Source organism: Schistocerca serialis, chromosome 10, assembly GCF_023864345.2.
Source record: "Schistocerca serialis cubense isolate TAMUIC-IGC-003099 chromosome 10, iqSchSeri2.2, whole genome shotgun sequence".
Classification (NCBI taxonomy): domain Eukaryota; kingdom Metazoa; phylum Arthropoda; class Insecta; order Orthoptera; family Acrididae; genus Schistocerca; species Schistocerca serialis.
Window position 1 is genome coordinate 113946998 of NC_064647.1, and position 72089 is coordinate 114019086.

Genomic DNA, 72089 nt, shown 5'->3' on the forward strand with positions numbered 1-72089 from the left:
AGAGGCAAAGTAATTCTTTGGCAGAGCTACCTACTAGAGAGTAAACACTAGGGACGCTTCTGATTGTGGCAGATTAGAGTCGTTTCTCTTGTTCTCTCTAAAGCGTAACTGGAAAATCGTCTTAAGGAGGGAGCAAAGTTGCTACTTTGTAATGTGTGACTCTGCTGGTCCAGCACCATGTTTCCTTTAATGCGCCACGGTAAGGACACAAGAAACTCGATCATCGGCCTGCAGTCACCCCTTTCACCTGCAACCGATGTGTGCTGCATTTGGTTGCTTGGAAAAATGTTTCGTGCAGGTTTTGTACATAGCTACAGCGGAAATTAACGTTAACGGCTTGTAGTCTTTCACGTAGAGCAAACTTTTGAAGTGAGATTCTCAGTCAACAGGTTTTCACCAAGGAAACACTGGAAAGTTTCCTTGAGGAACGTGAGAACGTCTGCACACGTGGAATCCACAGCAGTCATCCTATTTTCGACATTACTGCAGCCTACAAGGTTCGCACAGTAGCGGCCAGTGACGGGAGCTGAGAGACAATCAAAGGAGTATAAGGGGATTCTTCACTGCTTCAAGAGACACACGCCTGTAACTGGCCCCTTCATGTGGTCCTCTAGATTTGCACATTGTTGTTTAACGCTTCTCTACAGCATTGTTGTGTCAGGGCAGGAATGCCACGGAAGTGGTGATATTGTTGCCAAACTCGTACATACAGACGTGTCAGTGTTGAAAACAACATGCAGCATTTTGAAGCCGAAGTTTTTACCCACCCCTGTTTCGCCAGGTTAGGGAAGCTGCAACAGAGTGCGTCTTTATTGATGCAGCGCGTCTACCTAGTCGCCAGTACAGAGATGTGGTAACGCATCTCTAGGTGGTCACTGAAATGGAAATGAGCGTACGGCGTCAGTGGCCGTGAGTTCCCAGTCGGGAAGTTCGGTCGCCAAGTGCAAGTCTCATTGATGAGGACATCACAACACCCAGTCCCTGAGGGGAGAAAATCTCCCGCCCCAGCCGGGAATCGAACCCGGGCCCCCGTGCGTGGCATTCCAACGCGCTGACATTTTTTTTCTTTTTTGACCATTCAGCTACTGGGGCGGACTGGTCACTGAAAGTGAGCGTCCTCCATTTGTGTCTCACTAGGTTGGCAACGCTTCAAAGAAGGTAAATACATTGGTGCACGAAATTTTGCCTCCAGACGTTAACTGTAAGAAAGTGTACTGCATAGTGTCCAGTGAACCGACGTATCATCCTGATAGGCTAACGATAGTGACAAGTTAGTGCTCAACAAAAACGCTTTGCCAAAGAGCCATTTGAATCACTGAAAAAGACCATTTGCTGTACATTTGCCACTGCCCAGCTTCATGCAAGATATTTTGAGTATGACAGTTAATGACTTCACAACACTATCACATACTCTCTCTATGCACGTACGGAATATATTCTGTCTGGGCCAAACCGTAGTTGCATGATGCTCATTGCATAGCGAGTGTTTCACAGTTACAAAGATATGCAAGCAGTATGTGAACGACCAATCATTGTTGTTAGGGAGTTCTCGGGGTTAAACTTTGGAAAGCTGTAACCTTATGACTAGATGACACAGGCTATTGAACATTCAAGGGAAATTCATGGAGCATGTTCTAAGTACTGTGGGAGTTAAACATACATCAACGCACACCACACTCACCAGATAGTATTGTAGTAGGATTCTGCAACTAGTGTGGATGGCATTTTGTGGGTGTCTACTCTTTCTAGGTTGCTCTGCCAAGAAAGTCTGGTTTCATAATTGCTGAAGAGAATGGAGTTCTGTTGGTGCAGTTTCTTAATTATACTTTGTCGTCATGTAAACGGCAAATTCGCGGAGTCCTGAACTAGGGAACCAAGGCGTACACTACTAACAGGTACTATTAACTGGCCAGCTAGCCACTGAGCAGCGATCACAGAGTTGCCAACCCACTGTTATTTGCAGGGGCAGCTAGTGATCGATGCACATCACTATTTGTACTATACGAGCTAATTCCTCCCATTGTTGCTACTGAGTTACATTTAGTTTACAGCACTACGCCTGATACTCAACAATTAAATTATACGTACACAATAAATTAAATCAATTAGTATGGTAGTGTGCAGAAGGGCAATTTTGTCAAATAGTACCATATCATGTAATGGTTACAGTGAAAGTACTATTCATTGGGTGGTCTCTATCTTGTCAGTACTACCCAGAAGAAAGTTTCAGTCTCCAGGTTGAATTGTTAATTTGCTTGCACAATAATTCTTCCTGCCTCAGAACTGTACAATGTTCTAGGTGGCGGGGGCTGAGGAATGTCCACACAAGTAGTGGGGAAAGAATGACAGACAGAGTTGTAGGTCGTGAAGAAAGGTAAACGGAAGAAAAAGTGAACGAGGACGTAAAATTCACGCCTTTCTGGCGCACGGAGAGGAACAGAAGTGAAAGAATACTAAAACTGACGAATGTCTTTAAATACCACAGCCAAGTTAAATAAATAAATACTGATTCAAAGATGCAGTAGATACTCGAGCAGGATGGGTGGAGAATGAATCACTTGTCACTCATGCTTGTAATGTTACAACTTCATCGGAGGCCAGTGGAACCTTGAGAATACTGCAACAACGGAAGTATTGCAAAACAACAGGCAACAGCGCTTGTCGACACAGCAAGTAGTAGCAAGCACTGTTGCCAGCTCTGCAACACCCTCCATGTTCTTCCGTTCTTGAAGTTTTCCATGCCCATCATCAACACCGAGAAAGCTATTTTAAGTAATCTGTACTGGAAGTAATTAGGGCTGGTCCACCTACCAGAGTTCCACAGTCTCCGCCACAACTATTGTACAGTTCTGGTGAAGAGGTGCTTCCTAACGACTAGAGACATTGAATGTCCCATTGCGGACAGTACCTAACCTACTGACCCAGGACTACTTTAGTTACAACTACTCTTAATGGCTATATAATGCACGTTACATTTACATCTACTATGTACAAATTTACAGTATGTTGCAGCACAGTGTTTAAAATTATTCATACAAACTCTGCAGCACAGCTACTAAAAGAATTTTCCTGTCAATCTTAAGAACACTTATTTTATTATTATCATCATAATTATTAATACTATCGTTATTATTTGCACATCACATACACGTGACAGACACGCAGAGAACTGTAGGATTGTTGAGTTGTTTAAGTATGTACTCTAATGTTAGGGGGCAGAACTTCATAGTGTCTAGTCTGCTTGCAGGAGGTTGTGGTGGGATTATTATAGAGGCGGGACAAACTTTCATCACATCGACGTATCCATTAATGACATAATGGGAAATATTTTCGATCAAAATGTCTGTAGGTCCAATAGTAAACTGTTCGCTTGTAGATTCATAACCTCACAGAAGTGATACGTTTTAGAAGGAATACAAGAGTACTCTGTACTCTTCTGATAACATACGATTAATGTCTGAAAGCGCATTTCAACCGAAGTCAAAAATAATAAACAGTTTTTTTTTCTTTATATATGTGGTTACGTTATTTCACTTGTTAAAAGTCTGCTGATGTAATAAAATAAGAGATATACTAGCTAATTTACAAAATATTGCACCACACATTTACTTCGCAATGACCTGTTCTCGGTAGTATGGCCACAGTCACAGCAGGTGGTGGACTCGGTGCTGATGGCGGTTGGTGGAGGGAGGGAGGGGAGGAAATGCAGCGGAGAATGGAGCAGGAAGAAGAGGTGAAGAGTGGACTCAGCAGGAAATATGAAAGGTAACTATCAGGTACCCGGTTCACCACAGTTAAGGACACGTGAGTAATATACTGCATTCTGTCTACATTACTGGGACCCCTCTGTTAATTTCGGGGAGTGTCTTTGGAACTCCTCAATAAGTACTCCACAAATATTGTTTATTCCGTGTGTGATGGCATTCTGTACACATTTTGTGTGATGGCAGTGATTTTTTTTTATTAAGCTACGATGACTTACATTGATGTGACAGGTGAAACGTGATGTACCGCTCAGTTCCTTCAGAGGTTACCTTCAGTGAAATAATGTCCTGTGGAAAGAAATAAGGAGTTTAACTCAAGACCTGTAACATAAGTGAATGTTCGTCGCAAGCTGACTGAATTTTGAAATGTCTGGATTGTATTGTCTCTCATGAAAATGGTGTCATTGCTTTCTGAGGAGTTTCCAGCTTCACTAATTTGGCAGCCTGAAACCTGTGTTTCCAATAGGTTTTCCAGTTCGAATAAAGTTCCGAACGTGACGACTGTAGAGTGGAGCGTCTTCACTAATGGCTCGCTTCGAGGTGGGACAGTGTCGTGGGAGACTAGAGGAAAGCAGCAGAGGGGATGCGCAGGACATTTGCCCGGGTCACCAGTGTTTGCATCGACATCAGGCGAGCCATGTCTCGGACGGAGGATGTTCTGTGAGTGTCTCACCAGCTGGCGCTGACTTAGCTGGCGGTTCTGATGGCATTCGTCCCTGATCCCGAAGGCTGTGGCCCGACGTTGCACCGGTCAACGCTTTGGTTACAGGCGACAGACGACGGTACTGGCTGGGGCTCAACCCGGTCTGGGCGCAGCTCCACCAGTCAGCTCCAAAACACTGGCAACGACCGTCTTCAATGCACTGATTTTACTTCCGGGTACCAGACAGCGCTGGACTGGAAGCTGATAAAAAAGTAGAGCTCAAGCGTTTTGTTGAGAGCGGGGTGCCAATCAGAATTTTGACGTTCCATATTATGATAAATTAATCTCTACATCTGAAGTAGTTCGCTAGGGCCTGGCCGTCTTTAACAGAAGTAAGACAAGGAAAGCGATGGAGCAAACAACCGAAACCTCGCATACAACTAATTTTGGGATTACGGGATGTATGAAGTCAGTACAGCATTTCAGTTGTTTCTTCAGGTTGCTGGTTAAAGTTGTTCGTTGTCCAAAATATTAATTTGAGCGAGAAAGAGGAGCTCCAGTGAGAAAATGAAGGTTTGGTCCCTGCTCAAAGAGTTGTTCCAGTGGTCCTTGGAGTTGAGATTGGCGCTGACGGAAACAAGGTCTCGGCTGTTTCTATCAGAGAAACATTACATAAAGGCGCAGTTTCTTCCTGGTTGTTGTCGCTTGATCATTCTGTGCAGTAAGTGTCCTTTAGCATCATATGTACATGTTTCATGTTGCACTGCAATGGTTATACATGAATTTCGCTTCAATTCTGGCTGTTTACTATGTGTGAATGGAAACAAAATATATTGAAAATTGTGAGCTGTTGCTGTATCACTGTTGACTTTAAGCTGTTCATCAAAGCTGCAGTTAAGGGACTTTTGGTAAAACCTGGATTGGACACTAAAGGGGATGGAATTTTTCGTGATTCAAGGGACGAACAAGGAATAGAAGTCTTGGAGGCCACAAGAGAAAAAGCTCCACTTTATTCAGTCACTAATGGACTAGAAGTATGTATCTTGGTTGGTATGTTATAAGAGACAGTTCAGCGATTACTGTCATTGCGTTGAAAAGAGATGTTAACTGGACAATGCTGAAAGAAGGAAAGTATTTAGCTGACTGATTCTTCATAGGTTAATTAATATTTGTGAAATGTATAAGGTCAGGGTTGGGACAGTGATGTTCTGTACAGTCTTCTTGTCAATATCTGCATTGTTTTAGAGAATTTGGGTGATGGCCAACTAAACAGTGTTTGGTCTCTGAAGCTGAGGATCGTCACTTTTCACCTCTGAGAGAAACGTAATGGCATACCAGAAGGGAAGATGAGCAGGTGAACTCAAAGCTAGAGATGGTCCCACGCTACAGTACAGCAGCAGAGGTGGCTGCGCGTATGACTGCCTCTTACCAGTGTGGCACCATTAGGATTCAGCTACACTGTGAGGCTCAACACACTTATCTCGAGCAGTGGCTGTTGTGGAAGCTCGTTTTATTGTCAGCTTCAGCAATAATGCTACCAGCTGAATAGCTGCTGACCTCCAATATGTCATGCTGGTCCAGAGATGATTTGAGAAACAGCATCGAACATCTCTCACTGACCTTGTATCGATGTGGTCAAAAGGTGTTGGTACTGGTTAACGGTTCGGGAGGAATCTGTTTGTCCGAAGAGGTGATTGGGATCGTGGCACTTTAGTTTGCGAAAGCAGTGTTGGTACAACCGGCCTGTGGAATTTAGTCGAGCACCTTTACCATGATCTTGAGGCAGTCGTGCGGCTGCGGCGTGTGGAAGACGATCTCACCAGTGTCCTCGGCGGTGTAGTCGCAGTAGCGAACCTGGCACGCCGTCTGCAGACCCAGGGATTCTGCGACCCGCTGTGAGAAGAGGCCTGTGGCGTCCTCCTTCAGCAGCTGCTGGAACACCACATCTGACAGCACTCTCTGGCTCACAACCAAAAGTACCCTGATGTCACCATCAACAAATCATCCCATTCTGAATAAATGGGCAAGAAAGTTTATTGATATTTGAATTCAAAGCAACAGAAAATGGACCAACATAGTGTGTACATGAATGACACGATGACTACAAGCTGTTGTTAACACCTTTCATGTTGCTTGAAAAAATTTGGGACGTCCAAAGTTATACAGGGTGTTACAAAAAGGTACGGCCAAACTTTCAGGAAACATTCCTCACACACACATAAAGAAAAGACGTTATGTGGACATGTGTCCGGAAACGCTTACTTTCCATGTTACAGCTCATTTTATTACTTCTCTTCAAATCACATTAATCATGGAATGGAAACACACAGCAACAGAACGTACCAGCGTGACTTCAAACACTCTGTTACAGGAAATGTTCAAAATGTCCTCCGTTAGCGAGGATACATGCATCCACCCTCCATCGTGTGGAACCCCTGATGCGCTGATGTAGCCATGGAGAATGGCGTATTGTATCACAGCCGTCCACAATACGAGCACGAAGAGTCTCTACATTTGGTACCGGGGTTGCGTAGACAAGAGCTTTCAAATGCCCCCATAAATGAAAGTCAAGAGGGTTGAGGTCAGGAGAGCGTGGAGGCCATGGAATTGGTCCGCCTCTACCAATCCATCGATCACCGAATCTGTTGTTGAGAAGTGTACGAACACTTCGACTGAAATGTGCAGGAGCTCCATCGTGCATGAACCACATGTTGTGTCGTACTTATAAAGGCACATGTTCTAGCAGCACAGGTAGAGTATCCCGTATGAAATCATGATAACGTGCTCCATTGAGCGTAGGTGGAGGAACATGGGGCCCAATCGAGACATCACAACCAAACGTTCACAGAAAATCTGTGTCGATGACGTGATTGCACAGTTGCGTGCGGATTCTCGTCAGCCCACACATGTTGATTGTGAAAATTTACAATTTGATCACGTTGGAATGAAGCCTCATCCGTAAAGAGAGCATTTGCACTGAAATGAGGATCGACACATTGAGGATGAGCCATTCGCGGAAGTGTACCCTTGGAGGCCAATCAGCTGCTGATAGTGCCTGCATACGCTGTACATGGTACGGAAACAACTGGTTCTCCCGTAGCACTCTCCATATAGTGACGTGGTCAACGTTACCTTGTACAGCAGCAACTTCTCTGACGCTGACATTAGGGTTATCGTCAACTGCACGAAGAATTGCCTCGTCCACTGCAGGTGTCCTCGTCGTTCTAGGTCTTCCCCAGTCGCAAGTAATAGGCTGGAATGTTCCGTGCTCCCTAAGACGCCGATCAATTGCTTCGAACGTCTTCCTGTCGGGACACCTTCGTTCCGGAAATCTGACTCGATACAAACGTACCGCGCCACGGCTATTGCCTCGTGCTAATCCATACATCAAATGGGCATCTGCCAACTCCGCAATTGTAAACATTGCACTGACTGCAAAACGACGTTCGTGATGAACACTAACCTGTTGATGCTACGTACTGATGTGCTTGATGCTAGTACTGTAGAGCAATGAGTCGCATGTCAACACAAGCACCGAAGTCAACATTACCTTCCTTCAATTGGGCCAACTGGCGGTGAATCGAGGAAGTACAGTACATACTGACGAACCTAAAATGAGCTCTAACATGGAAATTAAGCGTTTCCGGACACATGTACACTTAACATCTTTTCTTTATTTGGGTGTGAGAGATGTTTCCTGAAAGTTTGGCCGTACCTTTTTGTAACACCCTGTAGACTTTTCGAGGACAGCAGTAAACTACTTAATCTCATTATTATGATATTCATTTCACACACCTCTGTTTAATGTTGTTTATTAATTGCCATCGATTTCACACCGTTCAGAGCTTCATTACCACGACTACATGTCGGCCATCAACAGACTCGGAGACCGCACAGTACATTATTTAATAATCATGGATCTTTATCAAACATGCCTCCACTTTAGCTCACAGAATTGATGGTTAATAAACAACATTAAACATAGTTGTATGAAATGGATATCATAAAAAAGAAACAGTTCATCGTTTTTTGACTTGCTCCACATCATATCGATAAAAGATGTTACCACATTGCAATTTTGAGCTCAATTTGTGTCACGCGATTTATTGCATGGATTACATTCTTCGTGCACTTTTGTCTGTCGTTGGTCTCATTGTTTTGTTATCATTTCAGTTTGTTCCGTTTGTTTTCTTTCTCTCTCTCTCTCTCTCTCTCTCTCTCTCTCTCTTGCTCTCTCTCCCTTTGTATGTGTGTGTATTTTATTTCGTCTTGCTTGATAGTTAATTTAGAGTGTTCAATAGATTTTTATTGCAGAGTACAGTTTGGTTATTGATGACTTTTTTGCCACGTCTGGCAGTTGGCAGTTGGTAACTGTGTTTTAGTACAATTGCAGGTCTGTGCTGTCACTTTGCACTGCTCTTAAATGTTCCACGTATGGTATCCTGAAATTTCTACATGTCTGTCCGATGTATACTGAAAAACAGTCTTTGCAGTTTAGCTGGTATATAGGTATACCAAAAAAAGCACTCCGTCTTCAGGCCACAAGTGGCCTGCCGGAACCATCCGACCGCCGTGTCATCCTCGGTGGAGGATGCGGATAGGAGGGGCGTGGGGTCAGCACACCACTCTCCCGGTCGTTGTGATGGTTTTCTTTGACCGAAGCCGCTACTATTCGGTCGAGTGGCTCCTCAATTAGCATCACGAGGCTGAGTGCACCCCGAAAAATGGTAACAGCGCATGGCGGCCTGGATGGTCACCCACCCAAGTGCTGACCAAGCCCGACAGTGCTTAAGTTCGGTGAGCTCACGGGAACCGGTGTATTCACTGCGGCAAAGCCGTTGCTTATATAGGTATACCAGCTTTGTTAAATTAATCTCTGATGTTATTAGGTATTTTGATCTTTTCTGCAATCGTGTTGTTCTATATGCTACGTCTATACCTTCTTTTCTCATAGTATTTCCTATTCTGTACGTTATTTTGTTGTCAAATGTCAGTGTGTACCATGTTTTCCTGTTCTTTGTGGTTTCTTTATCTTGTGCGATTTGTATGTTCTCAATGGTGTGATTGTTAGTGGTATATTCTGCTGTGACTCAGTTGTGCATCTTTTGTTGAGTTTTTATTTTACAGTTCAATTTGTCAATAGCGTTTATGTTGCAGACATTTTCTCTGGCAATCTGTCTGATTATGTTTAGTTCTTGTGCACAGCTGTCGTTGTCCACTGCAGTTCTGTCTAGCATTTGTAGGGGGAATCTGTGTTGCCCTTATTGTAGACTGTAAGGTGGTTTGACCTTTTGTGAATAACTGCATTGGTTGACGTAGCTTTCTGTATGTTGAGAACCAGTATTTGTGCTTGTTGCTTACTATTGTGATGTCTAGAAAATTTATCTTTTGTGGCTGCTGCAGTTTCAGGTCTGAAGTGGATTTTTGGGACACTGTATTGATGGGTCTGTGTAATTGTAGTATATGGTCATGTTTCTCATTTACCAGAGCAGTACTAGCACACAGATGTTACTTCGTACCATTTTTGCTTTATTATTTATTCAAATATTTTGTTTTCAAGGTGACTGAGGAAGATGTTAGCCAAAACAACTTCCACGTCCTATATTTACTTTCAAAATGTTGAGAGTTCTTGTGTCTGTGTTTGTGGGATAACGTTTATCTATGTCAGATGGCTTTCAGTTATTGTTATTGTTTCTTTGGTTGGTATGCGGCTGTAAATTGATGTTATGTTAGGTTTTAAAACATTCTGTAGTTCCACACAAAACCACAGAATGCAAGTCGCTAGGACCTAAATCGACTTCTGTCAGAAGTGTGTGACAATTCACAGTATTTTTTCAAGAACGGATGCAGAAGTTACGTAATAGAGAGAGAGGGAGAAAGAGAAAAACAGTTAAGATAGCCACGTGTCTTGTTGGCAGGCCAGGGCATACATTAAGTACTAACTCTACGGTCCCTAAACTGCTTGCTACGCACCCCGGTGATGTTGACGAGATGTAAGAATATAGAATAGAAAAAAACCTGAAGCACTGCTTCAAGGCAGTGTCCTTGCGGAGTTGTATCATCTGCCTGTCTACTCACTGGCATTCAACAATATCAAATCCCGTCTGAGGCCTGTGATCATTTTTATGTTAGTAATTGACAACCAACGTTGTACAATCGCAATAAAGTCACGAGACGTTCAATTGGCTCTTTTGTTAGAACATGTCACGCGTTTTGGGATTATACCCATCTTCAGACATCACAAACTTCAACTCCTTCATAACCAACCAGGCGCACCGTCTTGACAACTCAATGAAAGTGTCCAATAACATATGACTATAACTACGACACAATCAGTCTTGAAGAAGAGCATGTACGTTGTCAAGGCTGTTGAAGTTTGTGATGTCTGAAGATTGGTGTAATCCCAAAACGCATAACATGTCCTAAAAAAAGAGTCAGTTGAACATCTCATGGCTTTATTGCGATTGTACAGCATTGGCTGCCAATTATTCACCAATATTATGTAATAAATCCTTTGGAGATATAGACATTTCACTTCCTGGACGTAACTACACACTGCAGAAGCAACTGCTTGGCAGCCTACTTTAGGCCAGTTCATGTGTAGTAGGCGGATGTTCAGGAAAATTTTTGATGTCTGTGAACCAGGCTACGGCAGCTGCTATTGCTTCCCTGCTGTTTCCTTGCAGAGCTGCATCGAAGTGCCTACTTCCTTATAGGAGTTCAAACGGTACCATGTAACAAGGAAGTTTCTGACGCAGACACCTCACTCCTTGGAAATCTCCATGCAATGCACCAGCAGATGACAGGTAGCCTGCTCAAAGTCTTCTAGGTGGGTCAGTACATTTATTGAGGACAAATTCGGTTGTTGTCAGTCTCTACTGCAGCAGTTGCTACACATCTCGGCAGTGTTTACAACACATACTTATGTATGCTAGCATGAACCTGAAGCATTCTTCTCTGGCAGCCTCCATGCAGAGTAGCGTCTTTTGCCTGCCTCCTCACCAGAGTTAAAGCAATATCAGTTAGCAATCTGGACAAGTCATGCCTGCAAATCACCACACAGTATACTGGAACATAACAGGCAGACTGCCCACAGCCAAATCGTGTCTCACAGGCAGGGCTGGTCTACATTTGAGAAAAAATTCGGTAGTCTCCATACTGGGCTGTAACAGTTGCTATCCAACCCTGTGGTGTTCGCACATATACAGTAGTATGAGCCTGAAGTATTGCTTCCTGGTAGTGTCCCTGCAGTGTTGAATCGTGTGGCTGACTCCTCACTTGACTTCAGTCCATATCACTTTACAGGTCAGTTTGACATCTGGTAACCTCACACCCTGAAAGTCGCCACACAGCATACCAAAAGCGGCAGACAGCCTACTCGTGGTCAGATTCTATCCCATGGGTGGGTCAATACATACTTAACTACAAATTCGTTGGTTTCCATAGTGGACTGTTCCAGTTGCTATCCACCCCACTGGTGTTCACGAGATATACATGTGTACCTGATGCATTGCTTTCTGGTGGTCTCCTTGCAAAGCTGCATCATTTGGCTGCCTACTGTCTGGGTTTTAAAGCATTCCATCTAAAAGGTCATTTTGCGAAGTCGCCACGCTGAGTAGTCAGCTTGAAGCCTTGGTTCATATTGGAGCCCTTATTGAGCTAATATAGATCAGCATGACACCATTAGTGATCACACGATGGGATTTAGACAGCCCAGTACTCGGCTTGAAGCTATGTTTCACGGTGGCCCCCTTACGGAGCTACTGCAAATCCCCGATACCCCACTGGTGATCATGCCATGGGATTTAGACAGCGTAGTACTCAGCTTGGAGCCACGTTTTATGATGGAGCTACTGCAGATCCCTGATACCCCACTGGTGATCATGCCATGGGATTTAGACTGCCCAGTACTCAGCTTTAAGCCACGTTTCACAGTGGTCCCCTTACAGAGCTACAGCCGATCCCCAATACCCCACTGGTGATCACGCCATGGGATTTAAATGTCCCAGTACTCAGCTTTGAGCCACGTTTCACAGTGGTTCCTTACAGAGCTACAGCAGATCCCCATTACCCCACTGATGATCACGCCATGGGATTTAAATGTCCCAGTACTCAGCTTGAAGCCACATTTCATGGTGGCCCTCTTATGGAGTTACTGCAGATCCCCGATACCCCAATGGTGATCACAGCATGGGAATTGACAGCCCAGTACTCAGCTTGGAGCCATGTTTCACAGTGGCCCCCTTATGGAGCCACTGCAGATCCCCGATACCCCAGTGGTGATCATGCCATGGGATTTAGACAGCCCAGTACTCAGCTTGAAGCTATGTTTCACAGTGGCCCCCTTATGGAGCTACTGCAGATCCCTGATACCCCACTGGTGATCATGCCATGGGATTTAGACTGCCCAGTACTCAGCTTTAAGACATGTTTCACAGTGGTCCCCTTACGGAGCTACAGCCGATTCCCAATACCCCACTGGTGATCACGCCATGGGATTTAAATGTCCCAGTACTCAGCTTTGAGCCACATTTCACAGTGGTTCCTTACGGAGCTACAGCAGATCCCCAATACCCCACTGATGATCACGCCATGGGATTTAGACAGCCCAGTACTCAGCTTGGAGCCACGTTTCACGGTGGCCCCCTGATGGAGCTACTGCAGATCCCTGATACCCCACCTGTGATCACACCATGGGATTTGGAGAGCCCAGTACTCAGCTCTGCGGTGACCCCCCTACTGAGCTACTGTAGACTGCTGATACCTCACTGATGACTACACCGTTGGATCTAGGCAGACCAGTACTTAACTCGAAGCCTCACTTCGCAATGACCCCCAGTACCGCATTGGTGATCGAGTCGTGGGACAAAGTCCAGTACTAATCTCGAAGACTCTCTCTCCATTGACCCCCTCGCTTATCTACAGTACCACCTAGGTACGCTGGTGGTCAGAAGAGTACTCACCTTGAAGCCTCTCTCCCTGGCTGTCCCCTCGCTCAGCTGGAGCAGGCGCCTGGCTAGACCGCGACCTCGGTACCGCGAGTCCACTGACAGGATGCGGCACTCGAAGATCTGGTCGACGCCATGCGCTGCGAACAGGTCCAGCCGGCGGTTGACGCCGTACAGAAGTCCGAAGATGGTGCGGAACTTGTCGTCCGAGACGGCGGCCAGCCGCTCCTGCGCCTCGGCCAGGTCGCCACGCCGCGACACGCCGTTCAGCGCCACCCCCACCACCTGTGGACAGAGCACGAACTGCGTCACCACTCGCCGTTCGCTCTTCAGGTCACCAACCGTTACAGATCGTCTCGTCAATCAACAATGTCTCTGGACCTGAACATGTGGGACATCGGTGGATGGTTCAAATGGCTCTGAGCACTATGGGACTTAACTTCTGAGGTCATCAGTTCCCTAGAACTTAGAACTACTTAAACCTAACTAACCTAATGACATCACACACATGCATGTCCGAGGCAGGATTCGAACCTGCAACCGTAGCGGTCGCGCGGTTCCAGACTGTAGCGCCTAGAACCGCTCGGCCACTTCGGCCGGCATCAGTGGACGAATTTCAGGATTATTGTACAGCATATTACACGCAGTGGCCAAGATGAAAGAGGCCACGTGTTAAACTGAACGTGATATTTGAAGCTATCAGTGTGTTGTTAATTCTTAACGCTAGAGCCGCGATTTAGTTTCCACTGCTGCGTTGTCAGTAGTCTGTTTGAAGCTTGTTGTGAGTACAATTCTACAGGAATCGAATAAAAAGTTTTTATTGTTGAAACATATTTTGGACGTTACCGTTGAAAAACGTTAAAGGAGAGGTTCACGTTATTAATCGGAAGTCAGCTACTCCTGCAAAAAGTGTTGTGCAGAAACTGATCACTAAATTTAGAGCAACAGAATCAGTCGTTAACGTCAAAGGGAACCGTGTAAAGAAAGTCTGCTGGCCGGAAAATATTGAACGTGTTCACGAGACTATTTTAAGACGTCTATCCAACCCACAAAAATGAACGTCATGCCAAAATACGTTGAAGCTGCTACGTAAGCGAACACACAAAATGAGAGCGATGGAAGCATTACAACGTACGTATTATGCACAACAACAACACTATTGCGAATGGTTACTCACGCATGTTGCTCAGGGTTATATGGATCTAAATACACTCCTGGAAATTGAAATAAGAACACCGTGAATTCATTGTCCCAGGAAGGGGAAACTTTATTGACACATTCCTGGGGTCAGATACATCACATGATCACACTGACAGAACCACAGGCACATAGACACAGGCAACAGAGCATGCACAATGTCGGCACTAGTACAGTGTATATCCACCTTTCGCAGCAATGCAGGCTGCTATTCTCCAATGGAGACGATCGTAGAGATGCTGGATGTAGTCCTGTGGAACGGCTTGCCATGCCATTTCCACCTGGCGCCTCAGTTGGACCAGCGTTCGTGCTGGACGTGCAGACCGCGTGAGACGACGCTTCATCCAGTCCCAAACATGCTCAATGGGGGACAGATCCGGAGATCTTGCTGGCCAGGGTAGTTGACTTACACCTTCTAGAGCACGTTGGGTGGCACGGGATACATGCGGACGTGCATTGTCCTGTTGGAACAGCAAGTTCCCTTGCCGGTCTAGGAATGGTAGAACGATGGGTTCGATGACGGTTTGGATGTACCGTGCACTATTCAGTGTCCCCTCGACGATCACCAGTGGTGTACGGGCAGTGTAGGAGATCGCTCCCCACACCATGATGCCGGGTGTTGGCCCTGTGTGCCTCGGTCGTATGCAGTCCTGATTGTGGCGCTCACCTGCACGGCGCCAAACACGCATACGACCATCATTGGCACCAAGGCAGAAGCGACTCTCATCGCTGAAGACGACACGTCTCCATTCGTCCCTCCATTCACGCCTGTCGCGACACCACTGGAGGCGGGCTGCACGATGTTGGGGCGTGAGCGGAAGACGGCCTAACGGTGTGCGGGACCGTAGCCCAGCTTCATGGAGACGGTTGCGAATGGTCCTCGCCGATACCCCAGGAGCAACAGTGTTCCTAATTTGCTGGGAAGTGGCGGTGCGGTCTCCTACGGCACTGCGTAGGATCCTACGGTCTTGGCGTGCATCCGTGCGTCGCTGCGGTCCGGTCCCAGGTCGACGGGCACGTGCACCTTCCGCCGACCACTGGCGACAACATCGATGTACTGTGGAGACCTCACGCCCCACGTGTTGAGCAATTCGGCGGTACGTCCACCCGGCCTCCCGCATGCCCACTATACGCCCTCGCTCAAAGTCCGTCAACTGCACATACGGTTCACGTCCACGCTGTCGCGGCATGCTACCAGTGTTAAAGACTGCGATGGAGCTCCGTATGCCACGGCAAACTGGCTGACACTGACGGCGGCGGTGCACAAATGCTGCGCAGCTAGCGCCATTCGACGGCCAACACCGCGGTTCCTGGTGTGTCCGCTGTGCCGTGCGTGTGATCATTGCTTGTACAGCCCTCTCGCAGTGTCCGGAGCAAGTATGGTGGGTCTGACACACCGGTGTCAATGTGTTCTTTTTTCCATTTCCAGGAGTGTATTCACTTCAGCTCAGACGGAGCATGGTTTCAAAGGTAAACGGACTATAGGACTCGATTTCTTTAAGAACGCCGTTGACCCACAAGTGCATGTAACGGAACTGTAGCAACCGTAGAACCTTCTCAAACAAGAAACATCCGAGAAGCAACATGGCCAGAACGTTGCAAGAATGGTCGTGGCGGTTGAGCGAATAGGCGGATAACAGAAACACTGTATTCCTCCAAAACATAACCTGAATCAATTATTTTATGTGTAGACACATATCACTTTCACAGTAATATAATAATATTTCGGAGTGACAACAAATTAAACACGGTTGTAATAGCAAATAAAACTATTTATTACATGATAAAAACATCCGTACAGTAGCTACAAAAGTTGCAAAATACGTAATGTACAGTACTGTACTGTACTATAAACTTAAAGGTGAAATAGTTTATCTAGCTTGGAAAAAGTCAGTGGATTTCTTCTGCCTTTTTGATGTTCGACGTTTCACCGCGGTAATATTTCGTATTTTTCGGAGCAGTAGTGCCTGCGTTGCATGAGCCTCTTCTTGACTTTCAAACCATTCTATACACTTGGACAGCATTGTTTCGGCCTCTGAATGGCTAATAGTTTGCTTTTCTTCATGGTCTTCATCAACCCCTCCTTCTTCTTCTTTGGTGGCACTTACGCCGGCAACAATTTCGCCATCACTCAAAATTTGAAAACCCCCGTCCACTTTGTCACACTCTACCCGCTCTGATACTTCTTCTGACGTCAAATTTGTGCTCATTTGTAAATTATTGCACAAATTGACCATCTCGTCAACTGTCACACACTCAGGTTCCTCCGATTCTTCACCTCTAGGTTGAGGCCAAAGTTTATTCCAGCCGTTCTTGAGATTTGACACTGACAAATCACTCCATGCACTGGCAACATTGAAAATGGCATCTTTAATACTTAAAGACCTCCAAAAATGTTTTACAGATGTTGTTTCATCAGATCAGAGCAAACTTTCGATAAATATTTTTGTATAACGGCGTTTCATGTTTTCGATGATTCCCTGATGCATGAGTTATATAAGTGAAGCTGTGTTTGCTGGAAGGAAGAGACATGTTATGTTGCCGTCATCACTTTTCATTTCACAAGTAGGGTGCGTTGGGACATTGTCTAATAGCAATAGCGCTTTCTGTGGTAACTTTCTTTCAGCCAAATGTGCTCTAACTTGAGGTACTAATTGTTTGTGAAACCAGTCAGAAAAAATTGATTGATCCATCCAAGCACTCTTCTGGGCGTAGTATTGTGCAGGGAGAGCATTCAAATTCAAATTCTTGAATGCACGAGATTTTCTTGATTTCCCAATCACAAGTAGGGGTAGCCTATGATTGCCGGTCGCATTTGCGCAATCCATAGCAGTGATGCGAGCTTTTTGTACTTTGAAATCTGGAGCTGCTTTTTCAGAGAGTGATGCTAATGTCTTTTGTGGTAAAGCCTTCCAATGAAGCCCAGTTTCATCACAATTGTAAACTTTCTCCCTAACAAGATTCAATTCAGCCATTTTTTCTTTAAATTGTTCCCGGAACTCAGCAATTACAGAGCTATCCGCGCTGTTTTTCTCCACTGATATCAAGTTGGCGAATGCCATGACGAAATTTAAACTTGTCGAGCCATCCAATACTTGCTTTAAAAGACGAGTCACCGTGAAGTTTGTTGTTCATTTCAACAGCCTTGGCCATTATTATGGCCCTGAAAGTGGAATCCCCTGACTTCTTGCTTGTATAAACCATCGGTACATTGCAGTGTCCAGTTCATCATATTTTGCAGGTTTCATTGTCTTTCTTGTTTGCACATCTCCATCCATGCTCTGCATTGTTGACACATGTTGTTCTATTTTGTCAGCATCACGTTTTATATCGTTACCTGTTGTTCTTCCAGTACCATAAACCAGCGCTACACTTGTCGCAGTTCCGCCCTTTCTTAAGCGTTTTATAATTTCAAGTTTTTAATTAAGTCCTAAAACAACACGTTTACGTTTTTCAGACATTTTATCAAGTCACTGTATCACACACACCTGCCCTAAATACGGTAGTGTAAAATATTAGTCATTAAAGATTATTTAAGTGGAAAACACGTAACACGGCACAGCCCGCTAGATGCACTGCGACAATTAGTCTTCTCGCCACAACTGGAAATCGATCCAGTGGTGATTGTTGACTCACAAGTGAGACAAAGACAAGACAAGGGGGAGATGTGTTAGCACGTCAACTGAAGGTCATATTTTATGTACCATTCTACGGCGGGCGGATACATTCACTTCCCACTAAAATAGAGTAAATAAACAAAGCGAACGCGTCACTGCACCTTAGAGCATTCTGTTATTACAGTATTATTATGCTGTTACAGCAGTGACGGTTAACAGAAACTGACGGGTTAAAGAGTGACGGTTAATCGAGTTTATACTGTATAATGAAACGTGCTTCACAGAAAATAATGAAGAAGGCACTGAAATACGATGCGTACGCGATCTATACGAGGTGTTGCGAAACTATTCGTCCAAATTAATGCAGGAGGTATGGAACAACAAAACAACTATACATTGTGCGACACTAACGGAAGTTGGTAGGCGTGTTTCTACGTCTGAAAGATGACGTCTATTCAAATTTCGCGCCAGTCGCATAACAATGGCGCTATTAGCACCACAATGAGGATGCAATCAGGTTTGCTTTAAATATACGCTGCAACGGTCGTTAGAGTTAGTTGCCTTCCAGTTAGGACGTGGTGAGTTGATACACTATGTGATCAAAAGTATCCGGACACCTGGCTGAAAATGGCCGGCGCTACCCTGCTGCCAGCCATGCAGCAGCGCTGTTCAGTGGCTGCTGGAGTACCGGATATTCTTCGCGTTTCGCTGTCCCTGTTAATACATATCGGGAAAGGGAATACCGCGGCAGACTAATTCGGGACTGCTCTGTCGGATGGGCACGTAAAATTTTACTAAAAAGGTGATTTTGTCTGCAACAGGAAAGAAACCGACTGTTTCCGTCCACGCCAGGCATCCAATGAAAGACTTGATGAGCGACATTTGTCTGGGATGACTCCAACTACACAAAAGGAAATTGGAAGTATCTGCCAAAATACCAAAGGAAATACGCCCAATGACTCTTAAGAGGGACGCTGTGGTAGATTCTTTTATGTGATTGTCTATTTTTTGTTTGTCTGTTGTCGATGTATTACGCTCGCAGTAAAAGATCATAACAACGTGATAAAATTGTCTCTGATAGTGATGTTAAAAGAATTACTGTTTGTTGCACGTATGAAGGGTCTTGGGAGAGACGGCTGGATATTTTTAGCAACTATTCATACATGAGATTGCAGGTTCGAGTGCTGTTGTCCACGTCTCTTCCCGTACACGTCGCATTCAATCTGAAACAATTCTGCTATTTCAATACTTCCGAAAATACTAATAAACGTCGTGACGTTCACCTTTGTGCTCAAGAAATAATAACGGTTTCTTGTGTCTCTTGTACAATTCTCCACATAACATCAAAAAAAGCGAACAGAAAACTCTAGTCACCCCTAGTTACGAGTAAACCACAGAGAGAGTAATATTCCGAGTCAACGATATAATTATCACAGAGTCTCTCAGATAACGTCTTTGCCACTTAGCGTTCTCACATTCGATTCAGTACATTACATATTTATTACACTACAACGCCCAGTATACAAGAAAACCATCAGGTATCTTTACTAAATGAAAAGTCCGCCTACTAAGATGGGTGGTAACGTTCTTTCCTCCTCTGCAGCGGACCCGGGTTCGATTCCCGGCCAGGTTGGAGATTTGCTCCGCTCATGGACTGCGTGTTGTGTTGTCATCATCATCATTTCATTCTGATCATCAGCACGCAAGTCGCCCAATGTGGCGTCGACTGAAATAAGACTTGCGCTTGGTGGCCGAACCCGAATGGGATCTCCCGACTGACAATGCCATACGATCATTTCATTTCACTAAAGGAAAACTAAAAACGGAAACTACGGATTGAAAACGGTGTACAAGAGGAATGAAGACTTTCGCTTACATTGTCCATTCGGTAGGAAGAAGATGCTATGGAAGATCTGGATTGGATTGGTTGGGGGAAGAGACCTAACAGCGAGGTCATGGGTCTCATCGGATTAGGGAAGGACGGGGAAGGAAGTCGACAGTGCCCTTTCAAAGGAACCATCCCGGCATTTGCCTGGAGTGATTTAGGGAAATCACGGAAAACCTAAATCAGGATGGCCGGACGCGGGATTGAACCGTCGTCCTCCCGAATGCGAGTCCAGTGTGCTAACCACTACGCTACCTCGCTCGGTGCTATGGAAGAATGTTGAAGAAAAGTTCAACAGTGGTATCAAAATTCAGACTGAAAGAGTATCAATGAGAAGATCCGCTGATATCACTGCTATCCTTGTTGGGAAAAAAGAAAAAAAAAAATATCGTTACGGGAATTGCTGGACGGAGTAAGCCGGCACGTGTGGCCGTGCGGTTCTAGGCGCTTCAGACTGGAACCGCGTGACCGCTACGGTCGCAGGTTCGAATCCTGTCTCGGGCATGGATGTGTGTGATGTCCTTAGTTAGGTTTAAGTAGTTCTAAGTTCTAGGAGACTGATGACCATAGATGTTAAGTCCCATAGTGCTCAGAGCCATTTGAACCATTTTCCTTTTTTTTTTTTGGACGGAGTAAACAGTGTGATGAGTACAGAGAATGGTTTGACAGTAAGGCGAAGAAAGACGAAAGCTTGAGAAGTACCAGAAATAAGTCTAGCGATTGCCTTAGCATCGAAATTGATGGACTTGTGCTACCTTGGAAGTAAAATAACACGTGACGGACGAACCGAGGAGGATACAAAAAGCAGATGAGCACAGACATAGAGGGTGTTCCTGGGCAAGCGAAGTCTGCTAGTATCCAACAGAAGCCTCTATCTGAGGAAGAAATTTCTAAAAATGTAAGGTTACAGCACTGCATTTTATAATAATGAACAATGGACTGTAGGAAAATTGGAAAAGAAATGATAGTGGTGCTTTAGAAGGATGTCCAGAATGTAGTGGACAGATAAGAGATGAGGAGGTTCTCCAAAGGACGAGAAGAAAGGACAGGATGACAGGACTTAAGACCTCAGGGAATAGCTTCCACAGTTATAAAGAGATCTGCAGATGATAAAAACTGTAGTGGTAGAGAGAGATTGGAGTGCAGCCAAAAGATAACTGAAGAAAGGGCACAAGTGCTACTGGCAAGGAGAGAGATTAGAGATGAAACCTGTCAGAAGGCTGATGATCTGAAAGAAATTTGAGCCTGGTGGTGCACCTTCCCTGGAAATCTTAATCTCTATTTCTGTGGGCTTCCATGTACGAACTTCGTATTCACGTAAACGTGAATGTAGCCGCCCAGGTACCCAGCGACTGAGCCCACCGCTTCCAGAGAAACCCGTTCATCCCGGCCTGCCGTCATCTGCCCAGTGTCTGTGTACAGAGCCGTCCAGAAGAGCCTTTACCTCGGAGTGCTGCAAGCTTCTTCAGCCCTGCCTACGATTCTCTGTGTATCTGAACCCTCTGCAGATACTGCTCCGAAAACGATGCTCGCTTACCCAACAGTTTTATACGAGGCCATACAGGGAAGCTCATCCTTTTGCATGTCGACTGTGAGTTTCTCTGGCCGTTCTGATCCGCACGCTCTCGGAGTTTTGTTTGAGCGTCGGAGGCTCACCTGCCCGGTGTCTGTGTCCACGGCCATCCAAGACAGCCTGTCCCTCAGCGTGCTGAGTGCGTGCTCCTCCAGCTCGGCGTGTGGTTCTCCAGGCTGGCAGAGCCGCACCGAGCAGTTGAGGGGCTCGTCGGCGAAGAAGTTGTCCCGCAGGTGTTTGATGACGTCGTCGTACCGAGCCTCTGGGATCGGCGAGAAGTCGATCCCTGGAAAGCTGGCCATCGTCGGTGCTCTCCTGCAACAGAAAAGGGCGAGGGATCCACGTTTACCAAGTTTCTGTATCCAGAATGAGATTTCCACTCTGCAGTGGAGTGTGCGCTGATATGAAACTTCCTGGCAGATTAAAACTGTGTGCCCGACCGAGACTCGAACTCGAGACCTTTGCCTTTCGCGGGCAAGTGCTTTGCCATCTGAGCTACCCAAGCACGACTCGCGCCCGGTCCTCACAGCTTTACTTCTGCCAGTATCTCGTCTCCTACCTTCCAAACTTTACAGAAGCTCTCCTGCGTACCTTGCAGAACTAGCACTCCTGAAAGAAAGGATATTTCGGATACATGGCTTAGCCACAGCCTGGGGGATGTTTCCAGAATGAGATTTTCACTCTGCAGCGGAGTGTGCGCTGATATGAATCTTCCTGGCAGATTAAAACTGTGTGCCCGACCGAGACTCGAACTCGGGACCTTTGCCTTTCGCGGGCAAGTGTTCTACCAGTTTGGAAGGTAGGAGACGAGATACTGGCAGAAGTAAAGCTGTGGGGACCGGGCGTGAGTCGTGCTTCGGTAGCTCAGATGGTAGAGCACTTGCCCACGAAAGGCAAAGGTCCCGAGTTCAGATGTTAAGTCCCATACTGCTTAGAGCCATTTGAACCATTTTGTAACGTGGCACAGACTTTTGAGGTTCCATGCAGTATTCTTTGTTTGATACAGTATCCGGAAAGCACTATTGGCCATTTATGGCTAAACCACACATTGTTCACACTTTGTCTGTGTAAAACTGAATTCCATGTGGGCCATTAGAAACTGCTACACCAGGAAGAAATGCAGATGATAAACGGGTATTCATTGAACAAATATATTATACCAGAACTGACATGTGATTACATTTTCACGCAATTTGGATGAATAGATCCTGAGAAATCAGTACTAAGAACAACCACCTCTGGCCGAAATAACGGCTTTGATACGCGTGGGCATTGAGTCAAACAGAGCTTGGATGGCGTGTACAGGTACAGCTAGCCATGCAGCTTCAACAAAGTTCATCAAGAGTAGTGACTGGCGTATTGTGACGAGCCAGTTGCTCGACCACCGTTGACCAGACGATTTCAGTTGGTGAGAGATATGGAGAATGTGCTGGCCAGAGCAGCAGTCGAACATTTTCTGTATCCAGAAAGGCCCGCACAGGTCCTGCAACATGCGGTAGTGCATTATCCTGCTGAAATGTTGGGTTTAGCAGGGATCGAATGAAGGGTAGAGCCACGGGTCGTAACACATCTCAAATGTAACGTCCACTGTTCAAAGTGCCGTCAATGCGAACAAGAGGTGACCGAGACGTGTAACCAATGGCACCCCATGCCATCACGCCGGGTGATACGCCAGTATGGCGATGACGAATACACGCTTCCAATGTGCGTTCACAGCGATGGCGCCAAACACGGATGCGACCATCATGATGCTGTAAACAGAACCTGGATTAATCGGAAAAAATGACGTTTTGCCATTCGTGCACCCAGGTTCGTCGTTGAGTACACCATCTCAGGCGCTCCTGTCTGTGATCTAGCGTCAAGGGTAACCACAGCCGTGGTCTCCGAGCTGATAGTCCATGCTGCTGCAAACGGCGTCGAACTGTTCGTGCAGATGGTTGTTGTCTTGCAAACGTCCCCATCTGTTGACTCAGGGATCGAGACGTGGCTGCACGATCCGTTACAACCAGGCGGATAAGATGCCTGTCATCTCGACTGCTAGTGATACGAGGCCGTTGGGATCCAGCACGGCGTTCCGTACTACCCTCCTGAACCCATCGATTGCATATTCTGCTAACAGTCATTGGATCTCGATCAACGAGAGCAGCAATGTCGCGATACGATAAACCGCAATCGCGATAGGCTGCACAAAGTCGGAAAAGTGATGGTACGCATTTCTCCTCGTTACACGAGGCATCACAACAACGTTTCACCAGGCAACGCCGGTCAACTGCTGTTTGTGTATAAAAAATCGGTTGGAAACTTTCCTTATGTCAGCACGTTGTAGGTGTCGCCACCAGCGCCAACCTTATGTGAATACTCTAAAAAGCTAATCGTTTGCATATCACAGCATCTTCTTCCTGTCGGTTAAATTTTGCGTCTGTACCACGTCATCTTCGTGGTGTAACAATTTTAATGGCCAGTAGTATAGTATCCGGAAAGCACTATTGGCCATTTATGGCTAAACGACGCATTGTTCACACTTTGTCTATGAACAACTTAATTCCGTTTGGGTCCCTATGAGTTGGAACATACTTACAATGATAGCAAACATTCCTGTTAGAGATAATGTGTCAAATAAACATCGACAGAAAACTCAAAGGTCCCGAATTCGAGTCTCGGTCCGGCACACAGTTTTAATCTGCCAGGAAGTTTCATATCAGTGCACACTCTTTGCAGAGTGAAAATCTCATTCTGGAAACATCCCCCAGCCTGTGGCTAAGCGATGTCTCCGCAATACCCTTTCTTTCAGGAGTGCTAGTTCTGCAAGGTTCGCAGGAGAGCTTCCGTAAAGTTTGGAAGATAGGAGACGAGATACTGGCAGAAATAAAGCTGTGAGGCCGGGGCGTGAGTCGTGCTTGGGTAGCTCAGTTGGTAGAGCAATTGCCCGCGAAAAGCAAAGGTCCCGAGTTCGAGTCTCGGTCCTGCATACAGTTTTAATCTGCCAGGAAGTTTCATATCAATGCACACTCCGCTGCAGAGTGAAAATCTCATTCATGATGAAATGATGATGATGAAGAACACACAACACCCAGTCATCACGAGGCAGAGAAAATCCCTGACCCCGCCGGGAATCGAACCCGGGACCCCGTGCACGGGAAGCGAGAACGCTACCACAAGACCACGAGCTGCGGACGTTCACAGGAATAATCACAGAAATAAATCCCAAGTTTGTCAGTTAAGTGATTGGTAGATATAATGCATGTGGTGCACACGAATAGGGAAGTTGACTTCGTTCAGAGTAGACTAAATAAACCTGGCCCAGAAAACATTTCATGCCCCTTAAGACAGGCAACACAGCTTACATAATCTGCACCCATAGGCCATTATGGAAGATGGTTTACCTATGTTAATCTCCATGAAATATAAGGAAAGGTCAAAAAGTTTCCGTTTGAGAGCCTTGTGGCAGCTTATGCACAGCGCGACTCTGGTGTGGGTATATAAGAACCGACAGGTAGGCAAGGAAATATTAGTATAACAGTCATGCTTTTCCAAGGTAAACTGTTGTTGTGTTCTTGAGGTTTTCAGTCCAAAGACTGGTTTGACGCAGCTCTCCATGCTACTCTATCCTGTACATACCCCTTTATCTCCGAATAACTACAGCACCCTACATACTTCTGAATGTGCTTACTATATTCACCTGTTGGTTTCCTTCTACGATTTTTACTCCCCTCGCTTCCCTCCAGTAGTAAACTGGTGATGCCTTGATGCCACAGAATGTGTCCTAGCAAACAACCTCTTCTTCTAGTCAGATTGTACCTCAAATTTCTTATTTCCCTGATTCTATTCAGTACCTCCTCACTATTTAGTGATCTACCCATCTAATGTTCAGCATTCTTCTGTAGCCCCACATCTCAAATGCTTATATTCTTTTCTTCTCTAAGCTGTTTATCGTCCATTGGTTCACTACCATACATGGCTACACTACATACAAATACTTTCAGAAAGGATTTTCTGATACTTAAATCTATAATCGATGTTGGCAAATTTCTCTTCTCCAGAAACGCTTTTCTTGCCGTTGCCAGTCTACATCTTATGCCCTCCCTACTTCGACCATCATGTCATTTTGCTTCCCAAAGAGCAAAACTCGTCTACTACTTTAAGTGTCTCATTTCCTAATCTAATTCCCTCAACAGCGCCTGGTTTAATTCAGCTACATTCCATTATCCTCGTTTTGCTTTCGTTGGTGTTAATCTTATATCCTCATTCGAAGACACTGTCAATTCCGTTCAACTGCTCTTCTACTTCCTTTGCTGTGTCTGGCATAATAACAATGTCAGCGGCAAACCTCGAAGTTTTTATTTAATCTCCCCAAACTTTAATTCCTACTCCATATTTTTCTTTTGTTTCCTCTACTGCTTGCTCAGTATACAGACTGAATAACGTCGGGGATAGGCTACAACCCTGTCTCACTCCCTTCTCAACCACTGCTTCCCTCTCGTGCCCCTCAACTGTTGCCATCTCATTATGTACAAATTATAAGTAGCCGTCCGCTCCCTGTATTTTACTCCTGCCACCTTTAGAATTTGAAAGAGAGTATTCCAGTCAACATTGTCAAAAGCTTTCTCTAAGTCTACAAATTCTATAAAGGTAGGTTTGTCTTTCATTATCCTATGTGAAGTCGTAGGGTCAATGTTGCCTAGCGTGTTCCTACATTTCTCCGGACTCCAAACAGATCTTCCCCGGCGTCGGCTTCTACCAGATTTTCCATACTTCTGTAAAGGATTCGTGTTAGTGTTTTGCAACCGTGACTTATTAAACTGATAGTTCGTTAATTTCCACGCCTGTCAGCACCTGCTTTCTTTGGAATTGGAAGTGCAATATTCTTCTTGAAGTCTGAGGGTATTTCACCTGTCTCATACAAATAGCTCTCCAGGTGGAAGAGTTTTGTCATGGCAGGCTCTCCCAAGACTATCAGTAGCTCTAATGGAATGTTGTCTGCTTCTGGAACCTTGTTTGGACTTTGGTCTTTCAGTGTTTTGTTAAATTCTCCACTCAGTATCATATCTCCCTTCTCATCTTCATATATGTTCTCTTCCGTAATATTGCCCTCAAGCACATCTCCCTTATAGACTCTTACATACTCCTTCCACCTTTCTGCTTTCCATTTTTTGCTTAGAACTGGTATTCTATCTGAGCTCTTCATATTGATACAGGTGGTTCTCTTTTTCCTGTAAGCATTATCCATCTTACCCCTAGTGATATGTGCTTCTACATCCTTACATTTATCGTTTAGGCATTCCTGCTTAGGCAGTTTGCACTTCCTGTGGATCTCATTTTTTACACGTTTGTACTCCCTTTCGCCTGCCTCATTTATTGAATTTTTATAGTTTCTCGAGGTATAGCAACATTATTCACGAATGCGTGGTGTTATTATTTTCTTGGCTGCCAAAGGACATGCAATATCCATAATCAGAGAATGAAGAATTTGTATGGGGCAGGATGTCTGTCGTGGAATGGTAAACCAAGTTCGGTGCTGGTCGCGATTTAACACAAGCCGCCAGTCGATCTGGGAGAACAGCCACAGCTATTACGCGCAACACCAATCGCACACTTGATGATGAAGTTGGGGTGGACCGTCACGTAACCATCCGTGCGCTAAAGAAAGAATCTCCACATCAGCTTTGGTAGCGTACAACACAATATGCGACATCAGTTAGGCTACCGCGAGGTCTGTAGCCAGGGGACAACCCGGGGCGTTGAACGCCGAACAAAAAGCAAATCAGAATGAAATTTTCAATCTGTAGCGGAGTGTGCGCTGATGTGAAACGTCCTGACAGATTAAAACTGACAGAGACGCGAATTCGCGAGTCTTGGTCCTGCACTCAGTTTTTTCATAAAGCAAACAGGATTTCTCCTTGGCTGGAGCAGCTGATGTGTATCACTGTTGAAAGCAACACGTTACTTCAACGCAGGAGACTGGAGCTGGTGCCATCACTGTCAAACAGAGTCAAAAGCGTCGACAGCACAGTGGTGTCACCCCTTGTCGCAAGACGTTCAAGAGCCAGACATCACCTGGAAAGGTGATGCTCCCCCTGTTCTTTGATTACAAGTGCCCATTGCTTATTGATTTAGAAGCACCAGGTGTCTCCACCACTGGGGAAAGGTACTGCATAATGCTGGAAAATTACAGCGTGAAGTTAATGCGTAACGCCCGCTATAGCTGCAAGAAGGGGTGCTGCTTTGTGCTACCGCAACTCCCCATGTCGCAAGTGTCGTAACGCAGAAATTATGAAGATGGAAGTAGGCGACCGTCGAGTGCCCACCATACACTCCTCATCTCCCCTAATGCGACTATGACGCCTTCAATCCCTTAAAATAGCCTCGAAGAGCCGATGATTCGTGCAGGATGAGGATGTCTAGTAGGCAATTACGAACTCCTTCACGCATCAGGACACGGTGTTTAACCAAACGGGTGTCTTCAACCTGTCGAGTCCGTGGGATGAGTGCCCGCTTGGTATACCTATTCTGCACTTTACGGCCTTCGAATGGAAACTCGGAAAGTTTTTGATTGCGCCTTACATTTTCCAAGTAGTTTAATTTTGTCCACCCTGTAGATACCTGGATCTGACCACTAGTATCCCAAAATAGTTTGGAGCGTTGTACCACAATACAGAGGTGGTGGTCCAGATTGCTGTACACACCGGTAACCCAAACACCCAGAAGCACGTCGTCCTGCATTGATGCATGCCTGTATTCGTCGTGGCATACTATCAAGCCACTGGTGGTCCAGATTGTCCCACTCCTCAATGGTGATTCGGCGTAGATCCCTCAGAGTGCTTGGTGAGTCACGTCGTCCATAAACGGCTCTTTTCAATGTATCCCAGGCGTGTTCCATAGGGTTTATGTCAGGAGAACATGGTGACCACTCTGGTCAAGCGATGTCATTATCCTGAGGGAAGTCATTCACAAGATGTGCAGGATGGGGTGCGAATTGTCGTCCGTAATGACGAATGTCTCGCCAATATGCTGCCGATATGGTTGCACTATCGGTAGAAGGATGACATTCTGGTATTCTAGAGCCGATACGGCGCCTTCCAGGACCACCAGCAGCGTTCGTCGGCCTCACATAATGCCACCCCAAAACAGCAGGAAACCTCCACCTTGCTGCACTCGTTGGACAGTGTGTGTAAGGCGTTCAGCCTGACTGGGTTACCTCCATACACATCTCCGACAATTGTCTGGTTGAAGGCATATGCGACCCTCATCGGTGAAGAGAAAGCGATGCCAATCCTGAGCGGTCCATTCGGCATGTTGTTGGGCCCATCTGTACCGCGCTGCGTGGTGTCTTAGTTCCAAAGATGGACCTCGCCATGGACGTCGGGAGTGAAGTTAGGCACCATGCATCCTACTGCGCACAGTTTGAGTCGTAACATAACGGCCTGTGACTGCAGAAAAGCATTCATCATGGTGGCGTTGCTGTCAGGGTTCCTCCGAGCCATAATCCGTAAGTAGCGGTCATCCTCTGCAGTAGGGGCCCTTGGGCAGCCTGAGCGAAGCACGTCATCGCATGTCTCTCTTTTTCTCCTCCATGTCAGAACGACATCGCTTTGAAACTTACTAGCAGATTAAAACTGTGTGCCGGACCGAGACTCGAACTCGGAACCGTTGCCTTTCGCGGACAAGTGCTCTACCAAGCTGTGAGGACGGCCCGTGAGTCGTGCTTGGGTAGCTCATATTGTAGAACACTTGCCCGCGAAAAGGAAAGATCCCGAGATCGAGCCTCGATCCGGCACACAGTTTTAATCTGCCAGGAAGTTTCATGTCAGCGTACCTCCGCTGCAGAGTGAAAATCTCATTTTGGAAACATCGCTTTGGTTCACTCCGAGACGCGTGGACACTTTCTTTGTTTAGAGTCCTTCCTGGCACAAAGTAACAAGGCGGACGCGATCGAACCGCGGTACCGACCGTCTAGGCATGGTTGAGCTACAGACAACACCAGCCGTGTATCTCCTTCCAGGTGGAAGGACCGGAACTGACCGGTTGTCGGACCCCTCCGTGTAACAGGTGCTGTTCATGCAAGGTTGTTTACATCTTTGGGCTAGTTTAGTGACATCTCCGATCAGTCAAAGTGACTGCCATACAATACCCACAGTCAACGTCTATCTTCAGGATTTCTGGAGCCAAGATGCTCTCTAATTTCTTTAATTTTTTCTAGATATGTGTGTAGAGGGAAGTAATGCATTGCTCCATTCATCAGAATGTGTATTCTCTGAACTGCAAACCCGCGTGATAGACAATGCGTTTATTGTAGCGTCTGGCACTGGAATTTGTTGAGTGTCTGCTTAATGTTGACGCGTTTACTAGACGACCCTGTGTCGAAACGAGCCAGCTTTTTTTTGTATCCTACCTAGAAAGGGGCCCAGACTGATAAATAACGAGAATCGGTCGTACAAGTGTATTGTAACCACTTTTTGTCGTAATGGGCGCTTTCGTAATCCTGTTGTCACCGTGCCTGATTGGCAACAAGGAAGATCTGGGTTCAATGCCCGATAATACCAGAGACTTTTGCTCGGTATGGGGGAGTGGAACGGTGTCCATTCAGCCTCGTGACGTCATCTGAGGAGCCACTTGAGTGAGCAGTGGCGGTTCCACGGTCTGCTGAACCATCAACGGCCGGGAGAGTGTAGTGCTGACCACAGGCCCCTTCATACACCATCCAGATAGCGCCAATGGCTTAGGATGACATGGCGGTCGGTCGGCCCCAATTGGCTCTTATGTGGCCACAACTGCGGAGCTTTTTTTCTTTTCTCGATACTGAGCTAAATCTCGTTCTGATTCTTCCAGTAAAATCTGTCTGGTATCAACTTTTCCTAGTGTTTGTTTTACGCGATTATCAGACTTCGGATCACTCTGGACGGTTACTGCCACAGGTTCCGGTGACTTCTGGTCAATACACAGTAAGGGATCTTTCCATCTGCTTATGCACACACCGTTACATTTATCTGCGTTCCTGGTCAGCTGAAAGCCTCTCCACCCATCGTCCACCCTCTGAAGGTTTTCGGGTTCGCTACAGTTTTACGGCTCCGCAGCTTTCCTGTATACCACAGTATCAGCTGCAAAAAGTCCAACTGAGGTTACAACGTAATCCAACCACGAGCTTTATGATTCCGTTTTTGAGATTACTTGGCCTTCTCATTTTATCCTCGTGGCCTCTCTTTCTTCCTCCATTTTCTTCCCGTTTTCGTCCTCCAGCTGCACTTTCCATCTGTCAGTTTACTGTCTATCTGACTTTCTGTGCACAACTTTCGAGGAATGTACATGGCCTGTTGATAGTTATGGCGGCATACACTGCTACTGGCGTGGTAGTTGCGGTGCAGTAACCCATTTTTGTATTTGTCGAGATCGGTGACATCTCCCTTAGGCTCTCTCGAGTTCCTGTACGCGAATTCTCTGTGTTCCTTCTCGCCAGTAGCTTCAACGATCTCGGGTAGGTTATTGATGTACGGGACTCTTTCATTTTGAATATACCTCTGTGCATGATGTAATTATTTTGATCTTGTCGTGATAGGCTTTCCGACAGTAGTTGTCTACATAGGAGACTGAGGTATATTTCTATATTTTTCACTGCTCATTGGTTACTCAAATTTGGTAACTTGAGCTGCATAATGGCCGTAATCTTGAAGCACCTGCCAATTCTGGTTTTAAGAAATTTCCATGTCGCTCTACCACCGGTCAAATCTGTGACCATTCCTGCTGCCCATTTTTGCTGTACGTCCAGTGTGCCTCTGGTGAACCTATTTGCACTGGACCAGTTATCTAAAATGGGGCATAAACAACGAGCTGCAAGTCACCAATATTTTGGGTAAACATCCCCCGTCTCTTGCTCTGTCCGTTTCGAATCTAGCCACTGATGACGACCAACCAACAGCGGTAGCAGGAATTTCAACCAACAACCCCTTCTCCAGCATAAGTGTGGAATAGTGCCTTTCTATTCAATGACGATGGACCGCCAACGGTATCCACAGGAGATGAGCTGCATCAGAGCGGGAATATTAGCCTATGACTATGGTCCACCAATGGTAGCCATTTGAATTTTAACCAATATTATCACTTCTCCAGCATGAACGTCAGAAAAGTCTCCCTTTATAAGTGGACGCGACACTGGCAGTCTTCTAGCAGTAGTGGACACCAAAAGATCCTGAGGAAGATCCCAGCAGAGGGGTCGAAACGTCGAACATTTTAGAAGAAACTTGACGCGGCCTAATAACCCAGAAGATTTTAACTTCAGTGACAACGGCCTCGAAAGCCTGCGAACTTACATGCTGTTACGTAACTCTGCATGCCTTCTGCACTGACTCCATTTCCTGAGCCAGCCGGAGTGGCCGATCGGTTGTTGGCGCTACAGTTTGGAACCGCGCGACCGCTACGGTCGCAGGTTCGAATCCTGCCTCGGGCATGGATGTGTGTGATGTCCTTAGGTTAGTTAGGTTTAAGTAGTTCTAAGTTCTCGGGGACTGATGACCACAGAAGTTAAGTCCCGTAGTGCTCAGGGCCATTTGAACCATTTTTTTTTCCATTTCCTGTGCAACCTGGATACGAAGTGATGTCTGACACCTGTTTTACCTATGGCTAGGCATATGTGATAAGTGCTTGTTATATCCCCACAAATCGTTACACCGAGATACTTGTGATATATGCGTGAAGACGAACGAGGACTTCGGACACGTTGAAGCTGTTGGACAGTTCGCGCGCGACTGTCGTGAGAATCTGTGGAAAGTGGTGTAGCTGACAAGGTGTTGGAAGTCCACGGCTCATCAAAGAACATGTGAGTCGGAGACTTGCCCTCTCTGGAAAGTAGGATAGGTGGCAGTTAGTGCAGGTATGACGGCAGAGTACATCGCTGGAGCAGGAATAAGTGCTTCAGGCCACATCGTTCAGTGAACGTTGATGAACGTCCCACACCGCAGCAGATAGCCCTTAGGGTGAATAACTTCCCATGTTGACCCATTGATACTGTCAACAAGATTTCAGTGGACACAGGATCTGCAAGATTGTTTGGATCAATGTAGCCTGACAGATGAAAACGAGTTTTTTCTTATAGCAGGTCCACGGTCGCGTCTGGCTGGGTACGCCACCGTCGGGGCGAACGGCTGCCCCAAACATGCACTGCGCTACTTAAGCAGGTCTGACGGGACAGTATTTTTTTTTTTTTTTAGTCATCACGCTTCTGACTGGTTTTATGCGGTCACTACGAATTCCTCTCCTGTCCCAACCCCTTCATTTCGGAGAAGCAATTGCAATCTGCTCCTCACTTATTTGGTGTCTGTATCACCAATGAGATACATCCAGCAAATAATTTGGGGCGCAGGTTGCAAGTGCTGGCCTGACATAAGAAGGTTGGCATAGGAGAGGAATTTACACAGGAACGTATCAGACCAGTCAGAAGACTGATGATTGAAAAAACTGCCCAATCTCTGCCTTTCTCTGCAGTTTTCACCATCTACAGCTCCTTCTAGCACTTTGTAAGTTATTTCATGATGTCTTAAGAGAAGCCCTATCATCCTGCCCATCCTTCTTGTCATCGTCTTCCATATTTCCTTTCCTCTCCGACAATGTGAAAAACCTCCTCAACCTCTTCCTCAACAGTCCACCTAATTTTCAACATTCTTCTTCAGCACCACATCTAAAATGGCTCGGAGCACTATGGGACTTAACATCTGAGGTCATCAGTCCCCTAGACTTAGAACTACTTAAACATAACTAACCTAAGGACATCACACACATCCATGTCCGAGGCAGGATTCGAACCTGCGACCGTAGCGGTCGCGTGGTTCTAGACTGTAGCGCCTAGAACCTCTCGGCCACCCCGGCCGGCCATCTAAAATGCTTCGATTGTTTTCTGTTCCGGGTTTCCCATGTCCCTCTGTCATTATTGTACTCCAAGCAGACTTCCTCAGACATTTATTCCTCAAAGTAAGATCAGTGTTTGATACTAGCAGACTTTTCGTGGTGAGGAATGCTGCTTTTATCAGTGAAAGTCTGCCTTTTATGTCTTCCAGCAGAATTCTGTAACTTCATGTACTTCGTGATGACCAATTATGATGTTAACTTTCCCACTGTTCTCATTTCTTCCACTTCTCATTACACTCCTCTTTCTTCGACTTACTCTCAATCCACACTCTGTACGCAGTAGACTGTTAATTCCATCCAACTTATCCTGTAATTCTACTTCACTTTCGCTAAGTATAGCATCCTCATCAGCAGATATTAGCACTCATATTCTTAACCTCGTATTTTAATCCCACTCTTGAGTCATTCATTTATTTTCGTCTTTGCTTTCCCGATCTATACGTTGAATAGCAGGAGCGAAACAGTACATCCCTGTCACTCTTTTTTTTATCCGTGTACTCTGTTCTTGGTCTCAATCTCTTTTTCTTCTTCTTGGTTCTGTAACTCTTGTATGTTACATGTCTTACCCTATCGTTTACCCCTATTTTTCTCAGGATTTCGAACATCTTGTACCATTCTACATTGTCGAAAACTTTTTCCAGGTCGACGAATACTATGAACGTGTCTGGATTTTTCTTCACTCTTGTTTCCACTATCAACCGCAATCCAGAACTGCCCCTTTGGTGCCTTTACCATTCTAAAGCCAAAATTGGTTGCTATTTAACAGATCCTCACTTTTCCTTTTCATTCTTCTGTATATTATTCTTGTCTACAGGTTGGACACTTGGGCTCTTAGGCTCATTGTGCGGAAATTCTCGCAATTGTCTGCTGTTACAATCTTGAGAATGATCAGGATGATGTTGGAGAGAATAGATGGTACATCGTCAGTCTCACACATTCTACACGCCAAAATGAATAACCGTATTGTTACCACTTCCCCAAATTATTGTACTAATTCCAAAGGAACGATATCTATTCCTTATGCCTCATTTGATTTTAAGTCTTCCAAAGCTCTTCTAAATTCTAATTCTAAACTGTATGCCCTATCGCTTCCTTATGGACTTCTACCTCTTCTTCTGTCAATTCATCAGGTAAGTCGTCCCACTCGCATAGGCCCTCAGTGTATTCTTTCCACACATCCGCTCTCTCCTCTGCATTTAACAGTGGAATTCTCATTGCGCTTTTAATATTACCACCATTGCGTTTCATTTCGCCGAAGGTACTTTGACTTTTCTATATAGTGACGCAGTCCTTCCGATAACCATTTCTCTTTCGATTTCTTCACATTTTTCGTGCAGCCATTTCACCTTAGCTGCCGTGCGCTTCCTACATATTTCATTCCTGATCGAGTTGCATTTCTATATTCCTGAATTTCCCTAAACATTATCGTATTTCCTTATTTCGTCGACCAACTGAAGTACCTATTCTGTTACACATGGTTTCTTCGCAGTTAACTTGCCCGTAGCTACGTTTTTCTCTCCAATTTCTGTGATTGCCTTTTCGAGATGTCCACCCTTCTTCAAGTGGACTGCCTACTGAGCTGTTCCAAATCGCAGTATCTATAGCCCCAGAAAACTTCAAGTGTATCTTTTCATTCCTTAGTACTTTCGTATCCCATTTCTTTGCGCATTGATTCTTCTTAACTTTTCTATTCATCATTACAAAATTATGATCTGATTCATATACTGAAGAGCTAAAGAAACTGGTATAGGCATGTGTATTCAAATACATAAATGTCTAAATAGGCAGAATGAGGGGCTGCGGTCGGCAACGCCTATATAAGACAAGCGTCTGGCGCAGTTGTTAAATCGGTTACTGCTGCCACAATGGCGTGCTATCAAGATTTAAGTGACTTTGAACGTGGTCTTATAGTCGGCGCACGAGCGATGGGACACAGCATATCCGAGGTAGCGATGAAGAGGGGATTTTCCCGTACGCCCATTTCACGAGTGACCCCTCATCGATGTGGGCTTTCGGAGCCGAAGGCCCACTTGTGTACCCTTGATGACTGCACGACACAAAAGTTTACGCCTCATCTGAGCCCGTCAACACCGACATTGGACTGTTGATGACTGGAAACTTGTTGCCTGGTCGGACGAGTCTCGTTTCAAATTGTATCGAACGGGTGGACATGTATGGGTTTGGAGACAACCTCATGAACCCATGGACCCTGCATGTCAGCAGGGAACTTTGCTGGAGACTCTTTAATGGTGTGGGGTGTTGCGCAGTTGGAGTGATGTGGAACCTCTAATACGTCTAGATACGATTCCGGCAGGTGAAACGTACGTAAGCATCCTGTCTGATTACCTCCATCCATTCATGTTCATTGTGGATAGACTTGTCCAATTCCAGCAGGACAATGCGACACCCCACACGTCCAGAACTGCTACAGGGCGGCTACAGGAACACTTTTCTGAGGTTAAACATTTCCGCTGGCCACTACACTCCGCAGACATGAACATTATTGAGCATATGTGCGATGCCTGGAAACGTGCTGTTTAGAATAGATCTCCACCACCTCCAGCCCTGCAGGATTCGTGAGCCTCCAGCTCTATTTCAGATATTAGTGAATTCCATGTTTCGGCACTTCTGTGTACTTGCGGGGGCCCTACATGTTATTAGGCAGGTGTACATTTCTTTGGCTCTTCAATGTATGTGCCGTTGGTTGCGGCTTACAATCCAATATCTGCTTTCGTAAGCTTTGTCTGGCTATGGTGTGATGTAACTCAAATCTTCCTGTAATTCCTGGCCTTTTTCAAATCTAACTCCTCCTCTTGCTGGTTCATCATTAGAGTATTCGGTATTACCATCTGAAATTTATTGCGGAACTCAGCAGCCTTTCTCCTCTCTGGTTCCTACTACTACTAACAAGGGAACCTCCCCATCGCACCCCCCTCAGATTTAGTTGTAAGTTGGCACAGTGGATAGGCCTTGAAAAACTGAACACAAATCAATCGAGAAAACAGGAAGAAGTTGTGTGGAACTATGAAAAAATAAGCAAAATGTACAAACTGAGTAGTCCATGAGTAACATAGGCCACATCAAGGATAATTTTAGGTCAGGAGCGCCGTGGTCCAGTGGTTAGCGTGAGGAGCTGGGGAGCGAGAGATCCTTGGTTCAAGTCTTCCCTCGCGTGAAAAGTTTAAATTTTTATTTTCAGACAATTATCAGAGTTCAGGCACTCACATATAATCAACTTCGCTCTCCAAAATCCCAGGACATGTTCAGATTTGCTTGGACATATGCAGGATTTGACGGTCTACACAAGGAAAAATTTGAAAACGTTAAAAACATATGTTTTGACAGAGCACAGAGAAAACCGTGCGACTGTGAAACTATTGCATTCATTTGTTGCAGTTTATGTGACACACTCTTATGTTTTCATCACTTTTTGGGAGTGATTATCACATCCACAAGAAAACCTAAATCGGGCAAGGTAGAAGAATCTTTTTACCTATTCGCCAAGTGTGCAAGTTAGGTGGGTCGACAACATATTCCTGTCATGTGACGCACATGCCGTCACCAGTGTCGTATAGAATATATCAGACGTGTTTTCCTGTGGAGGAATCGGTTGACCTATGACCTTGCGATCAAATGTTTTCGGTTCCCATTGGAGAGGCACGTCCTTTCGTCTACTAATCGCACGGTTTTGCGGTGCAGTTTCAAAACACATACACTAGACTTATTACAGTGAACAGAGACGTCAATGAGCGAAGGCACAAATCATAACTTTGCAAAAAGAAGGTAAGTAAACTTTTCGCTCGAGGGAAGACTTGAACCAAGGACCTCTTGCTCCGCAGCTCCTCACGCTAACCACGGGACCACGGCGCTCCCGGACTCAGATTATCCTTGATGTTGCCTATGTTACCCATGAACTACTCAGTTTGTATATTTTGCTTATTTTTTCATAGTTCCACACAACTTCTTCCTGTTTTCTCGATTGATCTGTGTTCAGTTTTTCAAGGCCTATCCACTGTGCCAAATTATAACTAAATCTGAGGGGGGTGCGATGGGGAGGTTCCCTTGTAAGTACTGTGCTGCGGGGGGGGGGGGGGGGGGGGGGGACATTCACAAGTCCTGTGGCAGAATCGAAAGTATCTTGACATCTATGGACCACAATAGCATCAGTGCGCGAAATCTGCATCGATTCGTGCCCGCTGTGTTTACTGATGGCGATGACATCTTCTAGCTGGATGGCTGTTAAGGACGAGAGTTGAGCTACATCAGCTTCATGCGCGTGAGAGTGAACTCACGTTGGCGTGTCGGCCACCAAATTCGCCTGATCTGAGCCCGAAGGTATACGTCTGGGACGCTACTGGGCACAAACTCCCTGCACAAAAACCGACGGCCCGTAATTTACGAGAATTACGTTACCTGTGCACAGACATCTGGAGGCTGCAGAAAACTACAGAGGACCTGCCAAGTCAATACCTCGCACAGTCGTTACTTTGCTGCGTTCCAAAGGTATACCAACAGCTTACCAAGCATCTGGTCCTAATTCTTGCTCATTAGCGTTTTCCTCACTTAATACACAGGGTGTCCGAAAAGTCTTTCCCTGATTATATAAATTGATAACTCAGGCTAGAAGAAAGATACAAATATGAAACTTGTGTCGACTTGTTTACTACTATCAAAGTTTTTTTTCTGTTTTAGGTTCGCAGTATGTAAGTAGTGGATGAGGTGCAGTGCCCAAGAAGCCATGTTAACCAGTCAGGAGAAGGCACAGTGTGTCCTGTGGTACCATGAGACACGATCACCAACCACAGTGCAGAGACACTTCCAGACAACATTCGGAAGGAATCCACCTAATGTCAAGAGCATTAAAGCCTGCTATGAGAAGTTCAAGAACGCAGGATAGGTTGCTGACCTTCCGAGGTCTGGTCGACCAAGAACCTCAGCAGACAGGGTGGAAGCTGTAAGGGAGTCTTTTCTACGAAGTCCGAAGAAATCGGTGAGCAGGGCCTCACGTGAATTACATATGCCAAAAAGCTCTCTCCATAACATTTTACACAAACGTTTATTGTTTCGTGAATACAAAGTGCAAATCGTTCAGGCCTTGTTGCCCAATGACAGTACACGTCGATATGACTTCGCAGTCGAAATGCTATAACGTATTGAGGACGATGTTGGTTATCTCAGACGAATTGCCTTTTCCGACGAAGCGACATTTTTGTCAGTGGAGTAGTGAATCGCCATGATGTGCACATGTGGGGTTCACAACCCCCTGGCGAGGTCATGGAGTGCACCAGAGGTGCGCGCTACTGCACGATCGAATTATCGGACCATTCTTCTACGCTGAAGCTACCATCACATGTGCAGTGTATCTGGACATGTTGCAACTGTATGCTGTTCCTCAGCTGCTTCAGTATCACCCCGGTGTCTTGTTTCGGCAAGACGGTGCACCGCCTCATTGGGGTTTGGACGTCCGTGCTTATCTCGATATAACCTATCCTGGGCGATGGAGTGGTCATGATGGGCCAACGACATAACCCCATTAGACTTCTTTTTATGGGGTTATGTCAAGGACGAGGTCTACCGAACACGTGTACCAGATCCTGAAACCCTGCGGCAACGGATAACCACAGTCGTTGAATCGATCCCTCCAGTGATGTTGGCTAATGTGTGGACGGAAACTGAATATCGCCTAGATGTGCTACGTGCTACCAAGGGTGCTCATGTGGAAGTTTCCTGATGTGTGAAAAAAACTTTGATAGTTTGTAAACAATTAGACACCAGTTTCATATTTGTATCTTACTTCTAGCCTGAGTAATCAATTTATGTAATCACTGAAAGACTTTTCGGACACCCTGTACAATGAATGTGAGCCGTGGCTGGCTCATGTCTACATCTACATCTACATCTACATGATTACTCTGCAATTCACATTTAAGTGCTTGACAGAGGATTCATCGAACCACGATCATACTATCTCCCTACCATTCCACTCCCGAACAGCGCGTGGGAAAAACGAACACCTAAACCTTTCTGTTCGAGCTCTGATTTCTCTTATTTTATTTTGATGATCATTCTTACCTATGTAGGATGGGCTCAACAAAATAGTTTCGCATTCGGAAGAGAAAGTTGGTGACTGAAATTTCGTAAATAGATCTCGCCGCGACGAAAAACGTCTTTGCTTTAATGACTTCCATCCCAACTCGCGTTTCATATCTGCCACACTCTCTCCCCTATTACGCGATAATACAAAACAAGCTGCCCTTTTTTGCACCCTTTCGATGTCCTCCGTCAATCCCACCTGGTAAGGATCCCACACCGCGCAGCAATATTCTAACAGAGGACGAACGAGTGTAGTGTAAGCCGTCTCTTTAGTGGACTTATTGCATCTTCTAAGTGTCCTGTCAATGAAACGCAACCTTTGGCGATATGCGTTCGATTAAATCTTGATTGCTATTCTGTGATTAGTCTCCCGCGGTTATCGCGATTATGCTGCTATCCTCTCTCTTCGCGAGTGGCAGCAGCGGTGTGTATTGATATTCGCACCTTGTACCATCTTTGGCCCGGTGCTTATAGTTTCCGGCTGTGCTGTGTGTGAGCAATTGCTCGGATGTCGTGGAGCAGCGAGGAAATCTCCACGGCGTGTAGTTTAGCCGAGGCTGCTGACGGCCTCTATGCGGTGTCGGAGCGTGTGGTGCTGTTCCGATTGCTACGAGGTCCGTGGTTCACCGGTCCTGAACACGGAAGTTGAGTTTTGACTTAATCTACCAGCAAGTCACGACTGTTCATATTCTGTCGTTTGGATGACGTTGTCGGCTGTTGGGACATTCCCGCGAGCAACAACGTGTGTTTTCGAGTTGGCAAATTGTAGCCACTTTCCGGTGGAGTTTAACTGTACTTGGCTACTTTGAATTGAAGTCCACCAGCGGAATCTTCTGCCTTGTGGCCGTTAACGTTCTGAGTAACTGCCCTGGCCGTTGACGTAAATTGAGGCAGTGTATTTTCCTCATCGTGTTGTCGCTGTCCAGTACGGTGTGTGTAGCTCGACAGCTCAATGTTTGTGGGCGTCAATACCTTCTACGTGGTTCCACTGAACTCGCTGTTCTGTGCTGGTCTGGTGGGGCGGAAGTTATCTTGCCGGTGGGACCGCTGACTATCCGTCGGTTGGGTTGTCGTCAGATCGAGAATGGCTGGGCCGACTGCCTGTCTCACCTAAGCGAGCGTTAGTGTCTGAATTCCAGGTCGACCATCAGAAACTTCTGAGCGCCTTTTCTTATTTGTTCTTGTTGTTTGTATTTGTATGGCTTCTACCTGATTTTTAAATTAAAGTTGTGTTGCCCTTAAGGCGTAAGATTGTTTGGGCCTTCAGCCTAAATAAAGAACTGAAACTTCCTGGCAGATTAAAAGTGTGTGCCGGATCGAGACTCGAACTCGGGACCTTTGCCTTTCGCGGGTAATCTACCAGGAAGTTTCATATCAGTGCACACTCCGCTGCAGAGTGAAAATCTCATTCTAAATAAAGAACTGTTTTAAGATAAGGCCTTTTGGCCGTTTAAAAAATTATTTTGGTTTGAGTATTAGGTGATGATCCTTCAGCCGATTTTTAAATTCAAGTTGTTTTGCTCTTAAAGTATCAGATTGTTTGGGCCTTCAGCCTAATTAAAGAACTCTTTTAAGATTAGGCCTTTTGGCCTTTTAAAAATTTGTTTCGGTTTCAGTCTTTTTTCAGCCAATTTTTAAATTAAAATTGTTTTACTCTTAAGGTGTCAGATTGTTTCGGCCTTCAGCCTAATTAAAGACTGTTTTAAGATAAGGCCTTTTGGCCTTTTAAAAATTTGGTTTTGTTTCAGTCCTTAGTCATGGGCCTTCAGCCGATATTTAAATTAGTTTTACTCTTAAGGTGTGAGATTCTTTGGGCCTTCAGCCTAATTAAAGACTGTTTTAAGATAAGGCCTTTTGGCCTTTTAAAAAATTATTTTGGTTTGAGTCTTAGGTGATGGGCCTTCAGCCGATTTTTAAATTAAAGTTGTTTTGCTCTTAAGGTATCAGATTGTTTGGGCCTTCAGCCTAATTAAAGAACTGTTTTAAGATAAGGCCCTTTGGCCTTTTAAAAAATTATTTTGGTTTGAGTCTTAGGTCATGGGCCTTCAGCTGATTTTTAAATTAAAGTTGTTTTGCTCTTAAGGTGTCAGATTGTTTGGGACTTCAGCCTAATTAAAGAACTGTTTTAAGATAAGCCCTCTTGCCTTTGAAAAATTTAATTTTGATTTGAGTCTTAAGAGATGGGCCTTCAGCCGATTTTTTTTCTATCAAACTTGTTTTGCTCTTAAGGTGTGAGATTGTTTGGGCCTTCAGCCTAATTGAAAGAACTGATTTAAGATAAGGTCTTCTGCCTTTTAAATTTCTGATTTTGGTTTGAGTATTAAGTCATTGGCTTTCAGAGTGGTCTTGCCCTTAAGGCATGAGATTGTATGGCACATTCAGCCGGTAAATTAATGCTGTACTTTTTTTTATATTTTCTTGGCTCTTGTAATGTTTGGTCAAATAAATAAAGTTGTATGTTCGATTGTAACTGACAGCCGCTTTTTTTGGCCCTTTTCCACAATTTAAACTACGTGTCCTCTCCTGCAGGTTTAGCAGGGCGTCTCAGAATGTAAAGGATGAGTAAGGAAACTTGGAGGAGGAAATATCAAAAAAATGGTTCAAATGGCTCTGAGCACTATGGGACTCAACTGCTGTGGTCATAAGTCCCCTAGAACTTAGAACTACTTAAACCTAACTAACCTAAGGACAGCACACACATCCATGCCCGAGGCAGGATTCGAACCTGCGACCGTAGCGGTCGTGCGGTTCCAGACTGTAGCGCCTTTAACCGCTCGGCCACTTGGGCCGGCGAGGAAATATCAGAATCAACTTTTACGCTAATAACAAAATAAAGGATGAAACCGTCCATGGTATTAACAATTACGTTAAGCCGTACAATCGATCAGGGCTATACGAGTTTATGTGTAAATTGTGTTTGCAGAAGTACAAGGGCCAAAGAAGAAGAAATTTCTGTATGCGATCTGTGAATACATGGAAGATCTTCGTTTAAAACATCTATATAAATTCAGTACTAAACTACCTCACATGTTGCTTCAAATGAACGTGAAAATGCAGACACAGCACACAATTTTCAAATACTGTACTTAGGCAACAAAGGCAAGAAAAAGAACTTTCACAAAGAAACAGAAAATGTATTTCGTCAAATACACATCCCCAATCTGCTTCATAAATGATCAAACAGACCAAAATGTCTCAAAGAAATTTCCTTAATTTACTTATACAAAGTACACAATTATAAAGTATTGAAAAAAACGTGAAATTAGTGATTAATAAAAAACTAATATGCCAGGTAGCTAACCATTCGCATTAGATATCAGTACAGCCATTTTATATCAGTTATCTGATAGGACATATTAACATGGAAAGTTGCATCAAATCAGTGTTCAGACTGAAAACAACAACAATAAACGATCTTCTCTCTTACGAGTATTTGCATTGGTTTTCAAGTGTTGACTGTGAAATACAACGATGTTGATAACAGGATTAAGAAATTGAACGAATCAAATTCCAATGAAACCACTGGCGGTCAAAAGTCCTACTGTCAAAGAGCTTAACTAATATTAATTTATTCATGATAACGATGCCTGAGTTTCGTGCTTGTCGATTGAAATACTTCGAGAATTGCAGCAACCATCTACTTTTTATTTCGCGATGTTAACGCTAAGATGTGTTGGGTTTTCAGCCATATGCATTTTGAGTATTACATTTACATCTATTCGTCAATATGACAGTTTTGGCTACTGAATTTTAAACGTTGGAGCTGACTTAATACAAAAGAAAGTTCCTTTACCTACGAGGTTTCCCAGAATATGTATTGACTTTCAGTTTAAAGTTACGTGTACTTACCTTTACTCTGTGACTTGTAGCTCCTTTCCTCACGTTTATGTGCGTAATCCACACACTGTTACGTTAGTGGTTGCAACATACCATGTTGCCGACTTTGGCGTTTGTGTACATCGGAAACTGCTTCTGAAGTCAAGTAACAGTTTTCTTATTTGTCCGGTACCAGTACTAATACATTCAGAATTCTTTTAAAGCCATCAGTGGCTCCACCATTAGTTACATAATCGCTTACGTCAATTACGAATAGCGTACACACAGTTTCATATCATTACCAAAAACGCACAGGCCAACCTTGGTATACACGTAGTGCTAGTTATTACAGGACATTTTGCTTTTTTCCACTCATACAGTGACAAAATTAAACACAACTGAGTTTAGAAATAGTCAGTAATTATTCAAGGAAATTGTAAGTTGACTTTACTTGCAATTCCTGACGTAAAGAAAGAAATATGTGAGCTACTTGGCGGAAGCTGGGATAAAAATGTGAAGCAAAAGTATGATTTTTCTGCATAAAATTGCAAAAGAATGGGTTTCACGTTACGGAACAAAAGTATGTGCACTTGACTATCAATTAAACAAAAAAATTCAACTCGCGGCATTTCTTTAGTGGCGCTACAGGAGAATTCTGAAGTTTTTATGGATAAGTTTGCAATCTATAATGATCTAAAGAATCGATTTGTGGAGAGAAGAATATTGAGGCAAATCGTGTCTGAAAGAATAGGTCAGTCGATGGGACACATTCGGAGCCGTCAGTCTGATGACAGAGGGAAGAGTATGTGGGGAAGGGGGGGGGGGGGGGGAGGATAAAAATTGAAAAATTGTAAGGTGAGACAAGAGCTGAATACAGAGAATATAGAGATGCACGTTGCAGTAGTTGTTCGGAGATGAGGAGGCTTGTACCAAATGAACAAAAAGCTAAGATAGAAATCACGCTAGGTTCTCACAAGAAAAACCTGCAGTTCTTAACAATTCAGGTAGCGTTCACAGCAGTTTGTTAAAGAAATACGGCGTAGTAACTTTGAAACAAAGAGACCACTACGTGAAAATTATCATTATTATTATTTTCGTATGCAGGACAGTACAATACCGTTACTTACAAATTCAAAATATATCTACAACATATACATAAGAACAGATGATAAGATAAACAGCCAACTGTAGAAACTAATTTACTTACTGTAAAAATAATGGCGTGAAATTTTTTCTAATCTACTCAGCGATTTTTTAAACAATCGAAGTCCCATGTGTATAACATAGTATTTCCTGAACTATGTGCCGTACAGTGACATAATATGACAGGTACATTCAGTTGTATATGTGGATATTGTCTACAAAATGTGCTGCGAATAGAAAAGCTATAAAGTGTGAGGTAACAGCCGATTCTGAAATTTTACTACGTAAACAGTGAAAATTAGCAAGCACTCAACTTTTAAGTTTCAAAAATGTTTGAAATTACGTGTAAATTTTTGTTGGGAGTCGCTAAATGTTCTTGTTGTCAAATATTGAATCAACATAGTAGTCTGCGTAATTTGTGGGTTATAAGTTAGGCTGCCTCGAGACTGCTTCTAACTGCAGGATACTTTACTTACTGCGGCAAACCGTTAACGCAAGATGAGTATATAACGACAGCATTTCTAAATTTTTACGTTGTTTCAGTAACTGTATATTTTTTGCTGCTAGAAGCCGTTAGACAAAGAACTTTCAATTGGGTCTGTGCTGTTTGGTAACATGCATCACGTATAAAGACAAATTTATAATTTCAGAATAAGTTCACTGAATACACGTTGACGTAAGAAAAAAATGAACGTATCTGGAACATAAACAGAGACTGCAGCAAGATATGGGTGTTTTAATTTATTACGGTATCAAAATATTCATATTTTTAAAATTTTAATTTTTTAAGGCCCACAGTCTCAACGTGCTTTAAGAATGAAAACGTGGTCCAATTATGTTGTATGCTTTTTATTATCCGCCGAACTGGCCTTTGGTCATTTTCAAGCACACATCTTAAGCTTCCAGCTTCGTGTTCACATGTAATACATCCTCGGCAAATGTGGACAGGTATAAACCGCATTTCTGTGCGTATGTGGCACAAAAACAATATTGCAGTGTACACGATTGGCAGCTTTTTCTTTGTGTCGGGTATTGGACGCAGTGGCACGTATGCTCCTGCATTGTTTTCGTACCAAGCACAGAAATACGGATTACACCTGTCCGCATGTAACTGAGATGTATTAGTGTGTGAAAAGAAGCTTAAGATATGTACTTGCAATCGGCGAATACCACGGACAATGAAAAGATTACACGTAACTTCAGACCATGTTTCTATTCTGCTTATAACTCTCACTAATATCTGAATTATGTTTGTCGGAGTTTCGGAGGCATGCTGCGTGCGACAACGTCTGACTACTTACGTGTGCCGCCATGGTGATGGTCGCCTGCGGTGACGCGCCGCGTCGTCGCCTTCAGCGCTATTCTGGTCCCTAGCAGGGCTGCCAGCGGGACTGAATTGCCGCGCGCCGCCGGGGACTTCCCCGCGCCACCGGGGAATTCCCCGCGCCGCCGCGGGACTTCCCCCGTCCCGCCACGGGTCATCCCCGGCCCCGCGCCGGGGAGGTCCCCGGCGCCGCTGGCCGGTGGTGGCCGCTGCTGTCCGCCCCCAGGATCCCGCCGCCGCCGTCTGCGGAGATGCCGCCTCGCGCGCCGCCCTATATACTCTGGGAGAGGCGCCCCCGACGCCCACGCGCGCGCGTTTCCGGGAAACGTGATGGGCGGGGCTTCGTGACCTACAAGGCGCGCGGCCAATGGCGCGGGGGCGCCGGCAGCTCCGCCCACGAGGAGCGACCGCAGTGGGCGACCACCGGTCATGCGCCGTCGCGAAGGGGCGTGGCTACCTTTCCCCGGCGACCAATAGCGGCGCAGTATCTCGGGCTCCGGACAGGTGGAAAGAGACGTCACCGGGCGGACTGGAATCTGTTCTAATCGGATCGGCTTTTCGCCGCAAACGACTCGACGTCGACAACTATTAGCACGCACAGATCGTAATCCAGTTCTGCTCTCGCGCGCCCTGCAGCGTTAGTCAAAGCTCTGTAACTGCCAGAGCAGAAATTAGCATAACATCGACATTCACTACAGCAATGAGACGGGCAAGTACGAGGATGAGATGGAAAAACGCCTCCGAGTTTTTTTATGTGAAAACTGTTAAACTTTTCTAAGCGAAACAAAAGTTATTAACAGTCTAAATTTTTATTCCTCTTAGAGGGCCTCAAATCGTGTACAACGGTAGTGAGTGAGAAACACATGCGGTGTCGACCCCCTTATAATCATAAATGACGATGAGATAATAATTTTTATTACTTGCTTACTTACTTACTCACTGGTCATACCGGACTCGAGAGTCCATTACCGCAGCAACGTATTTTCGCCATCTGTCCCTGTCTCGGGCTATTTCCTTCCATTCAGCTTCAATACCTAGGCTCCTCAAATCAGCCTTCACATTGTCCTCCCACCTACGCCTCGGTCTCCCCTCAGGACGTTTTCCCTCTAGGTGCCCTACCAGTACTCTGCGCGCTGCCCTGCCCTCATCCATTCGAGCTACGGGACCCGCCCATCGCAGCCTACGTGATTTAATAATACTGGTTATGTCAGGGCTTGAATAGAGTTCGTGAACCTCTTCGTTATGCAGTTTTCGCCACTCTCCGCTAATGTCATCCCTTTTTGCTCCGAAAATTTTTCTCAATATTATGTTGTCAAATACTCGAAATGGCTTTTCATTTTGCACAGTGAGAGACCAAGTCTCACAACCATATAGCATAACTGGTAGAATAATAGTTTTGTATATTCTAATCTTTAAATTCCTAGACAATATCCGCGATGAAAGTAATCTATTCAGTGAGAAGTAGCACGCATTTCCCGCCCGTAATCTCTTCTTCGAATTCAATCTCATATCTCGAAGTGATATCCACACCTAGATACTTAAATGTGTTCACTTTTTCAATCTGTATGTCTCCAACTCTTAACATTTCCTGATCTACTGCTGTTGGCATTCTAGTCGTAACCAGGTATTTAGTTTTGTCGTCACTTATCCTTAGACCTACATCTTCACTAGCCTTGATTGACGCATTCGCATTTGCTGTTACAGATTCTTTCCTATCGCTAATGATGTCTAGATCATCTGCATACCCTAATTTTTATGGGCTCATAAAACTGAATTTTTCAGCGAGCTCGTGATATACTCTCAGCAACCATTTCTAAAAAAAAATTAATAATACACGCGTCGCGTATAAAACGCAACTCTCTCTGCTGCGTCACTTAACACAAAATTAACACAAAGCGATATTTACACCAACACGGGTGTACATAGAAAAAATCTTGCGCTGTGACTCTAAGGTTAGGATTGAGGGACATACGGTGTAACAACCCTACCACAAGAAAGGTCAAACATTAATTATGATTTGTAGTGTTGCTCACACTGCTAAATATTGCATTTTCGGGCAACAACAAAGTTATATGGTGGCAGGTGTCATTATAGCACAGTTAATAAAGTCATTTCTTGAAATAATGGATAAACTAGGCACTCATCTTTTCGTGTTTCCCACGCCGGTCTCGTTGTGAACTCATGGCTCAATCGTCGAAAATCTAGGTAGTGATGATTCCAAGGTCGGATGCAAACAGACCTAGGTGTTATTCTGCGATATTCAAAAGTTTTGTAGATGTGTTTCATAAATTATTCTTGAAGATTAAACTTTTGCAAGTTAGGACAATGGTGATGTAAAACAGTAATCAGCTCTCCGATTTAAGTTACACTTCTTTTTTATTACTTTTGTTGAAATATCGCGTAACTCGTTGGAAAACATCACTTCACAATATAAAACATACTTGAAAATATCTTCCTCACTGTTAACGTTCATATTTCATAAACTGACTACAATTTGCGTCTTTTTAACATGACGACCGAAGATTGACTCTCTAATAACCGCTTACGAGCCCAAGAATCAGAGTTACAAGTACGTCAAAGATCATAGTGACAAAAGAAAGAATACATATAAGAATAATATCATTGCAATATATACATATCGATGTATCGAAGTACCTCTACATTAACGAAATCAAATCTGAATATTGTCACAGAAATATGTTAACTGTTTTACAGAAACACAGTAGAATATTGCTGGTATCGAGAGGTTGAGGTGAGGTGCCGTAATGGATACGTAATTCAAGTACCATTACAAACGGTAGCGCGTGAGAAACAGCTGCGGTGTCGACCCCCTGATAATCATAAATGACGAAGAGAGAATTACTTTTATGGGCTCATAAAACTGAATTTTTCACCGGGCTCGTGATATAAACTCAGCAACTTTTTTTTTTATAAAATTAATATTACACGCGTCGCGTATGAAACGCAACCTTCTTTGCTGCGTCACTTAACACAAAATTTACAAAAAGCGATATTTACACCAACACGGGTGTACATAAAAATATCTTGCGCTGCGACCCTAAGGTTTGGATCAAGGGACATACGGGAAGGAGTTTTAAAACTTGATACAAGATACAAACAGAGAAAATAAGGAAATATGTCCACTTTCGCAGGTTACACGAGATAGTAATACGGTGTACCGTACTACCAAAAGCCTCGTAATTATTCATACAGTAAAGTTGGGATACATTGTGGATATAATTGCACAGGGTGTGTCCGCAAGAGCGTACAAAAGTGTAACCGGACACAGAGAACGCTCCACTGGACAATTTGAGGTCGGCAACCTAGGATCGGCGAAGCCAAGTTAAGGAGATATGGGAGTAAACTTGTCTCTCGCTTCATCCAGCACTACTGTACTACTGTTTTCCAGCTTATTTACAACTAACTTGCGTACAAGTTTACACGTACTGTGCTGTTTATTTACGTGTACTACCTTCATTTTCCGCAGGGAAACAAGGAGGGCGGGCCTGATTACCAGCAAGTCATGATGCAGGTCTTGTTTACTTTACTTGCCCACACTGTGGCCCTGTGCATCGTATTTACACTGTCCCATGACAGACCGTGCTCTCAATCAACGTCAGACCCATTCATTACTCACAAGGGAACCTCCCCATCGCACCCCCATCAGATTTAGTTATAAGTTGGCACAGTGGATAAGTCTTGAAAAACTGAACACAGATCAATCGAGAAAACAGGAAGAAGTTGTGTGGAACTATGAAAAAAATAAGCAAAATATACAAACTGAGTAGTCCATGTGCAAGATAGGCGACATTAAGGATAGCACTAGCTCAGGAGCGCCGTGGTCTCGTGGTTAGTGTGAGCAGCTGCGGAACGAGGGGTCCTTGGTTCAAATCTTCCCTCGAGTGAAAAGTTAAACTTTTTATTTTCAGTTTATGTGTGAAACTCTTACGTTTTCACCACTTTTTTGGGAGTGATTATTACATCCACAAGAAAACCTAAATCGGGCAAGGTAGAAAAATCTTTTTACCCATTCGCCAAGTGTACAAGTTAGGTGGGACGACAACATACGAGGTGCGGCTAGAAAAAAACCGGACTGATGCTGGAAAAAACATTTATTTATAATTATTTACAATTTCATGTTATCTCCTTCAATGTACTCTCCTCCTCGGTCTCTACACCGCTCCATACGAATTTTCCACTGTTCATAGCAATGCTGCGGATCATTTTCGGTAAGTCCATACATTACTTCCGTCGCTTTTTCTTTTACTGCTTCAACAGTCTCAAATCTAGTTCCTTTCATAGCTGACTTGACTTTAGGGAAAAGAAAAAAGTCACAGGGGGCCAAATCAGGTGAGTAGGGTGGATGATCTAAGATGGGAATGTTGTGTTTTGCCAAAAACGTCTTCACTGACAACGCACTGTGAGCTGGGGCATTGTCTCGGTGAGCATCCATGACTTTTTTCTCCACAAATCGTTCCGTTTTCTCCGTACTCGCTCACGTAGGGTAGCCAGGACGCTAATGTAGTAATGCTGATTCACTGTTTGTCCCTCAGGTACCCAATCCATGTGCACAATCCCTTTGATGTCAAAAAAAAAACAATCATCATTGCCTTGAATTTCGATTTTGACATTCGTGCTTTTTTCTTGTCGTGGAAAACCAGGAGTTTTCCAATGCATCGATTGGCGTTTAGTTTCGGGATCGTAATTAAAAACCACGATTCATCGCAGTAATAACATTTTGTAAGAAGGTGGGAACACTTTCAATGTTTTCCAGGATGTCAGAACAAATCATTCTTCGGCGTTCCTTCTGTTCAATTGTGAGACACTTTGGAACCATTTTTGAACACACTTTGTTCATGTTGAAACTTTCATGAAGAATCTGCCTAACACTTTCCTTGTCAACTCCTGTTAACTCAGACACTGCTCTGATTGTTAAACGGCGATCTTGTCGAACAAGTTTACCGATTTTTTCAATATTTGCATCAGTTTTTGCTGACAATGGTCTGCCAGTGCAAGTGTCATCACTGGTGTCTTCGCGGCCATCTTTAAATCGTTTAAACCACTCAAAAACTTGTGTTCGCGATAAACAATCATCGCCGTACAAAAAAATGGTTCAAATGGCTCTGAGCACTATGGGACTTAACTTCTAAGGTCATCAGTCCCCTAGAACTTAGAACTACTTAAACCTAACTAACCTAAGGACATCACACACATCCATGCCCGAGGCAGGATTCGAACCTGCGACCGTAGCGGTCGTGCGGTTCCAGACTGTAGCGCCTTTAACCGCATGGCCACCCCGGCCGGCCTTCATCGCCGTACACTTGTTGTAACATTACAAACGTTTCACTTGCAGATTTTCCTAGTTTGAAACAAAATTTGATGTTAACACGCTGTTCTTTCTGTACACTCAACATTTTCCGACGCACAGACAAAACGTCAACTACTTAAAACAGACGCCACGGGCAGACTGAGTGCAGGAGGCAGATGAAACTCGAGCAGTAGGCGGAGCGAGAGTCACGTGACAGGCCACGCGACTTTCAGCCTTATTGCATTCGTTTTATTGTTTCACCAGTACTAGTCCGGTTTTTTTCTAGCCACACCTCGTATTCCTGTCATGCGACGCACGTGCCCTCACCAGTGTCGTATAGAATATATCAGACGTGTTTTCCTGTGGAGGGATCGGTTGACCTATGACCTTGCGATCAAACGTTTTCGGCTCCCATTGGAGAGGCACGTCCTTTCGTCTACTAATCGCACGGTTTTGCGGTGCGGTCGCAAAACACATTAAATTTATTACAGTGAACAGAGACGTCAATGAACGAACGGACAGATCATAACTTTGTGAAAATAAAGAAATAAAACTTTTCACTCGAGGGAAGGAAAAATGTCTCGTTCCGCAGCTGCTCACACTAACCACGTGACCACGGCGCTCCTGAGCTCGTGTTATCCTTGATGTTGCCTATCTTGCGCATGGACTACTCAGTTTGTATATTTTGCTTATTTTTTTCATAGTTCCACACAACTTCTTCCTGTTTTCTCGATTGATCTGTGTTCAGTTTTTCAAGGCCTATCCACTGTGCCAACTTATAACTAAAACTGAGGGAGGGTCCGATGGGTTCACTTGTCAGTGCTATTCACAGACGTGCAGTACAATACGATGGAGCAGTGCCGGTACAGTATTTCCTGATCGCTGGATTGGAAGTTGGGGTCCTATTCAACGGCCTGCGAGGTAGCGCGGCCTGAATCCCCTTGATTATTTCCTGTGGTGATATCCAATGTCACTTGTGTATGAGACGCCAGTGGACACGAAGACGCAACTAGCTGCCAGAATTATAGCTGCCTCTCATGTGATTCGAAACACACCAGGGATACTTGTCAGGGAGCGTCAGAAACTTGTTCGCCGTGGTCGTGCTTGCATTGAGGCTGATGGCCGTCAGTTTCAGCAGATTTTGTAAGATACAGTACAAACGGTGTGTTCATTCTGTCTGTGATGGTATTTGCAGTTAGCTAATATAAATAAAAAAGTACTCAGTAATGTGATCTATTGTCTCCTTAAGGGGAGCCAGAGGTGGTCAAATCCAAAAAATTACGATTTTGTTTTGCTACCGAAAATTAATGGGAACATTCCTCTTTAATGTAAACTTTGAATTATTGTTCTACTCGCCCTAGAAGTGGAGTTATTACCAATTTCCCCCACGCCTGCAGAGGAAATGGGCGGCCGCTGAATGCATCTAACACTCTCTCGTGACTTCCTGGCGAACTGCTTGGGATTTTCTCGGCCTTTTACGCATACAGCGCCTTATGTTAACGCATACAGCGAGTGTGCAACAGTTGGTACATTGTTTTCTGTGACAAATATTACCCGTATTTCCTTACAGCTTGTTCGTATTTTCCTCAGAATTTCGAACATCTTGCTCCATTTAATATTGTCGTACACTTTTGTTCCGGTTACGATGCCACGTTTTAGTAACCGTGTATATAAGAAGAGGAAGAACGTAGGGAAAAGATCCCCACCTCCGGACAATCCAAGCCAAGGCACGCTCTCGACTCAGTCTCCTCAAGCTCCTCTCCGGCCGTACGTGGGGTCTGGACCCCTCCACCATCCTCCACACCTATAAGTCCCTCATCCGCCCTATCCTTTGTTATGCCCATCCGGCTTGGATCTCCGCCCCACCTACCTTTTATAAATCCCTCCAAATCCTTGAACGTCATGCTCTCCGCCTCGCCTATCGCATCCGTCTCCCCTCCCCCACGCGGATCCTGTACAATCTCATCCCCTTCCCCCACCTCCTCCTTTTCCTTGAAAGGATACGGATCCTGTACACCTCCCGCAAACTCGATCCTCCTCACCCGCTCGTCTCCCCGATCCTCTCCCACCCCCGCCCGCTGCCGCGCCTGTATTCGCACGTCCCACCCGGTCTCCATCTCTCCACCCTCCTTACCCTCTCCCAAGGTGGCTTCCGCCAGCTCCCTCTCCCTGATGATGTCCTCCTCCCCTGCATCTACCCCTTCTATCAACTTTGATCCTCCCCCCCCCCCACCTCCTGTGTCCTTTCCCTTAGGCACCTTCCCTCCCTCCCTTCCCTTCCCTTCTCTTTCCTTTCCCCCCTCCCTCCTCCCCTCTCCCCCGGGCTTCCCCTCCCCCTTCCTCCCTCCCCCTCTCTCCTTTGCCCATGGCATCTCTGCTCTCCCCTCTCCCATTCCCCTTCCCCTTCCTCCTCCTCCACCTCCTCTCTTGGCAGGTCCCCGGACTCGTACACGCTCAGTGAACATTCGCGCGCCAGAGATCGTCGCCGTCCGTGTTTCGTGTGTGTGCCTTCGTTTGTGTGTAGTGTTGTTCGCCGTCACGCCACCACCGTTCACGTGCCGTCGCCATCATCCATGTTCTGTGCACCGTGTCGCCTCGTGTTAGTGATGTTTCTCGTCCAGCGTAAACGGCTCCATGTTTTTTCCATTTTTAGTGTCTACATTTTTTGCCCATCGTTTTTACTGTCTACTCTGTGCCACCTTTCTGTACTACTTGTTGTCAAACTCAAGGCTGAAGAGCGGCGTATTGTGCTGCTGACAGCCCGCCTTTGTATAAGGTGCTTAAAATCACAATAAAGAAAAAAAAATAGGGAAAAGAAAATTAACACTAATACCAAGTTGCGATACTACAATGAATAAGAGCGCGTAACATCGTCTCTTTGCTGTTTACTGTTTCGAATTAGTTCAGTGTTGCGCCTGTTGTTGGTAGTATTATACTTCTTGTGTAAAGCGGGTAATATTCAGTATGTACAAGAATCAAGAGGCAACCATAAAACCAATTTTTCATGACTTAGCACAGCCAGAATTGTTACACAAATGTCTACACGGAAAGACGCAGAATCCTAATGAGAGCGTAAACAATTTGATTTGGAAAGTGATTCCTAAAAGGGTGTTTGTAAGCATAAAAACACTGCACTTTGGCATTTATGATGCAATAGCAACCTACAACCAAGGGAACAGTGTGAAGTTCTGAAGGCATTAGGATTTACAGCTGGGGTGAACACTGTACGAGCACTAAGAAATATTGACAGAGAAAGGATAAGAGGAGCAGAAAGAAGAGAAAGGTATATGAAGTATGATGGAACAACAGGCCAGAAAAAAAGACAGAAGAGGAAGCTTTTGGAGGATGAAGAAGAAGACCCTGATAATCCATCCTATAGTGCAGGAATGTATTGAGAAACTTTGATAGCCATTTCCCGTAAATTAGAATTTTTCGAATATAAGGAACATTTTCTCAAAATCCACTCAAGCTAGAGAGATGAAATTTTTATACAGCACTCCTAGTGCTCAAACTTACATTGTAACACAGCCATTTGGCAATATGTTCAGTAGTTTCATTTCAGTTTAATTATAAAGCAGTTATCTGTAAAAAAATTTGGGTCATTAATAAAAAAAATAATTGGAAGGAAACTAGAAAAGATACCCCAAAATCCCTCTGTCATAACTGCAATACTAAAACACTCTACATGTAAAAAAAAATTCAAATTTTTCTATTTGGTAGTTTATTCATAAATGTTCCTCAAACTTAGTGATTTTAACATGGGCAACATAGGCACCTCCAGCTCCCCTTAAGCTGGTTTCTCCGACCCCACGTTGCTACCTCAGATTGTTGAGTGGAGCATCCTCTATGTCCTGTTAAATTTTTGCACAGTCTTACAGAAAAACCCTGTGTACGAAGAAACAGAAATTGATGTCCAAGTCCATAAATCTGCAAAAGTGACCGTCAAAGAGCAGAGCAGACTAAGAAAAACAGTCACCCAGATATGTACCGTTAATGATAGCTTCCCTTAACCATTATTAGTGCGCCGCTTGACACAATCGTGTCGATTAAATATCTAGAAGTAACGCTGCAAAGTTTTGTCAAATGAAACGAGCTTTTAAGGGCTGCGAATGCTCGGCTTCGGTTAGTTGGGAGAGTGTGGATTACAGTCGAAGCAATTCAGAGGCGGGGTGCTATCTCTGTTACAGACAGATTGGAACAAAGCGTAAGTGTTACTTCGGGAACTAAAATGGGAATCCCTGGAGGGAAGGCTCTGTTCTTTTCGAAGAACTCTACTGAGAACATTTAGAGAAACAGCGTTTGACGCTGACTGCATAACGGTTCTACTGCCACCTACGTACATTTTGCCTAAGGACCACCGAGATAGGACAAGATAAGTTAGGGCTCGTACGGAACCATATAGATAGACGTTCTTCCGTAGCACTGTGAGTCGAGCAGGAAAGGAAATGACTTGTAGAGGGTACCCTCCGCCACGCACCGTACGGTGGCTTGAGAAGTACGTGTGAGTATGTAATGTAGATGTAGATGTAGATGCAGACAGTGCAATGTGTGCAGCCCCCGACTGTAGCTGGATAAAACTGTCCCCGCCTTTTAATGAAACGAAATACTTGGAAATAGCATAAGTGGCATAGGGGCATTATCAACCATTACGCTAATGTATATGATATGAAGCTGAAAAAAATCCAGTATTTCAATACACGCGTTTTAGTATTGCGCATAAAAGTTCGCGACTGGGAGAGTTTAGTTTAGTTCGCCGCTTCGTCCCCAACTAAGTCGACCTTTTAGTTCGTCTGTTCCCATCTCGAATTCCAGAAAGTCAGATAGTTAGTGCGCTTTCCCTACCGCTAATGCACGTGCTCTCTTATTACTATTGTCGTTTTTTTTATAATGATCACTGTTGCCAATGCTGTTGTTATTACCCGTTTTTTGGACAATTAGACATAAAATGGACAAATATACCAGTTATTTACACAAATGTGTAAAACGAGACATTCAGCTACTTTACACACAGTGTACTCGCAGTATTTTAATTTTTAAATGGATTTCATTATTTATTTACTGATTTATTTATTAGTTCATTGAAGAACTATTACTTACAAAATATTTTAATGCGTTTATTTTGGTGAATGAAAAATTTCTTTGATAAATAATTGATTTTTAAACGAACACATCGGCATTTGACCGTTTTATTGTTTATTTAAGTACAACCTGGGTTTCGGCCTTTTTGCCATTTTCTAGTATTTCGTTTTATGTCTTTAACAGATACATGGTGCTACAAAAAGGTACGGCCAAACTTTCAGGAAACATTCCTCACACACAAAGAAAGAGAATATGTTATGTGGACATGTGTTCGGAAACGCTTACTTTCCATGTTAGAGCTCATTTTATTACTTCTCTTCAAATCACATTAATCATGGAATGGAAACACACAGCAACAGAACGTACCAGCGTGACTTCAAACACTTTGTTACAGGAAATATTTAAAATGTCCTCCGTTAGCGAGGATACATGCATCCACCCTCCGTCGCATGGAATCCCTGATGCGCTGATGCACCCCTGGAGAATGGGGTATTGCATCACAGCCGTCCACAATACGAGCACGAAGAGTCTCTATATTTGGTACCGGGGTTGCGTAGACAAGAGCTTTCAAATGCCCCCATGAATGAAAGTCAAGAGGGTTGAGGTCAGGAGAGCGTGGAGGCCATGGAATTGGTTCGCGTCTACCAATCCATCGGTCACCGAATCTGTTGTTGAGAAGCGTACGAACACTTCGACTGAAATGTGCAGGAGCTCCATCGTACATGAACCACATGTTGTGTCGTACTTGTAAACGCACATGTTCTAGCAGCACAGGTAGCGTATCCCGTATGAAATCATGATAACGTGCTCCACTGAGCGTAGGTGGAAGAACATGGGGCCCAATCCAAACATCACCAACAATGCCTGCCCAAAAGTTCAAAGAAAATCTTGTTGATGACGTGATTGCACAATTGCGTGCGGATTCTCGTTAGCCCACACATGTTGATTGTGAAAATTTACAATTTGATCACGTTGGAGTACATACTGACGAAACTAAAATGAGCTTTAACATGGAAATTAAGCGTTTCCGGACACATGTCCACATAACATCTTTTCTTTATTTCTGTCTGAGGAATGTTTCCTGAAAGTTTGGCCGTACCTTTTTGTAACACCCTGTATTGCTGGACGCTTAACATGTTGTCAAGCTCCAAGTTAAGAAAATGTTTTTCTTAATTTATGGGTAACTATGAGCTTGACAACATAAGTGTTGTGCTTAAATAAATTGGCCATAAATTTAAAAAAATATGTTTCTTAATATTCTTCATAATTTATAGCCAACTATGAGCTTGAAAATTTGTTAAGTGTCCTGCAATTGTGTTAAAGACATGAAATCAAACAGTTGAAAATGGCATAAAAGGCCGAAACCTGGGTTGTATTTATATAGACAATAAAACAGTCTAGTGGCAGTGTGCTCCTTTAAAAAGATATCATACGACTGTTGCTCAGCAACATCAAAAACTGTTTATAAATAACTGGCTTTACTTTTTATAAAGTTTCGAAAATGATCAACAAAAATACTTCTGCTATTAGCTAAATGTTAAGTAATATACGGCATAAACAATAATACCTACATTATTAACAGAAGGAACACGATTGTAATTTGTTAATTGACAATTATACATAGAAAAAAAGTAAACATGACCTCTGAGTGGGATCGTATTCTAAAGTATATATTTTTTTGTACTTTTCATTAGCATTCTATAAATATTAATCAGTCTTCTAATTATCAACTTAGATATATCACAAAAATTTACGTAGTATTATGTAAAAATGTTGATTTTGAAACTGTGTTCTTTGATAACCGTGTCCTTAATTCATTAAGGACTCGCCGCGTCGACGAAAAGACGTGTTCGCCGAGTACTGATGGCACTCTCTGTTGCACATATTTACAGTTGAACGTTAATATTTCTTTGCGAAGTTAACCAATGATGGCTACAGAAGTTCTGAGTGCGAGCTACTGTTACCGCGAGTAGTAGAGAGCCAACAGTTGCCGAGGGGAGTCGAAAGTGATCGGACGCTGCCTGCGCTGAGGTAAAGCCGCGCGGCCTGCAGTGATCGCCGGAGGAGACTTTAGTATTAATTGAGAATTTTTTGGTAATTTGCTTTTTCGCTGCACGAAGTCGTTTCTTGCTTGCACACTGGAGGAATTTTGTCCTTATCTTTGTCGTGGCCAGAAACGCGTTTATTGTTGAACAATTAAAAGTCTGTGTAAAGTTTGTCAATGTATAATAATATATATTGCAAATATAGTACATAATAATCTTTTTTGGTTTCTTAATCTTTTTTACACAGTTTAAGGCCAGTTGACCAAACACCTCCTATATATTTCTGTTGTATATAAGAATATGCCCCCCCATGAACCATGGACCTTGCCGTTGGTGGGAAGGCTTGCGTGCCTCAGCGATACAGATAGCCGTACCGTAGGAGCAACCACAACGGAGGGGTATCTGTTGAGAGGCCAGACAAACGTGTGGTTCCTGAAGAGGGGCAGCAGCCTTTTCAGTAGTTGCAGCGGCAACAGTCTGGATGATTGACTGATCTGGCCTTGTAACAATAACCAAAACGGCCTTGCTGTGCTGGTACTGCGAACGGCTGAAAGCAAGGGGAAACTACAGCCGTAATTTTTCCCGAGGGCATGCAGCTTTACTGTATGATTACATGATGATGGCGTCCTCTTGGGTAAAATATTCCGGAGGTAAAATAGTCCCCCATTCGGATCTCCGGGCGGGGACTACTCAAGAGGATGTCGTTATCAGGAGAAAGAAAACTGGCGTTCTGCGGATCGGAGCGTGGAATGTCAGATCCCTTAATCGGGCAGGTAGGTTAGAAAATTTAAAAAGGGAAATGGATAGGTTGAAGTTAGATATAGTGGGAATTAGTGAAGTTCGGTGGCAGGAGGAACAAGACTTCTGGTCAGGTGACTACAGGGTTATAAACACAAAATCAAATAGGGGTAATGCAGGAGTGGGTTTAATAATGAATAGGAAAATAGGAATGCGGGTAAGCTACTACAAACAGCATAGTGAACGCATTATTGTGGCCAAGATAGATACGAAGCCCACACCTACTACAGTAGTACAAGTTTATATGCCAACTAGCTCTGCAGATGACGAAGAAATTGAAGAAATGTATGATGAAATAAAAGAAATTATTCAGATTGTGAAGGGAGACGAAAATTTAATAGTCATGGGTGACTGGAATTCGAGTGTAGGAAAAGGGAGAGAAGGAAACATAGTAGCTGAATATGGATTGGGGGACAGAAATGAAACAGGAAGCCGCCTGGTAGAATTTTGCACAGAGCACAACATAATCATAACTAACACTTGGTTTAAGAATCATGAAAGAAGGTTGTATACATGGAAGAACCCTGGAGATACTAAAAGGTATCAGATAGATTATATAATGGTAAGACAGAGATTTAGGAACCAGGTTTTAAATTGTAAGACATTTCCAGGGGCAGATGTGGACTCTGACCACAATCTATTGGTTATGACCTGTAGATTAAAACTGAAGAAACTGCAAAAAGGTGGGAATTTAAGGAGATGGGACCTGGATAAACTAAAAGAACCAGAGGTTGTACAGAGATTCAGGGAGAGCATAAGGGAGCAATTGACAGGAATGGGGGAAATAAATACAGTAGAAGAAGAATGGGTAGCTTTGAGGGATGAAGTAGTGAAGGCAGCAGAGGATCAAGTAGGTAAAAAGACGAGGGCTAGTAGAAATCCTTGGGTAACAGAAGAAATATTGAATTTAATTGATGAAAGGAGAAAATATAAAAATGCAGTAAGTGAAACAGGCAAAAAGGAATACAAACGCCTCAAAAATGAGATCGACAGGAAGTGCAAAATGGCTAAGCAGGGATGGCTAGAGGACAAATGTAAGGATGTAGAGGCTTGTCTCACTAGGGGTAAGATAGATACCGCCTACAGGAAAATTAAAGAGACCTTTGGAGATAAGAGAACGACTTGTATGAATATCAAGAGTTCAGATGGAAACCCAGTTCTAAGCAAAGAAGGGAAAGCAGAAAGGTGGAAGGAGTATATAGAGGGTCTATACAAGGGCGATGTACTTGAGGACAATATTATGGAAATGGAAGAGGATGTAGATGAAGATGAAATGGGAGATATGATACTGCGAGATATGATACTGACAGAGCACTGAAAGACCTGAGTCGAAACAAGGCCCCCGGAGTAGACAATATTCCATTGGAACTACTGACGGCCGTGGGAGAGCCAGTCCTGACAAAACTCTACCATCTGGTGAGCAAGATGTATGAAACAGGCGAAATACCCTCAGACTTCAAGAAGAATATAATAATTCCAATCCCAAAGAAAGCAGGTGTTGACAGATGTGAAAATTACCGAACTATCAGCTTAATAAGTCACAGCTGCAAAATACTAACACGAATTCTTTACAGACGAATGGAAAAACTAGTAGAAGCCAACCTCGGGGAAGATCAGTTTGGATTCCGTAGAAACACTGGAACACGTGAAGCAATACTGACCTTACGACTTATCTTAGAAGAAAGATTAAGGAAAGGCAAACCTACGTTTCTAGCATTTGTAGACTTAGAGAAAGCTTTTGACAATGTTGACTGGAATACTCTCTTTCAAATTCTAAAGGTGGCAGGGGTAAAATACAGGGAGCGAAAGGCTATTTACAATTTGTACAGAAACCAGATGGCAGTTATAAGGGTTGAGGGACATGAAAGGGAAGCAGTGGTTGGGAAGGGAGTAAGACAGGGTTGTAGCCTCTCCCCGATGTTGTTCAATGTGTATATTGAGCAAGCAGTAAAGGAAACAAAAGAAAAATTCGGAGTAGGTATTAAAATTCATGGAGAAGAAATAAAAACTTTGAGGTTCGCCGATGACATTGTAATTCTGTCAGAGACAGCAAAGGACTTGGAAGAGCAGTTGAATGGAATGGACAGTGTCTTGAAAGGAGGATATAAGATGAACATCAACAAAAGCAAAACAAGGGTAATGGAATGTAGTCTAATTATGTCTGGTGATGCTGAGGGAATTAGATTAGGAAATGAGGCACTTAAAGTAGTAAAGGAGTTTTGCTATTTGGGGAGCAAAATAACTGATGATGGTCGAAGTAGAGAGGATATAAAATGTGGGCTGGCAATGGCAAGGAAAGCGTTTCTGAAGAAGAGAAATTTGTTAACATCCAGTATTGATTTAAGTGTCAGGAAGTCATTTCTGAAAGTATTCGTATGGAGTGTAGCCATGTATGGAAGTGAAACATGGACGATAAATAGTTTGGACAAGAAGAGAATAGAAGCTTTTGAAATGTGGTGCTACAGAAGAATGCTGAAGATTAGATGGGTAGATCACATAACTAATGAGGAAGTATTGAATAGGATTGGGGAGAAGAGAAGTTTGTGGCACAACTTGACCAGAAGAAGGGATCGGTTGGTGGGACATGTTCTGAGGCATCAAGGGATCACCAATTTAGTATTGGAGGGCAGCGTGGAGGGTAAAAATCGTAAAGGGAGACCAAGAGATGAATACACTAAGCAGATTCAGAAGGATGTAGGTTGCAGTAGGTACTGGGAGATGAAAAAGGTTGCACAGGATAGAGTAGCATGGAGAGCTGCATCAAACCAGTCTCAGGACTGAAGACCACAACAACAACAACATAAAAATATGGCAGTAGTTATTGCAACTACTATGACCAGTCATTGCACTCTGCGTGGACCGCAGTATTGCTTTTGAAATATTTTCAGCACTTTGCCGATCACGGAGTTGCAGCGGCAAGACGAGGTAAGTTGTCTGTTGCGTACAGGAGCATTGAACATGAGTTGTCTTTAAACTCGCAGTCAGATAGTAGCGAATTGATTTCTTTATGATTTGTATGAGGAGTAAATTCATTTTGTTTTCTTCTGTTTCAAGTCAAAATTTTATAATTGTCAGAGACGGAATATTTCACATTTCCATTTCCATAAGTTTTTGAAATAGTTACGATACGACCTCGTTTCAATGAACGTAAACATGAGGATGTAACTGCCGACGTTCGTGCCACCGTTCAAGCGCATTCTCTTTTTTTCGATCTAAATACTTTTCGTTGAGGTATTTATTGAGTTGGTGAATACCAGCAGCAAGTTGGTTATTTGATCTAGTAATTTTTCTAATTTCCTGGTCATACTCGTCCCCTATAGAATCCTCGTTATTTTCATTACTGCTAAAAGTAGACGCCGACAAGTCTCTAGGAGTAGTATCAGTCACTGAAATTTCTCGATTCTCCGTCTGAAGTAACTGCACTCTTGACGATTTTGTCTCTGAGGCGTTGTAGTGCAGCTTCACAAGCTGCTTGGTTCCTAAATCCTCTCTCTCTAAATCGGGAGTCCAGTAAGATACACTCAGCGTATAGAATATTATTCTTTATATCTTCAAAACGGTCCTCCACGCCTTTCATCAACACTCTTACACAGTTACTATTTTTTTATTTTAGAAGCATGTTTTTTGCAGAAAACTGTTAAGCAAGTTTCCATAAAAGTTTTTCGGGACTTATATCTCCTATAATTTCATAGACTGTACTAAGGAAGGGCAGAATTCATTTTGTTATCTCCCAGTCCCTTTCTTTCGTAGGTTAGAGCGTAAAAGAGCTAACGTAGCAATCATGCCATCTTTTATCTACACTATTCGCTGAAGCAGACCAAAAGTAGAATTCTGCGGTGGGCAGAAGCAGCGAGGCAATAGAGGTCGCAGCCTGCCGTGGTCGTGTTTGTAGCGCTGGACGTCCTACTTAATCTTGAGGACAGGCAAATTCATTTGCTCTTGTGGAGCAATCAATCTGTTTTTCGTCCTTGTGTGCAATTATTGAAAAACGCGAGAATATTTCTAACTCGTGCTGAAAGGTCAGATATTTGTTTCGCAGCTTCTTGTACAACAGAATTTAGAGGTTGGGCGAAACATGAGCTTGAACGCCATTCGGCAAACCTGAGAACAGATATTTGCAGCATTATCGCTGAAAATAGCAGCAACTCTCTGGGAAATATGTTAGTCTGTTGTAACGTCTTTCATGAAACTGCATATGTTTTGGTTGGTTGCCGCTCATTATAATTTATACATCCAAGTAATGTCGATAGAATTTTAATGTCTTCATCTATAAAGTGGGCTACATAGCTTTCATTATTTCTAGACGCCCAACCATCAGTACTCAAAAAAACGCAGATACAGATTGTACCTTCTTCTGTACTTCATTTTCTGATAACGTTTTTCTTGGTGGAAGTTTGTAGCCTGTGCAATGAGAAATTGGTTCTATCACTTCTCGAAAATCTTTTTCTTCCGCTACTCGTACAGCGTGATGCCCTTTAGCGACTATCTTAATAACTTGTCTAAATGTTTCTTCAATCTTCCGGACTGAGGCGTTCTAGGAATGTGTTGGTTCATTCATTGCTGGGAATTTGTTAACGAAATAATATTCTTCATCACGGATGTCGTTCAAGTTGGCTGCAGTGATTTTAAATTACACATTATCGATAGTTGTCTTTCAGTTGTTATTGGGATCAAAGCGTGTTTTCTTTTCATTTAACCGATTAAATTTCCGTCGGAGCCTCCTGCAGTAGTTATTAATTTTGAACAGTGTTTTCATTTTGCTTTTCTTTTATCTGTGTCTTGTAACGGGACATCCTCCTCTTTCATTATTTTTCCTTCAACAGTAGTTGTCGATACCAGAACTGTTTTACAAATTTGCGACAGGTCAGTACCATCACAATTGCTTTTCTGAAAACTTTCATATAATTTTATACACAGTATGTTACATTCCAAGCTAAAATTTATGAAATGGAATTACAGTACTTTACAAAATATTTTAGTTTCGATGTTATTATGAGTAAGTGCTAGTTCTGAGTGTAGACTACAGTTATAATTATTTTTTAGTAACATTTGAAATTACGAATTATTGTCACAGTTACAATTTTTGTTATTAATTACACAATCCTGAACTGTTTCCTACATTTACTTCTGGATTCATTAATGAAATAATAATCGAAATTAATAATGTAAACAAAAACTAATAGGAATTCATTTGTTAAGGAAAGTTGTAAGCCCTTTAGAATATTGTGATTTCCGCAGAGTATTAGAGATGTAAGCATGCCTCTCATATGGTCGGACATATTTTTGTGCGAACAATGTAATTTCGGCTTTGTTAATGTGAAAAATCAAAAGACAGTATCATGACTAAAATGTGAGAAAATATATTTACGTAAAATCAAAAATTCTACAACAACAATCTTCAAATTTATTTAGACCAACCGGAAACGCAAAGTATCAGACCCCTATACAAGAAGCACTGGAGACATCTCAAGATGACTTTTTTGGAAACTTGCTTTTCTGCAAATTTATTCTAGTCGTCGATCCTCTTAAATCTTTATAAAAGACTTAAATGTGGACAGTAGATGGAAGAAGGAAGAGATTACAATCTTCAGTGAAATGTGTCAACAGGGAATTATGTTTTCTTTTTGACGACATAGTACTATATAGCCTTATACAAAACACAGTAGCCCTATAATCAAAATGATATTGATTACACTGCTCCACACCATCGCAATGTAGAAGCCTCGCTGTAATACGTTGATTGTTAACATGACAAATGTAGGGTACTCACGTAACGCAGTGTACGATTTTACTTTTTTACACTGTGGAATGAGCATTTCCTTTAGGCATATTCTGGACTGCAGAATACCGTAAAAGAGAAAACTTGGAGCGTGCAGACGGTCACCTTGCATGACGCTCACTGGCGGAAGGGAAGCACGTGATCTGTAAAGTCTAATGTGTTCTCTCGCTCCCTCTCGTACGGACAGCCCAGGAATTACGGTATTTCCGAACCAGGGGCTTGACACTGCCGCCCCCCCCCCCCTATCTATTCTTAAAAAATATGTTCATTTTGCAGCGCACTTCTTTCTGAAGAGTTTGATATATAAAACGTATATGTTCGAGGAAACTTAAGACGCGTGATTTCTAGATGCAACGGAGATTCGCCTGGCAGAGGCATCACGTATACTACGAGGTGCATTCGAGTTCTAAGGCCTCCGATTTTTTTTCTAAGTAACTACTCACCCGAAATCGATGAAACTGGCGTTACTTCTCGACGTAATCGCCCTGCAGACGTACACATTTTTCACAACGCTGACGCCATTATTCCATGGCAGCGGCGAAGGCTTCCTTAGGAGTCTGTTTTGACCACTGGAAAATCGCTGAGGCAATAGCAGCACGGCTGGCGAATGTGCGGCCACGGAGAATGTCTTTCATTGTTGGAAAAAGCCAAAAGTCACTAGGAGCCAGGTCAGGTGAGTAGGGAGCATGAGGAATCACTTCAAAGTTGTTATCACGAAGAAACTGTTGCGTAACGTTATCTCGATGTGCGGGTGCGTTGTCTTGGTGAAACAGCACACGCGCAGCCCTTCCCGGACGTTTTTGTTGCAGTGCAGGAAGGAATTTGTTCTTCAAAACATTTTCGTAGGATGCACCTGTTACCGTAGTGCCCTTTGGAACGCATTGGGTAAGGATTACTCCCTCGCTGTCCCAGAACATGGACATCATTATTTTTTCAGCACTGGCAGTTACCCGAAATTTTTTTGGTGGCGGTGAATCTGTGTGCTTCCATTGAGCTGACTGGCGCTTTATTTGTGGATTGAAAAATGGCATCCACGTCTCATCCATTGTCACAACCGACGAAAAGAAAGTCCCATTCGTGCTGTCGTTGCGCGTCAACATTGCTCGGCAACATGCCACACGGGCAGGCTTGTGGTTGTCCGTCAGCATTCGTGGCACCCTCCTGGATGATACTTTTCGCATTTTCAGGTCGTCATGCAGGATTGTGTGCACGGAACCCACAGAAATGCCAACTCTGGAGGTGATCTGTTCAACAGTCATTCGGCGATCCCCCAAAACAGTTCTCTCCACTTTCTCGATCGTGTCGTCAGACCGGCTTGTGCGAGCCCGAGGTTGTTTCGGTTTGTCGTCACACAATGTTCTGCCTTCATTAAACTGTCGCACCCACGAACGCACTTTCGACACATCCATAACTCCATAACCACATGTCTGCTTCAACTGTCGATGAATTTCAATTGGTTTCACTCCACCCAAATTCAGAAAACGAATAATTGCACACTGTTCAAGTAAGGAAAACGTCTCCATTTTAAGTATTTAAAACAGTTCTCATCCTCACCGCTGGCGGTAAAATTCCATCTGCCGTACGGTGCTGCCATCTCTGGGACGTATTGACAATGAACGCAGCCTCATTTTAAAACAATGCGCATGTTTCTATCTCTTTCCAGTCCGGAGAAAAAAAAATCGGAGGCCTTAGAACTTGAATGCACCTCGTATTCACACATTCAAACATCAAATTATTATTCGTTCAGAAATCAACTTAGAATGTGTTAAAACTTTCAAACATCAATTGGGATGCGTTTCAAACAGAAATATATAATCGATAGACCATCGTGCGTTGGATGCTATGTGACTGGCTGCTAGGTGCTTTGTGAGACAAGAATTTTTTTTACAAGAATATGAATTTGGCGCCCTCTGAAATTATCGTCCGGGGCAGATACCTCGGTTTGCTCCCCCCCCCCCTCCTCCTCCCCTCCTCCTCTCCCCTTCCCTCCACCTCATTACCCACTCTAGTTCCGGGCCCGGCTGCTGACCGTCTGTCTTCGGAAAACGATCGAACGAGTAAGTAGCGAAGGATCCAGGAACTGGTTTGCGTAATTCGCCGGTGGGGGCGCTCTTCCGAACTGGATCGTCCACGAACTGAAGAAGACTAACACGTATTCTTAGAAGAAGAAGAACTTCGACTGAGATCGCTATAGAAGAACTTCACTGTAGATAACCACTTTCGGAAAACTAAGTTACCAGCTTCAGAACTGCAGATTGAAAATCAAGAAACTGCAAAAAGGTGGGAATTTAAGGAGATGGGACCTGGATAAACTGAAAGAACCAGAGGTTGTAGAGAGTTTCAGGGAGAGCATAAGGGAACAATTGACAGGAATGGGGGAAAGAAATACAGTAGAAGAAGAATGGGTAGCTCTGAGGGTTGAAGTAGTGAAGGCAGCAAAGGATCAAGTAGGTAAAAAGACGAGGGCTAATAGAAATCCTTGGGTAACAGAAGAAATATTCAATTCAATTGATGAAAGGAGAAAATATAAAAATGCAGTAAATGAAGCAGGCAAAAAGGAATACAAACGCCTCAAAAATGAGATCGACAGGAAGTGCAAAATGGCTAAGCAGGGATGGCTAGAGGACAAATGTAAGGATGTAGAGGCTTGTCTCACTAGGGGTAAGATAGATACTGCCTACAGAAAAACTAAAGAGACCTTTGGAGAGAAGAGAACGACTTGTATGAATATCAAGAGCTCAGATGGCAACGCAGTTCTAAGCAAAGAAGAGAAGGCAGAAAGGTGGAAGGAGTATATAGAGGGTTTATACAAGTGCGATGTACTTGAGGACAATATTATGGAAATGCAAGAGGATGTAGATGAAGATGAAATGGGAGATAAGATACTGCGTGAAGAGTTTAACAGAGCACTGAAAGATCTGAGTCGAAACAAGGCCCTGGGAGTAGACAACATTCCATTAGAACTACCGATGGCCTTGGGATAGCCAGTCATGACAAAACTCTACCATCTGGTGAGCAAGATGTATGAGACAGGCGAAATACCCACAGACTTAAAGAAGAATATAATAATTCCAATCCCAAAGAAAGCAGGTGTTGACAGATGTGAAAAATACTAACGCGAATTCTTTACAGACGAATGGAAAAACTGGTAGAAGCGGACCTCGGGGAAGATCAGTTTGGATTCCGTAGAAATGTTGGAACACGTGAGGCGATACTAACCTTACGACTTGTCTTAGAAGAAAGATTAAGAAAAGGCAAACCTACGTTTCTAGCATTTGTAGACTTAGAGAAAGCTTTTGACAACGTTAACTGGAATACTCTCTTTCAAATTCTGAAGATGGCAGGGGTAAAATACAGGGAGCGAAAGGCTATTTGCAATTTGTACAGAAACCAGATGGCAGTTATAAGAGTCGAGGGGCATGAAAGGGAAGCAGTGGTTGGGAAAGGAGTGAGACAGGGTTGCAGCCTCTCCCCGATGTTATTCAATCTGTATATTGAGCAAGCAGTAAAGGAAACAAAAGAAAAATTCGGAGTAGGTATTAGAATTCAAGGAGAAGAAGTAAAAACTTTGAGGTTCGCCGATGACATTGTAATTCTGTCAGAGACAGCAAAGGACTTGGAAGAGCAGTTGATCGGAATGGACAGTGTCTTGAAAGAAGGATATAATATGAACATCAACAAAAGCAAAACGAGGATAATGGAATGTAGTCAAATTAAATCGGGTGATGCTGAGGGGATTAGATTAGGAAATGAGACACTTAAAGTAGTAAAGGAGTTTTGCTATTTAGGGAGTAAAATAACTGATGATGGTCGAAGTAGAGAGGATATAAAATGTAGACTGGCAATGCCAAGGAAATCGTTTCTTAAGAAGAGAAATTTGTTGACATCGAGTATAGATTTATGTGTCAGGAAGTCGTTTCTGAAAGTATTTGTATGTAGTGTAGCCATGTATGGAAGTGAAACATGGACGATAACCAGTTTGGACAAGAAGAGAATATAAGCTTTCGAAATGTGATGCTACAGAAGAATGCTGAAGATAAGGTGGGTATATCACGTAACTAATGAGGAGGTATTGAATAGGATTGGGGAGAAGAGAAGTTTGTGGCACAACTTGACTAGAAGAAGGGATCGGTTGGTAGGACATGTTTTGAGGCATCAAGGGATCACAAATTTAGCATTGGAGGGCAGTGTGGTGGGTAAAAATCGTAGAGGGAGACCAAGAGATGAATACACTAAGCAGATTCAGAAGGATGTAGGTTGCAGTAGGTACTGGGAGATGAAGAAGCTTGCACAGGATAGAGTAGCATGGAGAGCTGCCAGTCTCAGGAATGAAGACCACAACAACAACAACAACAACCCATAGAAGAACCAAATGACAACATCCCTTCATATCTTGTGCCGGCTACACATAAAAACTTTTCCTTGAATTTACAGGTGCATAATAAATGAAATGAGTGATGCATTGGCACGTCAGAATTAAAATTGTTATGACGTCACAATTCGCCAAAAAATCGTTCCCATAACGAAGAATGTCGTACCTGCCAGGGTGCGATAAGACAGCCAACAGTCAAGGCATGAGATGGGCTAACGACAAGTACAACAGGCATCGCTGCAGTGCAGAGAATCTGTCAGCAAAAATCAGATACATAACTGAAAAACAACGATTCCAAAATACATACATAAAAATGTCTGAGATGTTTGTAAAATACACACATCAAAAAACGTTTTACATCACGTGGGTTTCGAGAGTTCCGGGTACAGAAATCTGGAATAGATATCAACATAAACAACATTTCCGCACTTTTTATTGCTCATGGAACCCACACATTGCATGTTGTACCACCATACAGCGACACTTTCAGATGTAGTGGTCCAGACTGCTGTAGACACGGGTACCTCTATTACCCAGTAGCATGTCTTCTTGCGTTGATGCATGGCTGTATTCGTCGTGGCATACTACCCACAAGTTCATGAAGGCACTGTTGGTCCAGATTGTCCCACTCCTCAACGGCTATTCGGCGTAGATCCCTCAGAGAGGTTGGTGCGTCACGCCGTCCATAAACAGGCCGTTTCAATCTATCTCAGGCCTGTTGGATAGGGTTCACGTCTGGAGAACATGCTGACCACTCTTGTCGAGCCATTTCTTTACCCTGAAGAAAGTCATTCACAAGATGCGCACTATGGGGGCGCGAATTGTTGTCCATGAGGACGAATTCCTCGCCAATATGCTACCGATGTGGTTGCACTATCTGTCGGAGGATGGCATTCACGTATCGTACAGCCGATACAGCGGCGTACGTCGGCTCCACATAACGCCAAACCACAACAGCAGGGAACCTCCACCTTGATGCTCTTGCTGAACATTGTGTCTAAGGCGTTCAGCCTGACCCGGTTGGCAAAAAACACGTCTCCGACGATTGTCTGTTTGAAGGCATATGCGACATTCATCGGTGAAGAGAACGTGATGCCAGTCCTGAACGGTCCATCCGGCATGTTGTTGGGCCAATCTGTATCGCGCTACACGGGGTCGTGGTTGCACATATGGAGCTCGCCATGGACGTCGGGAGTGAAGTTGCGCATCATGCAGCCTATTGCGCGCAGTTTGAGTCGTAACACGACGTTCTGCGGCTGCACGAATAGCATTACTGAACATGATGGCGTTTCTGTGGTTCCTCCGAGCCATAATCCGTAGGCAGCGGTCATCCACTGCAGTAGTAGCCCTCGGGCGATCTGAGCGAGGCATGTCATCGATAGTTCTTGTGTCTGTGTATCTCCTGCACGTCAGACAACGTCGCTTTGGTTATTTCCCAGACGCATGGACACTTCCCTTGTTGAGAGCCCTTCCTGGCACAAGGTAATTATACGGACGCTATCGAACCGCGGTATTGACCGTCTAGACATGGTTGAACTACAGACAACACGAGCCGTGTACTTCCTTCCTGGTGGAATGACTGGAACTGATCGGCTGTCGGACCCCCTCCGTCTAATAGGTGCTGCGCACGCATGGTTGTTTACATCTTTGGGAGGGTTTTAGAGACATCTATGAACAGTCAAAGGAACTGTGTCTGATTCAATATTCAAAGTAACGTCTATCTTGAGGAGTTTTGGAAACCGGGGTGATGCAAAACATCTTTTAATGTGTGTATTTTTTATAATTTCTTCATGACAAAATACTGCTAAGAAATCCCATACACTATATTTACACGAATAAAGTAGTTAACATGTGTAGTTAGAGCACGAAGAGTTGTTGAACGGATCCTTCTACATCTACATCTACATCTACATGGATACCCTGCAAATCACATTTGAGAGCCTGGCAGAGGATTCATCGAACCACCTTCACAATTCTCTCTTATTCCAATCTCGTATAGCGCGCGGAAAGAAAGAACACCTATATCTTTCCGTACGAGCTCTGATTTCCCTTATTTAATCTTTGTGATCGTTCCTCCCTATGTAAGTCGGTGTCAACAAAATATTTTCTCATTCGAAGGAGAAAGTTGGTAATTGGAATTTCGTGAGAAGATTCCGTCGCAACGGAAAACGTCTATCTTTTAATGATGTCCAGCCCAAATCCTGTATCATTTCTGTGACACTCTCTCCCATATTTCCCGTGCTGCCTTTCTTTGAACTTTTTAGATGTACTCAGTCAGTCCTATCTGGTAAGGATCGCAGACCGCATTACAGTATTCTAAAAGAGGACGGACAAGCGTAGTGTAGGCAGTCTCCTTAGTAGCTCTGTTACCTTTTCTAAGTGTCCTGCCAATGAAACGCAGTCTTTGGTTAGCGTTCCCCACAATATTTTCTATGTGTTCCTTCCAATTTAAATTGTTTGTAATTGAAATACCTAGGTATTTAGTTGAATTTACGGCTTTTAGATTAGACTGACTTATCCTGTAACCGAAGTTTAACGCGTTCCTTTTAGCACTCATGTTGATGACCTCACACTTTTCGTTATTTAAGGGCAACTGCCACTTTTCACACCATTCCGATATTTCTTCTAAATCGTTTTGCAGTTTGTTTTGATCTTCTGATGACTTTATTAGTCGATGAACGACAGCATCATCTGCAAACAACTGAAGACGGCTGCTCAAATTGTCTCCCACATCGTTTATATAGATAAGGAACAGCAAAGGGCCTATAACACTACCTTGGGGAACGCAAGAAATCTCTTCTGTTTTACTCGAT

General features: G+C 44.0%; 1 protein-coding gene across 1 annotated transcript; it reads right to left on the reverse strand.

Moving 5' to 3' along the window:
• Window positions 1-6159: 6159 nt before the first annotated feature.
• On the reverse strand, window positions 6160-45932 carry LOC126425257 (arylalkylamine N-acetyltransferase 1). Its single transcript, XM_050088228.1, has 4 exons — window positions 45873-45932; window positions 21711-21942; window positions 13371-13640; window positions 6160-6336 (listed from the first exon to the last, which is right to left on the reverse strand). Exons 2-4 carry the CDS (start codon window positions 21927-21929, stop codon window positions 6160-6162), a joined length of 666 nt encoding a protein of 221 aa, XP_049944185.1. The 5' UTR covers window positions 21930-21942; window positions 45873-45932.
• Between the last annotated feature and the right edge of the window lie 26157 nt (window positions 45933-72089).

What these genes read in the sequence shown, in the direction of transcription:
- LOC126425257 (XM_050088228.1), bottom strand. Translation starts at nt 21,929, where the DNA reads ATGGCCAGCTTTCCAGGGATCGACTTCTCGCCGATCCCAGAGGCTCGG. An exon ending in TGGACACAGACACCGGGCAG is followed by an intron (nt 13,641 to 21,710) that starts GTGAGCCTCCGA and finishes CTCTGTCCACAG; the next exon opens with GTGGTGGGGGTGGCGCTGAA. An exon ending in CCAGGGAGAGAGGCTTCAAG is followed by an intron (nt 6,337 to 13,370) that starts GTGAGTACTCTT and finishes GTGTTCCAGCAG; the next exon opens with CTGCTGAAGGAGGACGCCAC.